The sequence below is a fragment of the Helianthus annuus genome, chromosome 12 (genome assembly GCF_002127325.2).
Source record: "Helianthus annuus cultivar XRQ/B chromosome 12, HanXRQr2.0-SUNRISE, whole genome shotgun sequence".
Taxonomy (NCBI): domain Eukaryota; kingdom Viridiplantae; phylum Streptophyta; class Magnoliopsida; order Asterales; family Asteraceae; genus Helianthus; species Helianthus annuus.
Window position 1 is genome coordinate 106,863,303 of NC_035444.2, and position 72,089 is coordinate 106,935,391.

General features: G+C 38.8%; 3 protein-coding genes and 1 non-coding gene across 4 annotated transcripts; 1 reads left to right on the plus strand and 3 right to left on the minus strand.

Annotated features, from left to right (window-relative positions):
- Window positions 1-2,563: 2,563 nt before the first annotated feature.
- Window positions 2,564-5,223, minus strand: LOC110895835 (auxin-responsive protein IAA3). Its single transcript, XM_022143198.2, has 3 exons — window positions 4,921-5,223; window positions 3,016-3,306; window positions 2,564-2,879 (listed from the first exon to the last, which is right to left on the minus strand). The coding sequence occupies exons 1-3, from the start codon at window positions 5,085-5,087 to the stop codon at window positions 2,819-2,821; spliced, it is 519 nt and encodes a 172-aa protein (XP_021998890.1). The 5' UTR covers window positions 5,088-5,223; the 3' UTR covers window positions 2,564-2,818.
- Window positions 5,224-23,326: 18,103 nt separating this feature from the next.
- Window positions 23,327-23,433, minus strand: LOC118485281. Its single transcript, XR_004875586.1, has one exon. It is a non-coding gene; the product is annotated as a small nucleolar RNA R71 (small nucleolar RNA).
- Window positions 23,434-28,223: 4,790 nt separating this feature from the next.
- Window positions 28,224-28,814, plus strand: LOC110893482. The gene has a single exon (XM_022140589.1). The coding sequence runs from the start codon at window positions 28,224-28,226 to the stop codon at window positions 28,812-28,814; it is 591 nt and encodes a 196-aa protein (XP_021996281.1).
- Window positions 28,815-65,060: 36,246 nt separating this feature from the next.
- Window positions 65,061-65,660, minus strand: LOC118485104 (protein Ycf2-like). The gene has a single exon (XM_035981349.1). The coding sequence runs from the start codon at window positions 65,658-65,660 to the stop codon at window positions 65,061-65,063; it is 600 nt and encodes a 199-aa protein (XP_035837242.1).
- Between the last annotated feature and the right edge of the window lie 6,429 nt (window positions 65,661-72,089).

The window sequence follows — 72,089 nt, forward strand, 5'->3', positions numbered from 1 at the left end:
CAATATAACAACCTCGTTTGAAATCGTATTTCAGCACATGTTTTGCCCTGATACATTTACCAATCCTTTTGATCATCTCCTCAAACACATCTAAACTCAAATCTAGCACATTACTCTCTAATACCTTGATTATATCTTTCTTTTTCTTTCTAACTTCAAGTTCATGAGCTTTAAGTTTGCTGATGAATTGATTTAGAGGTAGTTTTGAAAAATTTGAGTTCTCCCTTAAATTCTTCAAACATTCACCCCATTCAATCGGTAATGCATCTGCAAATTTCTCTAATTTCTCAACATTTGACGGATATATCTCATGATCTTTCAGATAATTCAGTAAAACACTATATCGGTCTTTAAGATCATCCAACGTTTCGTCTTTCAGACACACGAAATATTTAAACCTTTTTGCCCATCCATCTTTGCTCACTTTTCTATAACCCTCATCTAGAAATCCGTGATGCCAATCATTAAATCTTTCGAAATAATAGTTCTCCTGTTCATCAAACACCATTGCCATTTTTCGCAAAAAAAAAAACCTAAATTGGGCAGTGAACAAGAACAACAGAGATTGGGCCTTTCTTTTAAAGCTTGTGATTGGGTCTTGAGTTATTAATGTGGGCGGCAATGAATAAAAAAAATTTGGATTGGGCCAAACCTTGTTCAATGGGCGGTTAACAAGAAAGCTGGGATTGGGCCAACAACAAATTTTCTAAGAAAGACTTTTAAAGTTTGAACGGTGAACAAGTGTGATGATTGGGTCTCAAGGCTTGACAAACACCGACAAATATGATTAGTGGAGTGGGCGGCTGAATTAAAAATAGAATGTGGGCAGTGGATTAATGGGTTGGGCGGTGCATACAACTTTCAGTTATCACATGGGCTGTTGGTTTGTTTTTAGCAAATGGGGCGGTACATCAAGATGGTTGATTGGCCGACATATGGTTGATTGGAAAGCTTATTGGGTTTTATGGACGGTGCACTTCAAACAAAAACAACTGACCACCACTTTAAGTGAGCTTCACATGGGACGGTGACTCAGACCTGCAACTTATCTTCTCCTACTGATAACGATGACACAAGCGCGAACCTCAATCAAACCTTAAAAGCGTACCACATGCTGACAAATAAGCGGACTCAGATGACACAATGAGCGGTCCAGCTAAACTGACTTAAAAGCGATCCACAGTTTGTAATTTTGGAGCGGTTCACACGTAATCACTATAAGCGGTTCATAAAAGTGTCTTACGAGCGGTTCATACACATTGATTACGAGCGATCCAACTACTTTCCAATAAGCGATCCACACTTCTTACAAAAAAACGAACCAGAGCTGAATTTTGACACGAATTTCGGACCGAAAAATCACGATTTCTCCAAAACGGCTTGGAGTTTCGAGCTGAAACTTGGTAGGGTTGTAGATCGAGTCTAAACGCACATCATATCCAAAAATCAGACGAAACGGACCGTATTTACCTGTTCAATTTGATGAAAACCGATGAAAAACGTAAGAAATGAGTAGAAGATGAAGAAATCGACGAAATCGGATCTGATTTGGCTCTGAAATCTGGTACGAATGATGTGTTTGATCAAGCAATCGAGCTCCTAGCTCTGATACCACTTGTAGGACCGGTTTTGCGACCGTTCGATTGCGTAACGAACGTTTCATGTGCGGAATCCGTGAACGAACGTGACCGAACACACGATAACGTACTACTAATGTGATTCAATTGCTAAACTTGACGTGTACGGTACAAGAATCACAAATACAATACTTTCTCTCTCTACTTTCTCTCTCTAGAAAGTCTTCTCTCCAAGTCTTCTCCTAAACTCTTTCAAGAACTCTAACTAAACTAGTGACATAAATCCCTATTTATATGGTCAAGGCTATTTAATGAAAGTTCACACTAATTACAAGTTTGCCACCTTGCCATTTCTAACTAAATATGACATTATGCACTTGATTCCTTCCGGCTTTTCACTACGACTCGGATTGACGAAGGCGATAGACAAAATATGCATCAACAATAAATACCAACCCCAAACCAGGTTTGAGGGATATCTCTTCACAACTTTCTCACTACTACTACTATCATACTTTGCTTCCCAAGCAGACTACTGATTCTCACGCCGGAGAGTGGTAACAAGGAGCACCCCCCACCCCATCCTCCTTGTTACGAGTCACGGTTTGTTTCCTTGTGCCGGAGATCAACCCACCGGTGACCAGCCAGCGATCCTCGAGAGGAAGGGATTAACCCTTCTTGACGAGACCAGTGAGTTAACCCTGCCCGGTTAACCATTGTTTCACCAGATATCTCATTCATCTTAGCTCCGTTTTGGACGTGGTTTAGTTCGTTGCGAAGCTCTTCCAACATAGAACGCAAACCCACAAATAAATATATAAAACCCGCTCACTTTATTATATTTATTTCTAGTCCAAAATAGGAAAAAATTATTTTCCTATATTTGTGAAAATACTATTTTCACAAAATTTCCAACATATAGTATGTACAACAAATGTATAAGTGGGACTTCAGGTCAGAAAAAAAAAATACTGTTACAAAAAACATAGAAAACATAAAAAATATCACTGATATTCCTGCCAAATATTTACAGATACAAAATTATATGATCATACTATGATCAACTGATTTATACATATCAGTAAATCATATGAATATTTTTTTTATTCTTTTCTGAACTTCTCCTATCAAAGTTTATTAATAGAAGGGACATCTTCAAAATACGAAAATAGTTCTTGGAGAACTCAAGCTGAAAGACCCATCTTGTCTTCCACTCCATGAGATATCATCTTTGGTCACCTTCATCCTTTTGCTTCTGATCCTTTCATAATTCTCATTCTCTTGCAAGATAACATAAACATCCTGCACATCATGCATCCCATAATATTTATGAGTACATATATTCTTATTTTCACATGTTTTTGTATGGAAATATTAAGAGTGTGTGTGTGTGTGTGTGTGAGAGAGAGAGAGAGAGCGAGAGAGAGAGGGTATTTACTCCCAGGGAACATCTCCAACAAGCATCCAATCACCATCTTTGTCTTCATAAGTAGGTGCATACTTACAGCCATCTCTCTCAGAATACAAACCAACTGTGAGTTTGAACATGTACTCCAAGGCTTTTAGGAGGTCTGAGTATCCTTTATAGACCTTTAAATCAATCTTCCTAAGATAGGGTGCACCATCCATGCTTACTTTCACATACATCCCACTTTCGGATTCGCTCTTTTTCTGTTGGAAGTTGTTTTTTCGGTAGTTCCTCACCGGCGGCCATCCCACCACTTGTGATCTTCCATTTCAAACACATCCATTAATCATTAGTTATTTTTAATGTTACATGTAATGTACCCACCCTTATATGCTGAACGCACCCCTTTGAACAAAAGTACACAATAGATGTGACTCGTTTAGTAGGGGGAGGGGTACAAACGGTAAAATAGGGAAGGGAAACGTTTAACACAACCAATTATAATCAGGTGACATTAGGGTGATGATGTAAGTAACATGTTATGTTTCTTTTTTTTGAACGGCAAATTTCTTTATTCCTGTCGTCTATTAGTATTTTGTATAAACATTTGGTGTGATATATAAAGGTATTGTTTGCCGTTCAAATATATATATATATATATATATATATATATATATATATATATATATATATATATATATATATATATATATATATATATATATATAGGGAGCCGCTAGAATGAGAACCACCTCGAGTTGTAAGAACCGCGAGAACTACACCCCACGGAGCGCCGTTCGCCGCGATTTTTTTTTACAAGTAGATGTGTGCATTATAAACACGGCCGTAAAAAATCACGGCGAACGGCGCTCCGTGGGGTGTGCTTTTTTACACCTCAAGTTTGGTGAAAAAAAAAGAAAAAAGAAAAAAAATTAGAAAACACCAAACTTGAGGTGTAAAAAAGTACACCCCACGGAGCGCCGTTCGCCGTGATTTTTTACGGCCGTGTTTATAATGCACACATCTACTTGTAAAAAAAAATCGCGGCGAACGGCGCTCCGTGGGGTGTAGTTCTCGCGGTTCTTACAACTCGGGGTGGTTCTCATTCTAGCAGCCCCCTATATATATATATATATAGGGGATGGTTCAAATGAAAACCACTTTTATTGTGAAAACTCGAAAACTAACTAAAAAAGACTAAAAAACATACAAATTTTTTTTTTTTTTTTACAATTTTTTTTTAGAAAAATCGCTACTTTTTATATATGGAAAAAAAATTTCAAAAAAAAAAAAAAAAAAAAAATTTGGTTGTACTGCACATGTGCACTAATACGGAAAGGCTAAACCACTTAACCCACCCCCCACCGACACCCCCTAAAAACCTAAACCCCCCTCCCCCCCACACCCAAAAACCTAATCCTAATCCTAAACCTCCAAAAAAACTAACCCTAAAAGCTAAACTAGAATCAAAAAACTAATTTTAAGCATGTAATGCACATTGTAGTACATGTTATATTGCACATGTGCACTACTATAATAATAGTATTGAAAAGAAGACGACACCATAAATCTTTTTTTATGTCATAAAAAATATGCTCGAATATACTTGAATGAAAGGTAAGAAAATTTGTGATCTTATGGTGCCATTTTTGTTTTAAAATGATAACGTATGGAGAAATGAGAAATGTTTGAAAAGTTATATATTTTTTATTCCAATTTTACCCCTCCTTCATTAAAAGTCTTTCCTCCCTCCTTTTTAGTGGGTTTTAGTTAGTTTTCTAGTTTTCACAATAGCTAGTGGTTTTCATTTGAACCTTCCCCTACATATATATATATATATATATATATATATATATATATATATATATATATATATATATATATATATATATATATATATATATATATATATATATATATAATCAGGTGACTTACTTGGTAGCAGGTGCTGTTTCCATGTCAGTCTCTTTGGCTTCAGAGTGGCTATCCTTGTTGGTTTCAGGCTGACATCGTTTGTTGTTGTTTTTGAAGCATGATTCTTTATTGGATTCGTCTCTTCCAGGCAATCCCAAAGTTAGATTCAAACCATCTTCCATGTTCATCTTGCTCTCCACTTAAATTAAATTATCTCAAAACTGAATGGTTGATATATATAATGTATATATGAATATGAATGTGTGAATGCAAGAAATAACAAGGGTGGCTTGGGTGGATGTTTTTTTATGTTTGTTGGTGGGGCAGGCTGGTTAGATATCTGTTATCCCATTTTAAGTTGCTATAATATACTAAAACAATAATATTAGTGTATATTTTTTTTAATAAAATACATGCAGAGTTTTTTAATAAGATATTATTTGAGTATAAGAGGTTAAGGAAAATTAGAATTTGGGAATTTAATAAAGGTGTCATTATCTCCTTCTGCTTTAGGAACATTTTTGAGTCGAAACGTTAATTACTGTTTCAAATGATAAACTAAACTAATCGGGTTGGAATGTTATAGTATGGATTGGAATGTTATAGTATGGTTTGGTCACGTCCCGTTTGCGATATGCGCATATAATGTGTATATGTGTGGATCCTTGGATAAAATAATTGTATAAAAATTTGTGAATTAAAATGAGTTGAGGAAAGAAAAAGGCGAAAAAGTGTATGAATTAAGGGCAAATGCAAGCTAAGGCTGTTGGTAGTATCGTCAGCAGCTTTCAGGCAAATGCTGCTACATTTAGGGGACAAGAGTTAGACAAGTTCAGCCGCCCATATGGAAGTCATACTTTGAAAGGGCCATTTCTCATCATCTGACGGCCAAGATTGAGTCTGGGAGGGATGTATGGGTGAGATCAGGATCGTTCATTCCTAGAGTGAGAGTGTCCCACGGCATGTGAATTTTTGTGGACACACATGGATGCTATATGTGGTAAGCTAGTGGGAGACGTTGCTTAGAGCATCTTCCTCCATCCTTCGTAGCGACTGTTTGTTTTAACGGCGAAGATTGTATAATTTCTAATAAGATGCTAGACAAACGTTACACCAATTTAACCAAAGAAAGGAGTTTGCTTTAGTACCGTCAATATTGTTTGTATGTGTGTTGCTTATCTGTTAAAAATGTTAGGTCCCTTTGACTTGACGTTATGCTCAGGTGATATCTATAACCTAGTCACAATGCGCGGAATTCATTACTATTAGGTGACAGGTACAAGATTAGTTAGTTTTCAATGATTTCATTCATATAACTTCAGTTTACATTCAAGAAATCCACTGGACAGGGCTTCGCCGTCAGTTCTGCAAAGTTACAAAACACTAAGTCCACAACACTATTTATAATACATGAAAACTCCTTAGTGCGGACCTATCTCCTCCATACGGATGAAACATCCGTACGGATGTGATACAATACTTACAAACTGAAAATATCTAACAGTTAGGGGCTGTTTGGTAGCCTCTTAATGATCATTCAGATGCTACTGTTAGATTATGAAAGACTTGATTGATTATTATTGAATGAATAGGTTACAATATATAGGGATTACGAGTAATCCTAGAAACCTAACTGAGCCCGTGGGCCCATATTCTAATACTCCCCTGCAGTCGTAGCGGATGGAACTAGAAGCTTAGACTGAAAAACAAAAACAATAATAAACCCAAAAAAACTGTCTTCGATTTCGGTCAAAATTCCATAATCTTGCAATCTTCAATGCATAATCTTCGATCCACAGTTTTGAATGATCTCGTAATCCTATAAAAGGCAACCAATGCGGCAGTGCAGCGGTGGCTGGTAGCGGCGTGGCGGCGGATCGTAATCCTGCAGGCGGCGCAGCGGAAGACCGTAGTCTAATGAGCGGCGGCGGCACGACGGCAAGGGGCGGCTTGACGGAGACACGAAATCAACAGGATGAGCCATAGCATCATCTGTGTGGTAAGAGGCCGTAAGAAGACCGGTGAATCTAGAACCGAAGACGAAGCTTTATTTGAACACAAAACTGAAAAAAAAATGGAAACGAAAAACGAACAAAGACCGGATAGGGCGGCAGTGGCGGCACGCCGCCCTGTCTAGGGTTTTTCTCAAATGGTGACGGCTAGGGTTTGTATATTTGTGTGTGGCGCGGCGGAAACGGTATAGAGCCTAGGCTGGCTCTGATACCATGTTAGATTATGAAAGACTTGATTGATTATTATTGAATGAATAGGTTACAATATATAGGGATTACGAGTAACCCTAGAAACCTAACTGAGCCCGTGGGCCCATATTCTAATAGCTACCTCTTAATGGTTTAAAACCTGTGAATGAATAAGAGGTAACCTCAAGTCTGAATGGTTAAGAGGTAACCTCTGAATGCTAAATCATCACATGTCACATTCTTCTGCCTTCTCATTAGTAAAATTCTTAATGGTTCCATTAAGAGGTAGCCTCTTAATGACCATTCAGAGGCTACCAAACAACCCCTTAATCCTATTACAAACTGACACGACTCGATGACGTACGCAACATGCATTCTGTATGAACAAACTCCCCCTTGGATGTTGCCGCAGTCTCGATCGGTCTTCAAAAACTTCAAATCTTCAATATTCTAACGCCCAAGGAAATACTTTCTGATGCGTTGACATTTCAACTCAAAGTACGTAATTGGTGTTTGATCAGTAGTAGGCACCTTTGTCATAAACGGATATCTTCTAATAGATGCCTTCTTCATTCTGGCTTCGATCCTTTCTTCGTTTCGAACCTCTTATTAATTTCTTTCAATTTCTCTCCACTTCGTGTTCCACATCTTCCCTGAGTTAACTTCATAAGCATAGCAGACCTTTGTAACATTTTGGTATTGCATAGCTTGTACAATATCCTGCACCTGCTAATGTATCTTGTTAAAGTACAACATCTCTACATCTCTCTCAGAAAGATGTACCAACTACATAGGATCCAAACTCCTAATTGCTCTCTAACAACCTTCAGTATTCAACACAATCACTGCCTCCTCGGTTAATCTATCATAATTCCACCATGTGAAATCAAAATCATGTTCAAGCTTCATCAATGGCATATGCTTCATTGCTTGAAGACGTTTGATATTCAATGTCACTTTAGGCTCCTTGGGTTCCGGATCAATTTCTGTCTTTGACAACTCTTTTCGGATAATGTGGCTTCCAAATTGGAAAGTCATGACGGGCTTCATACCTAATATACCTCCGCAATTTCTTATCTCCCGGTTTCATCTGAAAGTTAATCAACTTTGTCTTGCATAACTCTTCCACATCCCACCATGGCAAAGATTTAATGTCGTTCAAGTATCTGAAGTACTGAACACCGTATTCTCATTTAATAGCAAACACATTCAGTTTTGGTATCCAGCCCCAGCTAATAATATCACCCAACAACATGTCTTGATTTCTTGTGAAAAACGCCAGTGGTCTTCTAAATTTTCTTTCCCTCGGCATAAGCTTGAACCAAGTCTTTCAAGCTTCTCTTATCTAATCTTTACTTAATCTCGAAGATTCACCATCCTTGATTCTTTCCTTGATCTTTCTTTTCACTAGATCATTAGCTTCATGGGCAAACATCTCAATAAAAGTGGGAAAATCATAAGTATTTTCTCCTGAACACTTTGGAATTTCATTGTCAGGATCATCTTTGACGATAACTCCGTCATAATCAACAGCATCAGGAACATGATTGAACACATAATCATCTGTGTCACACCCTCAAATTCCACATGCGGGGTCTTACTGGAGGCGCGTGACATTCCAGGATCAAACCACTAATCATGTTGAACCATTTCAAGTTTAATTGTAAAACATTTAATTCCCACGTTCGATATGAATAGTGATAATAGTTTTAGAAGTTTGAAAACATAAGTTTAATTTATTAGCGGAAGCAAAGGTATACAACCCTGACTTAATTGAAAACAAAGTTACTTAGCAGAACAATTAAAATGGTTTAACCAAAAGCCATGACACTCTCCATGCAATAGTGTGTCAACATAAAGTTGGTGGGTTCACAGTTTTAGTTAAGCGTAGAGCGTAAGCGTAAGTTCACATGTAAAAGCGTTATAAATATGACTCGGGTAGCTAACCTCATCACATGACTAAACTGTGTAGATACCGAAAACTTAAATGTAGTAAGTTGTGCCCCGTATCAATGTCTGTCATCATTGATCAAAGTGTCAAGGTCAATAGTTCACGCCCGGCTCCCAGCACGTTGTGAGATTTGTCGAACCTAATAGAGTTATCAACTGTACCCGTTTGCCAAACCCGGCAACTAATTGGTATGATGTGTAGGGACTTTCAGAGAGATGTTCGTTTAGTCCAAGTGTACTACTTCACCTCCATTGGATAGAATGTTTCTGTGGTTCCAATCCAGGAATGCGCGTGTAGCCCCAAACCAGGGGTACCGTATGTATTTCCCAAACCAGAGAAATAAGTGTGATGTCCCAAACCAGGGACACATGCTTTTAGTAAAGAGTTGTGAACTCACCTTAGTTTTGCTCGGTAAGATTAAAATTACGTGTATGCAAGCTAGGACTATCAACCAACCCTATTATAGTGACCATGGGTTATTAGTGATTGTTTATGCAAATCATGTAAGTCCTACACATATCTAGCAATTAGCATGCGTACAAGTTATCACAAATATTTCATCGTGTGGTTTTCATGCACATTATAATACAACCTATGACATGAGATACACTAATTACACCATCAATAAGCAAGTACGGACAACAAAATAGCCAGTTCGACTCTTATACACTTTGTAAGCCATTCATAGCAAAATCACCGAAATTTGGCTGTTTTAGGAAGCTCGTTTACCATACTTGTGATGCTGTAAAATTATAATCTTTTTATGGGACGTACCCATCAGTGGGATTGCCCTTGTGTAAAATTTTTACGGTCTAACTCTTTATCTAAAAATTCAGAAAAATCTTTTACTATACAGTGTCCAAATTTGTCACTTTCTGACTGCAGTTTACGGAAAAATTTATTTAAAAATCCTCAATTAACTGTTTGACCCAATTCCACTTGGAGATTTGTACCAACACCTAAGACTCTACTGTACAAATTTCATGTTCAATCTCCAAATATTCACCGAGATATGATGTAAAACACAACACACCAAATCTGCAGAAAAAAGCATCTTTGATTGCTGAAACAAAATAATTTAAATATCAAACGACGTCCGAAAATTTTGATTTCAGTGCCATTAGAAGCGTTTTTCGAAAAAACTATGTTATAGACTCAAGAAATCCAGTTTTCGTTAAATTATGACCTGGTTACAGCCGATTAAAGTCGGCTGTAATCTGTTAGAGAGCTTCCAGTTTACACACCCGAACCCCAACAACCATTTCCCAACAATCCAAACGACTCGTAAACATAAACTACAGAAAAATATCATCCCAAATCAGATTATCCACCAATTAACCATCAAGAACCATCAAGTTTTATACCACCATCATGCAAGAAACAAAACCCTAGTTACTAAACAAGCACATATGCGACCATACCACCAATAAATTGTGAATTCTAGCAAACCTAGACTACAAGTAGCATTAAGAACATCAAGAACTAGAAAATACAGCCATGATTTATAAAATTAACAAGGCTATAATATCAACTAAATATGTTACCAATTTAAAGAGATGGTATGGATCGATCTAATGCTTGAAACCAAACGACTTTAAGAGACTTGATCATGTCGACTAGAGAGGAGCAGAGGGGGAGCTTGAAAAACGAATTAGGGTTATGAGTTTATGGGATTGAATGTACGTAATAACATTGAGGGGTGTGGAGGTGGTTTAAGTTTTCCTTGCACCGCAATGGAGGGTTTAGGTTAAGGTGGTTTGGGTTGGGCTGCTACTAGAGGGAATGTGGGGTGGGCGGTTTGGGTTAGTTTGGGCCATAATCGACTTGTGCCGCGTGGAAGGATGTGGGGTTTGGGTTTCGTATTACAGGTTTAGTTCTGAATCATTTACATATACATATATATATACACACACATTTAAGTAAGTCGGTTAAAATCGTACGACGTGAAGAGGATAGAACATAAACAAACAAAAAAAAAGAATTGCGAAAGTGAATAGTGTTAACCTCGGAAAATACGGGTTGTCACATTATCTCCATGTTACAGAAATTTCGTCCTCGAAATTTAGGCTAAGGTATACTCTATATACCAATTATGGGTTATTCAGTAATAGGTTGTTACACGTAATTCTACACGGTTTCACGTAAGTTAACAAAATTCACATATAAGTCACATAACATATAACGTCACATAGCATATAAATTTACCCAATTTTTATTTGTTTGTTTGTTCTGGAATACTGTTCCGATTGTTTATCAACGTTCAGGAACAAACCCATGTGTGATGTGTGATTCCGTAATTCCCCGAATTACCGTTACGTGTTGTGAAATGACCTATGATGTACTTAAAATACAACACATAAATTATATCAAATGTGGCGTAAAATCAATCCTTTTTCAGTACTAATATTGGAAAAAAACTTGTTTCTTTGTTTCTTTTTAATTTATAGGGTCAAAAGAGCTTAAACACACAAAAGGAGCAAAATAATAGCAAAAACCAATATAAATATAAAGAAGGAGGATTGACGCAACTCGCCAAGCCCCTATCCACATCCAAACTAACAAACTAGCAAGATAAGAAGATCTGGCAGGGGGTCGTGCCCACCAGACATGGGTCGTGCCCAAGGAAAGATTCTCTACACAAAAAGAGACAACAGTAAAGGACAACCCAGACAACCAACACGGGGTCGTGCTGAGGCAACACGGGACGTGGTCAACTCTAAGATTCGCAGAATCTGAGATAGTACAGCAAGTACAATGGTCAGGGGCCGTGCCGTTAACACACGGGGTCGTGTCAGTACAAGATCTGACACTGCAGTTAATGAGGAAGAGAGAGAAAGATGGCCACGGGGCTGTGCCAGGCGGGCACGGTCCGTGTTGATCGTCTGACTTCAGCTATAAATAGCAGTGCTTGGTTCCATTCCAGTCCATCCCTTGGCAAACCACTTCTCTCACACTTGCCACCACTCCACCACCACTACAACACCATCATCCACCACCATCATCCATCTTCCATCATTTAGAGTGTGTAGTAGTCTCGGGATCGAAGATCGATCGCAAGCGTTCTTGTCAAACAAAGGCCATGCTTGGCTAAACTCTTACATCACTTGGTGAAGACAAATCTTTTATGTATTACTTTTTGATTTCCAATATTTGGCTCTTTTTATTTGGGTATGTATTAATGACTTTAATAACTAGTTTCTTATATTGAAGGCGAATTTATCTAACCATTCTTCACATACTGTTGATTCACATATTTGTGTCTTTACGGTCTATATAAAGCGCGTTAACTACTTGGAAGGGGGTTAGAAGGGTGGTTGGGTAATTCTATCTCTCGTTCAGTTTATAGATCATGCGAGAACCTGGTTCAAGCTTAGTATTACTTTATGGTTTGGGCGGTACTGTCCGCTCCAGAAGAAAGTAAGAAACCGCTTGAATCCTTATCTATAAACTACTATTAAAACTTTAAACCAACCCTGCGAGGACTGTATCCCTGCTGACTCAGACCAAAGGGTTGAAGGTAACGCTACCTAGAAGGGGGCTTACCACTTTCCGCATTAATAACTTACTTAATTATCTTTCAATAATCCTACCTTGCGGGACTGTATCCCTGCTGAGTCAAACCAATAGGTTGAGAGTAACGCTGCCTGGATGGGGGCCTACTACTATAACTTAAAGATAATCTCTATAAAATGCCCAAAGTACGGAAATCATTAAAGGATACATAAAAGAGGAGTTGTGTAACGCCCATATTTCTTAATCCGAAAAGTAATATTACCATACTATTATTTAAGAAAAATTCGGGCATGACCCGTTCGTAATAAGAACGATTCCCTGTAAGATCATCGTGTAAGAACTTAAAGATAACGCAGCGGAAAAATAGCTTTAAAAATTTCTTTACGATCTTAAAACAATACACACATTCAATAAGAAGCTTACAAAATTCACTTCCCTTTTTACAAATTAATGCGTTACAAAATTAAGACTACGTAACCGTTCTTTCCGTACAATCCTTGTTAATTCGACTCGATCTATGCCCGCTTATCTTCGATAGTGGTAGAAGAAATCCGTGTAGTACCTGTGGACATCACATACAACTTAACCATTAGTCATTGACAACATCATACAACAATAATCTGGTACAATTAAAAATCATATAACATTCAACAACATAAACTTTGATTCATTCGACTATCCTCTCGGATTCCTTTGTTTCGAGTTCGGCTTCCAGGTTCGGCTTCAATTCTACAAGAGTCTGACATTCTCATTCCTGCATTACATTCCAATCTCAAGCACATCATTAGTAACGTCCATACTCAAACGTATTGAAACCATGTATACATGCATACCTGTCCCACTCTTTTCATAGGCAACAAATCCTACTAGGTGCATTCGTATATTCATACGTCTAATCATACGCACCTACATATCTACACATCTACTTACCTATATACATAACTACATGCTTACATAATCATATCTACACATACTTACTTACATTCAATTCTTGATTAACTTATTCGCATTCACTTATCATACTCGTACATTAATTATGGAGTGCTTAGACTTGGATTTATGATCCAGAAACATCAAGGAAACATTCAAAATTATGTTTGGGAGGCCCGTCGTAGACCACGGTTAATATACCGAAGCTTACGGTACACAATAACTTAATTAACAAATTTCAGCATTTTAAACATGTGGAGGCCGTTGGCGACGGCCCTATAGGGCGTCGGCGACGGCTATTAGTTTTTCGCGTAGCCAGAAACCTCCGTAGACAGGAAAATTAGGCGTCGGAGAAAACTGAAAATGCACAAGGCGTCGGCGACGGCCTCTAGTTTTGCCATTTTTCTGCTGTGTTGTTTTCGTCGTTCGCACGCACAAAAACTTGCATAGCTTTTAAACGGTTTACCCGATTAACCTCCCGTTTCTTCCTACATGTTTGTAAACTAACATTCTATTATGTGAACTTAAAATCCAACATCCGGGTTAAGGAAATTCTTAACTTATACATTTTCGGCTTATTATTCATTACGAATTATTCGACCCGTCATGCATTTATCAACAACTCATATGTTTACACTTAAGGCTCGCATAATGTTAATGTTATAACACCTTACACTAACCGGGCACATGAAATACTATCAACATTGCTTGTACAAACGTTCCATGCTAAAGTATACCTTCACTTTGACCCACTAACCTAAGTCCCCATTCTCGGTTGGTGCACTTATGTGCAATTTTACCCATTACCCGATTACATACCGTAGCCATTACTTAGACATTATTCGTCATATCATTACAACTTTATATTGTCCCATTCGGTCTACTAAGCTAAAATTACCAATTTCATACGACCAAAACCATATGAAACTTTAAACATCATCATGCTTAATCAACTAACGCTACTTTACTTAAATAAAATAAGAAGTGATTACAGAAATCACTTACCTCGTGCGTCCGAGTTCATGCATAGCTTCCGTATTTAGCTTTACCCCATTGCCCTTCCATGCTCGTGTCCATGTTGACATGGCTCCTACGCTTTCAGGTTATCATCAACATATTCTTGTTAGCATACATCATTGTACTTGATAAGGAGCATACATTTGCATAATTTTCATATTCAACTTGCATTGATCATTCATTAACATGTATAGCTTATTTCACTGAAAATATGCTGTTTGGGGACGTCCGTTTACTATACTTACGAGCTTGCAAAAATTAAACTATTTTTGTGAGACGTGCCCCTCGGAGGGGTTATCCTTGTGTTAAATTTTTAGAGTCCAACTCTCTACCAAAAATTTATAAAAATTCATTTACTATGCTGCAATCAGATTCGTCACTTCTGACTGCAGCTTACGGAAAAATTCATTAAAAATTCCTCGTTTATCCGATTGACGAAATTCCAATTGATGATTCTTCTAATCGCTTAAAACTATCTACGGTAACAATTTGAGACCATAACTAAATTACTAAATTGAGTTATGACATTCGTAATGGGCTGCAAATTCTGCCAGAAAACACAGCTTGAACCTTTGATACAGAAAAATTCATAAAACGCTCAATTTTTGTCGAAAAAATGCGATTCCAGTGGGGTTTTAAAGATATTTCCTGGAATTACCTTTTAGACTCAAGAAACACACGTTTATATAATGTTTTGTTCAGGTTACAGCCAATACAAGTCGGCTGTAAATTCTGATCAGGAGCTGTTTGAATTCAGCTTTCAATTTAAGCATGTTCTTGACATCATAACACTAATTTTTAGCAATCAAAACCCTAAAAAACATCTCATACATGAATTTAATATCAACAAAAATCTGAATCTACTTGAGCTAAGCATGATTTTAACATATACTTGTCTAGGGTTTACTCCTAGACACTACTATGTTCCTATTTCATCCATATAACAATCATGCATCAAAAATTTCTAAATTCTCTAAGTTCATCAGAATTTCAAGTAGAGATTTTCTATCAAATTTCACATACCTTATGACCCCCTTGCAATGGAGATCACCAATCTAGGCTCGGATTTCGTTTTGGAATTGATCTTGACCTTCAATTTGTGAATTTTTGGGTGAGTTAGGGTTTTGGAGAAACCTGATCGCCCCCCTCTACGTTCTGGTCGATCCACACACCAGTGTGTGTGTTGGATTTTATTTTATTTGTGTTTAATAAAACTTGTTTCATACTTGGCACTTTTAACCCTCCTACTTTCATGAGGTTTTTATTTTGGGTGTTTCTAACACTCTAATTTATTATCACTAAACTCTTATCTAACTAGGTTAGTTTTATCACTAGTTAGTTTATCTCGTTAATATCAACGTCGGATTTATAATAAAAGGATTTATGTTTTAGGGTGTTACATACACCCCGTTACCTCTGGTCTTTTATAAGCTTTATTTCCTCCAAAGCTTTGATTCACTTTTTAGTTAATATTAGGCTTACTTATTTAGATCCTAATATTTACTGGGTTTATTTTTATCACTACCGTATTTTACCCGTTTATTTTCGGTTACTTTATTATAATTAATAAACCCGTTTTTGGGGTGTTACAAGTCTACCCCCCTTAAAGAAGGTTTCGTCCCCGAAACCTCTTTCATTCCTTCTATAACCCGTCTAGTCTTACTCTTCGTTCGTTTATTCATTCAGGTTACATTGGACGACTTACATAAGTATGTTGTGAGGAATTGATGTTTGTGACACATCCCATATTCCATAATTTGAAACTAACATCCTTTCTAGGTTCCTTCATGTCCCTATGTGAAGTGAGCGTATGATAGTACGCATTACCGTAAACATCCAAGCATCAACATTCTTACATAACTATCATTTTTAAATCTCATTATCCGTACTTGTTATGAGGATCAATCGTTAATCTACTTTTCTACCGCCACTTGAACTACTTTCAACCTTATGTCTAACCTTTTATTTAATCTTCCACATTACTTCCTTATACTAAACCGGCATGTCGTGCAAAGAGCAACATATGAGCATTAATCAACTAGTTCCAAGTTTTCATTCAGGGTCCTTAAATCTTTCTCTTATTGACATAGATACTTTCTAAAGATGACCATTGCTAGTCGGTTATTTCATACTATACTATATTTGTCCTACCATTCATTTCATTCATATGTACAAATAATTCACAGATTCTTACCTTTCAATCTAGAATTAAACATTTTACTAACCTCACCTTCATTGTATAACTTAACGATCTGCAAACCGGATTGGCCCGCTTCTGAATGAGTCCGTGTCAAGGCCGGTTCGATTCCCTCCCTTTCATGAATGGCTTCCGCTCATTGGCTTCCTTCTAACAATATCTTGTTTAAATGAACATAGCCTACAAACCTAGCATCAAGGTTAGCATTTTCCGTTGGTACTTATCATTATTACATTCTTTCCAATTTATTCTGTTTAGTTTTATAAACACCCACAATTCCTTCGTTTTGTTAATTATTTCACCGACCCATTACAGTTGGCTTTCCAAGGTCTAACTAACGTTTCTTAATTATCATGGATGTAATGAAATACACGATTGTATTTCTTTCCATTCATGCTTACATACAAGTACTTTAATACATCCTTTCCGTTCTTCTTACAAAACTTACCCTTCCCGTCCATACTTAAGTTATTGTTCAGGTCGTAGCCCGTCATTCATTTTGACCCACAAGAGTCATTTAGTAATATACCTTTCATGTAACTTGCTCACAGCTTATTTCTTTCAGCTAAGGTTTCTTGCTACTACAATAGCTTACTTGGCTTTACCTACATAGTAAATCAAATACTTCATGCTAACTTTACTAATACATGCTTAGCAACTATCACTTACTTTGTTTAACTTGTTCGGAAATCCAATTGTAATCTACATTCTGACCATATGTCTACCAACTACCCATTTCTGGCACATCCCTCTTTAGTCGAGCTATAAGCCCCTACTCAAAAGAAAGCATAAATTTGTACATACCTTGCGCGAATCGAAACCTTTGACTCGTTATCCATAACTTACGATGGTTATTTCTTTCCAATCTGTGGCATTGGATGATCATGCATTATGTTCGCCTACAATTATAAGACTTGACAATTTAAAACATTAAATATCGGGTTCAATGGCAATCCCCATTTGACCCGTATGACTCATTTATACATCTCAACCATCTTGCATACAACGTATTCACGTAAATATTTATATAGATAGAAGTTCAAAACATAACTTAAGTAATATCCACTTTCTAAAGAATATTTACTTGTTTGGTACGTAATTACTTACGAATTTAAACCTTTCATTCTTATAATTCATTCCCTTCTATGCTTTGAATCCGTCTCGCGGTTTCTAACATATCATTCATGCTTTCATTCCTTTCATGCTTCGAATCCGTCTCGCGGATTCTAGCACATCATTCATGCTTTCATTCCTTTCATGCTTCGAATCCGTCTCGCGGATTCTAGCACATCATTCATGCTTTCATTCCTTTCATGCTTCGAATCCGTCTCGCGGATTCTAGCACATCATTCATGCTTTCATTCCTTTCATGCTTCGAATCCGTCTCGCGGATTCTAGCACATCATTCATGCTTTCATTCCTTTCATGCTTCGAATCCGTCTCGCGGATTCTAACATATCATTCATACTTTCATTCCGTCTTACACTCCTCTTCACCCCCACGTCCACCTACTACCTAGTTCTAGCGGACATACCTGTAACAATTAGCACGGTCTCACGAACGTCATATGTTTCTTGTGTACTGGCCAGGTACACGATCCACATACTAGTTTCGTGTCTTCGTGTAATCGCCACCTTATGTCCGAAGGATTAAGTTTCGGCACGTGTAGCATTTTCAAAACTTCATTACTATCCCATTATTATCTTTCATTTAAAATTCTTCTTCTGTTGATAGGTTTTAACATTACATGTACTTACATATATTGAATCTACGTACCTGGAACCAATTTATCTTACTGCGTGCCTTGGTGTCGGTCGGAGACCGCAGTCGTGAATCATCCTCATCCAAACAACTATGCTTATCTTACACACAACATAATGTTAGTATCTTCATAAACATACTTAAATTCATACTTACATTTGCTTCTACCTTTAGATCTTGATCGAGTCTTGGATTGTACGGGTTCCTTGTCACAAGAGCACACAGGTTTGAGTTCAAGTATTTGCCTCCTCATACTTGATTTCCCTCAAACCAGGGCTCTGATACCAACTTGTAACGCCCATATTTCTTAATCCGAAAAGTAATATTACCATACTATTATTTAAGAAAAATTCGGGCATGACCCGTTCGTAATAAGAACGATTCCCTGTAAGATCATCGTGTAAGAACTTAAAGATAACGCAGCGGAAAAATAGCTTTAAAAATTTCTTTACGATCTTAAAACAATACACACATTCAATAAGAAGCTTACAAAATTCACTTCCCTTTTTACAAATTAATGCGTTACAAAATTAAGACTACGTAACCGTTCTTTCCGTACAATCCTTGTTAATTCGACTCGATCTATGCCCGCTTATCTTCGATAGTGGTAGAAGAAATCCGTGTAGTACCTGTGGACATCACATACAACTTAACCATTAGTCATTGACAACATCATACAACAATAATCTGGTACAATTAAAAATCATATAACATTCAACAACATAAACTTTGATTCATTCGACTATCCTCTCGGATTCCTTTGTTTCGAGTTCGGCTTCCAGGTTCGGCTTCAATTCTACAAGAGTCTGACATTCTCATTCCTGCATTACATTCCAATCTCAAGCACATCATTAGTAACGTCCATACTCAAACGTATTGAAACCATGTATACATGCATACCTGTCCCACTCTTTTCATAGGCAACAAATCCTACTTCGTGCATTCGTATATTCATACGTCTAATCATACGCACCTACATATCTACACATCTACTTACCTATATACATAACTACATGCTTACATAATCATGTCTACACATACTTACTTACATTCAATTCTTGATTAACTTATTCGCATTCACTTATCATACTCGTACATTAATTATGGAGTGCTTAGACTTGGATTTATGATCCAGAAACATCAAGGAAACATTCAAAATTATGTTTGGGAGGCCCGTCGTAGACCACGGTTAATATACCGAAGCTTACGGTACACAATAACTTAATTAACAAATTTCAGCATTTTAAACATGTGGAGGCCGTTGGCGACGGCCCTATAGGGCGTCGGCGACGGCTATTAGTTTTTCGCGTAGCCAGAAACCTCCGTAGACAGGAAAATTAGGCGTCGGAGAAAACTGAAAATGCACAAGGCGTCGGCGACGGCCCATAGGGGCGTCGGCGACGACCTCTAGTTTTGCCATTTTTCTGCTGTGTTGTTTTCGTCGTTCGCACGCACAAAAACTTGCATAGCTTTTAAACGGTTTACCCGATTAACCTCCCGTTTCTTCCTACATGATTGTAAACTAACATTCTATTATGTGAACTTAAAATCCAACATCCGGGTTAAGGAAATTCTTAACTTATACATTTTCGGCTTATTATTCATTACGAATTATTCGACCCGTCATGCATTTATCAACATCTCATATGTTTACACTTAAGGCTCACATAATGTTAATGTTATAACACCTTACACTAACCGGGCACATGAAATACTATCAACATTGCTTGTACAAACGTTCCATGCTAAAGTATACCTTCACTTTGACCCATTAACCTAAGTCCCCATTCTCGGTTGGTGCACTTATGTGCAATTTTACCCATTACCCGATTACATACCGTAGCCATTACTTAGACATTATTCGTCATATCATTACAACTTTATATTGTCCCATTCGGTCTACTAAGCTAAAATTACCAATTTCATACGACCAAAACCATATGAAACTTTAAACATCATCATGCTTAATCAACTAACGCTACTTTACTTAAATAAAATAAGAAGTGATTACAGAAATCACTTACCTCGTGCGTCCGAGTTCATGCATAGCTTCCGTATTTAGCTTTACCCCATTGCCCTTCCATGCTCGTGTCCATGTTGACATGGCTCCTACGCTTTCAGGTTATCATCAACATATTCTTGTTAGCATACATCATTGTACTTGATAAGGAGCATACATTTGCATAATTTTCATATTCAACTTGCATTGATCATTCATTAACATGTATAGCTTATTTCACTGAAAATATGCTGTTTGGGGACGTCCGTTTACTATACTTACGGGCTTACAAAAATTAAAATATTTTTATGAGACGTGCCCCTCGGAGGGTTTATCCTTGTGTTAAATTTTTAGAGTCCAACTCTCTACCAAAAATTTATAAAAATTCATTTACTATGCTGCAATCAGATTCGTCACTTCTGACTGCAGCTTACGGAAAAATTCATTAAAAATTCCTCGTTTATCCGATTGACGAAATTCCAATTGATGATTCTTCTAATCGCTTAAAACTATCTACCGTAACAATTTGAGACCATAACTAAATTACTAAATTGAGTTATGACATTCGTAATGGGCTGCAAATTCTGCCAGAAAACACAGCTTGAACCTTTGATACAGAAAAAATCATAAAACGCTCAATTTTTGTCGAAAAAATGCGATTCCAGTGGGGTTTTAAAGATATTTCCTGGAATTACCTTTTAGACTCAAGAAACACACGTTTATATAATGTTTTGTTCAGGTTACAGCCAATACAAGTCGGCTGTAAATTCTGATCAGGAGCTGTTTGAATTCAGCTTTCAATTTAAGCATGTTCTTGACATCATAACACTAATTTTTAGCAATCAAAACCCTAAAAAACATCTCATACATGAATTTAATATCAACAAAAATCTGAATCTACTTGAGCTAAGCATGATTTTAACATATACTTGTCTAGGGTTTACTCCTAGACACTACTATGTTCCTATTTCATCCATATAACAATCATGCATCAAAAATTTCTAAATTCTCTAAGTTCATCAGAATTTCAAGTAGAGATTTTCTATCAAATTTCACATACCTTATGACCCCCTTGCAATGGAGATCACCAATCTAGGCTCGGATTTCTTTTTGGAATTGATCTTGACCTTCAATTTGTGAATTTTTGGGTGAGTTAGGGTTTTGGAGAAACCTGATCGCCCCCCTCTACGTTCTGGTCGATCCACACACCAGTGTGTGTGTTGGATTTTATTTTATTTGTGTTTAATAAAACTTGTTTCATACTTGGCACTTTTAACCCTCCTACTTTCATGAGGTTTTTATTTTGGGTGTTTCTAACACTCTAATTTATTATCACTAAACTCTTATCTAACTAGGTTAGTTTTATCACTAGTTAGTTTATCTCGTTAATATCAACGTCGGATTTATAATAAAAGGATTTATGTTTTAGGGTGTTACATACACCCCGTTACCTCGGGTCTTTTATAAGCTTTATTTCCTCCAAAGCTTTGATTCACTTTTTAGTTAATATTAGGCTTACTTATTTAGATCCTAATATTTACTGGGTTTATTTTTATCACTACCGTATTTTACCCGTTTATTTTCGGTTACTTTATTATAATTAATAAACCCGTTTTTGGGGTGTTACAAGTTGGAACCAAGTGATTCCTTCTTTTCTATTATTTTTTCCTTACATTTTATTTTTGCTTTTTAGTTTATCTTTTTTATAACTTAAAAACCTTTTTTTATCAAAATTTGGTTAGATTTGATGTTAACGATAAGCCGGTATTAAAAGCTCTTGTGTCCTTGGACGACCTCGGTATCTTACCATCACTATACTACGTCCGTGATGGGTGCACTTGCCCTAACGTGTGTGTAGAGTGATAGTATTATATCGTGTTTTATAAATTTAAAACTTGAATTTGTGAGTAAAAAGAGCTAAAATATATCTAAAAAAATATATACACACCGCACCACGTCAAGTTTTTGGCGCCATTGCTGGGGACACAAGGATTTTGATACAGCTTAAAATTAACGGCTTAGTCATTTTTATCTTTTGTTTTTAAGTTTTTCTTCTTTTTCTTTCAATTTTCTACTTTCTGCAGGAATAACACGGGGCCGTGTTTGATTAACATGGGTCGTGTTAAACCTACTGTATCTAGGAAGAGCTATTTTCTTGTTACTAGAACAGAGACACGGGGTTGTGTTATAGGAGTCGAGCCGTGTTAAATTTCCAATATCTGGGAACTCGAAAACAAAAACTTTTTTTGGACAGCATGGGCCGTGCTAACACCAGCACAGGGCCGTGCTATTCTGCTGACCAGATATTTTTTTTGTTCGTAGAAAATCACAAATTCTATATAATTCACAGGAGATACAGTTTGGTGCATGACCTCCATCTCCGACAAAGACATAAAAGTATCGCTTGACGAACCTGAGCACTTTTTGAGAAAAAGACTTCAAGCCAAAAACCGACAAAAAGCCTCGACCCAAAACCCCCTATGGCGGATCAACGCACTCTCAGGGATTAGCTACGGCCTACGGTCGGTAATCTTGGAGCCGCTATTAACCCTCCTAATGTCGATGCTAACAACTTTGAGCTTCAACCACACCTAATCCAAATGCTCCAAAATTCCGCCACTTTACATGGCCTATCCGATGAAGATCCTCATTTACATATTACCAACTTTATGGAAATATGTGACGCCTTTCGGATCAACGGAGCCTCCAATGATGCTATTCGGCTCCGTATGTTCCCTTTTTCCCTCAAAGACCGAGTGAAAGCTTGGCTAAACACCCTCCCAAGTGGGTTCATACACACTTGGGATGAACTTGCCTAAAAATTTCTCTACAAAAATTTCCCTCCCGCTAGAACCGCCACACTCATGACCGAGATTAACACCTACTCTCAAGAACACGGGGAATCATTGTACGAGACATGGGAAAGATTCTAGTAGCTATTAAGGAAGTGCCCACATCATGGTCTTTAACGTTGGCAACAAGTGTCCACCTTCTACAATGGACTCTTGCCACACACAAGGCAAATCCTTGATTCCGGCTCCGGGGGACTCCTTGGGAATCAGCGTCCCGAGAAAATCTATAATCAAATTGAAGAACTTGCTCAAAATAGTTTTCAATGGCTCACTCCTAGGGGCTCAAATTCCAAAGCCTCGGGTGTCACACCCCTTTCAAAGGCGGAAGCACGAGGTGTGATCTGAAGGGTTCTTATTGCATACGACAAGTAAACATTCTGCATGAATATAAAATAACTCCAAATTGCCATTCAAATTTTAACATTCAAAAAAAAGTTAAGTTTAAAGTTTACATCATAACAAAAGATAATTGTTTGAAAAGTTTACAACTTCAATCCAAATCAAAGATCAAGGTTTTGCTCGCTATATCTCCGCAAGAAGGAGGGATATAACAAACAAATCCATCAAAAGTAGCAACGGAGCATAGACACATGATAATTTGAAAGATAAACAACATTCTTGAGCAAAGAGACCGTGCGCACATCCACTTAGTTCCCTGAAATATATGTAAGTTTTAAAAATCGTCAACAAAAGTTGGTGTGAATTCATGTAGTTTGTGTAAAACATATGAGTAATAGTTGTAAGAATCATGGTATGTAATTGTAAAATGTACTTGAAAAGTGTATTCCATGAATGTAAGGAAATCGAGATCGCTAATGGTTTGCAAGGCCATTAACATATGTCATGACATAGGAAGCATCCAAACCATAGGCATTTTTTGTCGATTTATGACTCGAGACACAAAAGCACTCTAGGTAAAACGTGGCCAAGAGTGTGGCTTCCTGAAACCCATTAGATCTAACCTTTTGTTCTGCGGTCTAGGTATATAGTTGATTTATGGTGCTTAAGTCTCACCCTATTCGTCACATGATCTATACGTCATTCCTTAGTTTTGTTTTTACATACCATTGTACATGTATTTTCCCCAAGTTTAGAAAACACGAAAATGTTTAAAAGTGGGGAAATGAACTCACAGATTTGTGTATCCTGCGTTGAAACTTCACCGGCTTGTCTTGTAGGCGTCGTAACCTATAAACGTTTCTATGTACGTTAATCACTAGACTCGTAACTCACTAAGCACAAGTCACCATCTTAAGTTAGGTTTTTGTTTTGTATAAGTTCATCATTTGTGAGGGTCGTGCCCTTGTTTGTCGGGTCTCGCCTGTTCGTCGTGTTATTGTAATTTGAATTTGTATTGTTCACTTGTAAATATATATTTTATTTCCCAAAAATATATATTTGTATATGTAGTATTTGAAAAAAATGGTATGTGTTAAAAATAATCTATATTCACAACTTATCCAAAATATGATACTTATATTATTTTCCAAAAATAAATATTAGTAATTTGTTATATAATATTTTCAATATTATATTTGTGTAAGTATACTTGTATTTTTATGTAAATACTTGTGTATTTTGCATTATTTGTCAAAAATCAATTATTTCATTTTTAATACTTTCCGGATTTATATTTCTTAAAAACAATATATTTTTAAGGTTTGTTTGAAATATATATATATATATATATTGTTATGCTTGTTAAATATATATATATATATATATATATATATAATTATTTTTGTCATTTACCCGATTTTTGTATAATTTTCATTACTTGGTAGAAATTATATATATATATATATATGTATATATATATATATCTCCAAATATATATTTATGTCAAAAATGTCCAATATTTATCCAAGTCCATATGTTTTGAGGAATATATGTTTATGTTAATATTTATTCTTGTATTTGTCCATATACTCTTTTATGAGGAATTTTGTATACTTGTATACTTAAGTATCCTTATGTATTTATATGTGTATTTTGGTGGTGATACTCCTTTGGAGTATTTAGTGTATTTTTCAAGTTCCTAATACACTAATACATATAATACACATAATATACACATAGCACATAATTTCGTGACCAAAAAAATATATATTTTCCCTAAAAATATACATACTTAATATTAATTTTAACCGTGAAGAAAACCTTATTTCTTGACTTGTAATTTTGTATAAAAATTAGGAAACTTAGTAAATATTTTTAAGTAAATTTTTGGGGAATAAGTTTCACCAAAACTTATACTTTTCTAAGTGTCAAAATTTTATAAAAATTTTGACATAGTTTCCCCTAAATATGGAGGTTCCCATGTTTTCAAAACATATGTTTATTTTCTTTTCATCATCAAAAATCAATTTCCAACAATCTCACAAGTTACATACACTAAAATCATCATGTTAAACTCTAGGATGAACTTGATTATTTTATAAAAACATGTAGTCTTTTAAATCTACACTTAACATACTTGATTCTTCCAAAAACAAGCTTCTTGATGAATTTTTCATGAACTTTTTACGAGGCTTAGTTTCATAAGTTAATCATCCATAAACTTAGTTACTTCAAGATCATAAGAACATACTTTAAAAACCATTTTTCATGTTCACATAAAGACTTTTCAAGTTCATCTTCAAGTTTCACCATGGATCTTTCAAGATCCATGCTTAAACTTGTTAGATCTAAGCTTCTAACAATCTTTCACATGATGGATCTAACTAAAAACAATAGATTGAACATTCACAACTTCATAAAATACATCAAACAACTTCAAAACAACTTATTTTCACTTAGATTATGTTAGATCTTCATGTTACCATCTTTTAAAGTTTAGGTTCTTTGATGGTGTAACTTGTGCATAAGCTTAACGTGAAGCAAATGATGGTTTATGGACCATACCACTAGCTCTTGTGGCTAGGGATGTGGCAAGAACAAGAAGATGATGAAGAATGAAGAAGATGAGTGGATAAAAGCTCCTTGAGAAGGTCCTTCCACTTCCTTTGCTCCAAACCTTCTAGAACCTTGATATAACCTTAGATTGCTTGATTGATGAATGAAAATGGTGGATGTATATGTGTGTATGTTTGGCTAAGAGTTAGAAGAGGGAAAAGGAAAGATGAAGATGAAGTTTGAATGAGAAATGATCATGTTTATTCACTAAGGGTCCTTTATAATAACTTTCCAACAATTGTTTATCCAAGAGTTTTAATATCCCATATCTTGCACACAATGATAATATTTTAATGGAAAGGGAGTGGGGCCACCCTTGGGGCCGGTTGGAAGAAGGGGGGGGGGGTAAATGTAAAACTTGGAAGTCTAGGGTAGAAGATGTAAAGTAGAAGGTTAAATGTAAGTTTTAGTATGTTTAAGTGTTTTGATGATTTTAAGGTGTTCTATTACCATAACTAGCTTTAAAACATTAAAACTATGTTTCTAGTCTATTTTTGATGTTTCGGGTAGTGTCCGGTTAATCGTTCGGTTGTCGGTTCGTTAAAGTGCTAACAAGTGAATTTTGCAAGGTAGGAAGTACCTTTTGTGACAGTTTTCATTCCTGACACTTTACAAGTTACTCTGGACACTTAACCCTTAATTCTGCATATTATTTTGGTGTTAAAATGCTGTTTTTGCTGGATTTCTGCAGAATTCTGCATTTTAGGTGCGTTTCGGGCATTTTTTAGTGCTTGTTTTAGCTTCCGGAATGTGTTTATGTTAACCCTTGTTCCTACACTTGGGTTTTAATGTATTTTTGATGTTGGACCTACATCTAGGCCCTAAATCTATCGTTTAACTGCATGCTGAAACTATCCTGCCACAGCTTGTCTTACCGGTGAGTTTACTAGTCGTTTCGACGCAACGCTTAATGTATTGCACAATGCGATAAATGAAGTGTGAAACATGCATGAATTCATTTGTAAAGCAAGCAAGCGTATAATGTTGACGTTTAAACACATAATTGCAGGAAATAAAGTATTATTAAAATAGTACGGAAATCATCGGTTTTATGCTAGTTATCACATCGGGCGCCCACAAGGTGGATGAAACCATTTCTTTGCAAGCTCAAATCGAAGCCTTAACTACTAAAATAAAGAAGCCGGAAGGTAGGACCCGAGATTGAATCAACACCACAACAACCATCCAATAACCGGCCACGACCACCGGGAGCTCCAAGTAACTCTTTCACTCCCATGAAAACTGGAGTTGTATGAAAGATTTAGAAAATCAAACAGAAGTGGTAAATTACCTAAATAACCAGCCACGACCACCGGGAGCTCCAAGTAACTCTTTCACTCCCGAGTGGCGTAATCATCCTAACTTTATTGGAGGGAATCGGGGGTTAATAACCAACAAAATCAAAATCAACGATCTAACTTTTAACAACAACCACGAAATGAGCGACAAAGTTTCCAACCACAACAACAAGGAGGAAGAGAAAGGCTTGAGGATATTACCACTCGCCTCTTCTCCGAATTCGATAAAAGATACTCGGAAAGGTTACTACAAACTGAGGCTGAAATTAGAAACCAACGGGCTAGTGTTCGAAATATAGGAAAACAAATAAGCCAACTTGCCCAAAATTTAGTCGAGAGATCGTAGGGAGCCTTACCTAGTAACACTGAAACAAACCCAAAAGCCCAAGTAAACGTAATCAACCTAAGAAGCCGGAAGGTAGGACCCGAGATTGAATCAACACCACAACAACCATCCAATCCCCACTAAAACACCTATTACCAATATCCAAGAAAATACTCAACCCCAAAATACCGACACAACCAAACCACCACCGGTCCCTTACCCCGGTCGTTTACATCGGCAAAAGACCGACGAGCAATTTACTAAGTTCGTGAGCTTTCTTAAACAACTTCACATCAATCTTCCTTTTGTGGAACTCCTCACTCAAATGCTAAAATACTCCAAGTTCAGGAGAGACTTCCTCACTCACAAAACAAAGATTGAATCCATTCAACAAGTCACCCTAAGTGAAGAATGCTCGGTGACACTCCTCAACAAGCTCCCCCAGAAGAAGATTGATCCCGGAAGCTTCACCATTCCTTGTTCCATTGGTGGATCACTAATAAGCAATGCAATAGCCGACTTGGGGGCTAGCATTAATCTAATGTCGGCCTCTATGTTCAACCGACTGTTGTTAGGTAATCCGCATCCTACAAGGATGAGCGTACAACTTGCGGATAGATCGGTAAAGTACACTCAAGGTGTCATAGAGAATCTATTGGTAAAGGTTGGAGAATTAGTTTTTTCGGCCGACTTTGTTATCTTAGACATTGAAGAAGACACCGAAATCCCACTCATATTAGGAAGACCCTTCCTTGCCACCGCACGGGCTATGGTGGATATGAGAAACGAGAAATTAACATTGAGGGTTGGTGAAAAGGAGATCAAGTTCGAAGTGGGACAACGAGCGGAGGATGATCCAGTCAAATACCTCAAAGCGATTGACTCAAGCACTCGGATAACATTTGACCGACTTTGAGTCTAGCCAAGGACCCTTATAAACATGGCGCACCATGGAGGCATTCCGTGGACTATCCATTAGTTAAGTAGTTTAAATCTTAGTTTAATAATTAGTTTAATGTTTTCTTTTGGGTTTTATCTTTATAGGAATAAAGCACGCTCAAATGAGGATGATGGACGATGAAAAATGGAAACCATGCATGTAAACCAGAGCCTCCCGACTTAAGAACCGCAAAACAGTGTCTGCAGCATGGGGTCGTGCCCACCAGGCACGCCCCCATGCTCAACTGTCTGATGTCCAAAATTTTCTACCGAGAAGGTGGCACGGGCCGTGCTTACCCAGCACGCCCCCATGGCCACCATAGTGTAAGTCTTCTGTTCAAAATTGTTACTGGCACTTTGGACACGGGGCCGTGTCCCCATAGCACGCCCTCGTGCTACAAGTGCCAGTAACCATAAAAATTGCTATTTTCACACACTTTTAACACATCTAACCAAAATAAATCCTATTTGGGACAAATTGAGGGCAATGTGTAATTTAAGTGTGGGGGGATGATAAAACCTTGAATCATTTGTCCTAAAAACAAGCCTAACACAAAACTCGCCTTGGAAAACCGCTAATCACCCCAAACTTTGTCAAATTTTTTTTATTTTCTTTTACTTATCTTGGTTTAGTTGGGTAAAATAAGTTCTAAAAATTATGTTTTTACTAATTTACACTTGATAGCGTCGTGATAAAAAGAACCAATCAAGAAAATTATAAAAACAGGCATAACAAATCTTTGTAAAATTTGATTATATATACATTTTTACACTTTAACCCCTTTTCCCATAAAAGTGAGTTTTGAGCCTTTACCGAGCATATAAATACACATCTATACTAATTGCTCAATTTTAATTTCTTGTGTGAATAGCCCGTTTAGTTCTTGCAAATCTGGAACTTGCCAATGCAATACGTCCCAAGTCCTTAAGAAATAAATCAAAGTAAGTAAATGATGGAGGCATTAGGATCAACCCATTTTTCATTTCAAAACCTTTATTTTTCTTTTCTTTACCAAAAACATCCCCTAGATAAACCCTTTGAGTCTTAAACCTTTCATTTCTAAACCCACAAAAACACCCTCATCCGCAAACCTTTTATTTTCATCTTTTAGTTTTGTAAAAATATCGGTTGTAAAAAAAACAATTATGGCTCATTTTCAACTTTGGCAAAAAAAAAGAACCAAAGTATTTTTTGCTAAGCCGCAAAAGCAATGAAAAACCCGATACTTTTTACGCCTTTCGCTAACTTTACCGAACAAACCAAACCCAAACCACAACCTACCCTTTAAAGTCCTCTTGATATTTACAAGGATTAAACGTCACAAAGGAGGAGGTTTGGTTGTTTGCCTAGCCTATGGTAGGAGTAACTTCCAAACCGGGCACGAGTGTTCTCACTTACACAACTTTGGCCGAGTGTTGAGTGACCACTTGTGAGGTGTGTAAATTTATATATAACTAATGGAATTTTATAAAGGCATGTTATGCCTAAAAAAATTAATTTTCTTAATTTGTGTTTTAAATAAATCATGACGAATAAGATTGTAAATAAAATAAAAACAAAATAAAATTAGAACTTGGATTCTCGACACTCTAAATATAAGTCCAAAACCCTTCTCTTCTACCTATTATGTTTGGGTGTGTAAGCCACATTATAGAGTTTTGCTTAAGGAGAAGCAAAGATTCAAGTGTGGGGGTATTTGATGTACTTAAAACACAACACATAAATTATATCAAATGCGGCGTAAAATCAACCCGTTTTCAGTAGTAATGTTGGAAAAAGCTTGTTTCTTTATTCCTTTTTAATTTACAGGGTCAAAAGAGCTTCAAAGCACAAAAGGAGCAAAATAACTGCAAAAACCAACAAAAATACAAAGAAGGAGGATTGACGCAACTCGCCAAGCCCCCATCCACATCCAAACCAACATGGGTCGTGCGTAAGGCAAGATTCTCTACAGAAGAAAAGAAAACAGCAAAGGATAAACCAAACAACCAACACGCGGCCGTGCTGAGGCAACACGGGGCTTGGTCAACTCTAAGATTCGCAGAATCTGAGATAGTACAGCAAGTAGAATGGCCACGGGTCGTGTCGCTGACACATGGGGCCGTGTTACTACAAGACCTGACGCTGCAGTTAATGAGGAAGAGAGAGAAAGACGGCCATGGGGCCATGCCAGGTGGGAACGGGCCATGTTGATCGTCTGACTTCAGCTATAAATAGTAGCTATAAATAGGGGTGCTTGGTTCCATTCCAATCCATCCCTTGGCAAACCACTTCTTTCACACTTGCCACCACTCCACCACCACTACAACACCATCATCCACCACCATCATCCATCTTCTATCATTTAGAGTGTGTAGTAGTCTCGGGATCCAAGATCGATCGTAAGAGTTCTTGTCAAACAAAGTCCATGCTTGGCTAAACTCTTACATCACTTGGTGAAGACAAATCTTTTATGTACTACTTTTTGATTTCCAATCTTTGGCTCCTTTTTTATTTGGATATGTATTAATGACTTTAATAACTAGTTTTTTATATTGAAGGCAAATTTATCTAACCATTCTTCACATGTTGTTGATTCACATATTCGTGTCTTTACGATCTATATAAAACGCGTTAACTACTTGGAAGGGGGTTAGAAGGGTGATTGGTTAATTCTATGTCTTGTTTAGTGTATAGATACTGCGACAACCAGGTTCAAGCTTAGTAATACTTCACGGTTTGGGCGGTACTGTCTGCCCTAGAAGAAAGTAAGAAACCGCTTGAATTGTCACACCCCAATCGATGGTGGAAACATCGGGGTGAGGCACTGAGCGAAACAGATTGTCCAAGAGATTCAATAACAACTATAAATTACCAAATATTTAAGCATTACGTCCCATACCATTACATATCAAGCAACACAATCATTACAGATGAATTGTTCTCAAAGACAAATAAAACTGTTCCGATAACTCATAAATAAATTGTTTTATTTCTAGACTCTCCTAGCTTGATTCCATAAAAGCTAGCATAGCACAACATCCTAAACACCTGTCACATACGTTAAAATAGAGGTCAATACACATAGTGTAAAGGTGAGCATACAAGTTTAATAGTATATTAGATAGCGAAAGCGGTTTACACATAACCAGCATGTAACATGTAGCAAAGTGAAGCTAGTAGGTTATCGACAATGAAATATGCACAGACATGACTGCGAGTTGTAGAATGCGTAAAACATATCACCACTGTGACACGTGAAGTAAAACCCTTAACAACCCCTGTCCACGATAGGTGCTGAGTCCAAACTATAGTACAATCGTTGCTAAGGTGTCAGGCAACAGTCACTATGTAAACATAACATACAAGCATTCATCGAGTAACACGTATAACATGTAATAACGGTTAGCGTATAAAAGTGTTTGCGTTGTGTGTGTCGATTGTGATTTGAAATAGGTAACGTGTGTAACACCCAAAAGTGCGTAAAGCAAAAAGGGTTCAAGTATACTCACAGATTGTGTTAAATGAATAACACAGTCTTGGATTGGATTGAAGGGGGCACTAGAAGGTTAGCCTGATTACAGAACAATAGCGTAAGCGATGAACAGTGCGTTAAACAGCGTGTCGGTGAAAGGTGGGACGGATAGAGATCCGGTCGGATGACAATCCAGACGGATGGTCACCATTCGGTCGGATGGTCATTCGTTTGAGATAAATGTGTTTGTGTATGATGTGACTTTGAAGTTTTCGTTGTAGCATTTTAAAATGAGAGAAGTATCTCTACCTTTCAGGTCGTCCGGTCGAACGGTCATCCGGTCGGATGGTCGTTCGATCGGAGGGTGATCCGTTCAAGTAAGACATTTCAAAGTTTCAAGTCTCCTGATAGAATAGTCATTCGATCGGATGGTTGTCCAATCGGATGACTATTCGTTGGAAACTGATGTTTTTTGAAGTTTGCAAGATTTGATTAAGTGTTTAACATCATAAGTCATTCGGTCAGATTTTCGTTCGATCGGATGGCAATCCGATCGGACGACAATCTGTTCAGCGATTGTTCGTTTGTAAAATTTGTAAAATTTTCTAAGTTAAAAGTTTTTGCGTTTAAACCGAGATGGTATGACAACGTTTCAAACAACGGGAACTCCACCAAGTCCAAGTCATTCGGTCGAATGGGAATCACCCCGTCCGATCAGTTAACTGTTCTTGACAGTTGTTCATGTTCAACCCGTTGAGTCAGTCATCTCTTTGATAGAAATCGGTTCCCGAACCGGCACTTCACTAGAGAATGAGTAGAAGGCCTGAACGAGGTCAGATTCTATCGGTTTTTGAGTGAAAAGTTAAGAACATTAAAGAAAAGTGGAAATCAGATGGAAAATGTTTAGATTATGACGAGTCAGCGTTTAAACATGTTGAAATCTCTTAGATCTAAGTTATTCTTGGTGGAATGAGGTCACACTTTGAAGTTCATGAGAACCCATGATGACATCATCCTAAAACAGCTCAAATCAGCCGATTTCTTGGTGAAAAGTTAAGATTTGATGGTGAAATTGGTGGGAAAATGTGTGTAAATGATAGAAGTACAAGATTTGAGTTGAAAACTTACAAGAATCGCGAGGGATCAAGAGAAAATAGGTTAAGAGCGTGTTGGTCGAACGAGAGAGCTGTCACATCATGAATAGTGATGTGACAGGTGGTATTTATAGGTGAGAGGCGGTGTGAGTGGTTCGATCAGATGGCCGTCCAATCGGAGGGTCATCTGGACGGATGACCATCCGATCGAAGAATGGTCCTTCGATCGGATGGTTCGAGTGAGTTAGTTTCCGTCTTTTCGTTTCGTGCATTGAGCGTTGCGATGCGTTTAAGTGAGTGTCGATTAAGCGATGCGATAGGTTTAAATAATAGTTACACAATAACATAACTAACATACAACAACATAAATAAACTTGCATTTCCAGTTCATGATGAGATTGCGTTGTGATAGAGTTGTGATTGCGTTTTCGAATAATCACCTCAAACATATAATAAACATGCACAAGTAACACATAATTGTCTACACACGTAAAGCAATATCCAGAACATGTGATTCAAGTTGCGATACGATTGCGATGAAATTAGCATTAAATAGATTAGCGATAAATTAGCGATTAAACTACGATTATTGCATTTACTCTACATAATACAACTAAAGTAACGTAAATTAGAGTATCGATTAACAAGTCAAAGAGTACAATCAATAATTAAGCAAGGAACGACATATCGAATTAGCAATCTTTTCTTCCTTTGACTTTGACTTTGACTTCAAAGAGGCGTGTTATTACAGCCTCCCCTACTTTAGGGAATTTCGTCCAGAAATTACGATGTCGGCGTAACAAATAGCTGTGGATACTTAGCCTTCATGTCACTTTCGAGTTCCCAGGTGAACTCTGCGCTGCGTTTGCCTTCACAGCGAACCTTCACTATGGGAATGTGCATTGCTTCTGAGCTTCTTGGTTTCTCTATCCATGATCTCGACAGGCTTTTCCACGAAGTGTAATGTTTCGTCCACTTGTAGATCCTCAAGCGATACATGTAAATTCTGCTCGGCTAGACACTTTTTTAGGTTCGAAACATGGAAAGTCGGGTGGACGTTGCTAAGTTCCTTGGTAGTTCGAGTCTATAGGCCACCTTGCCAATCCTTTCCAGAATTTTGAAGGGTCCAACATATCGAGGCGCGAGTTTCCCTTTCTTGCCGAATCTGATCACCCCCTTCCAAGGTGAAACCTTTAGGAGTACGTGATCGCCAACGTCAAATTCAAGGGGCTTGCGGCGTCTATCGGTGTAACTTTTCTGATAACTCCGAGCTTTCAGCAGATTGTCCCGAATTTGGAGGATTTTGTCAGTCGTTTCTTGCAGCAGCTCAGGACCGGTAATTTGTGCGTCTCCGATCTTGCACCATACAATCGGCGATCGACATTTTCTTTCGTATAGTTCCTCAAATGGTGCCATTAGAATGCTAGAATGATAACTGTTATTGTACGAGAGCAAAGCATGTCTTCAACGATCGGGGGGTGATCCGTTCAAGTAAGACATTTCAAAGTTTCAAGTCTCCTGATAGAATAGTCATTCGATCGGATGGTCATCCAATCGGATGACTATACGTTGGAAACTGATGTTTTTTGAAGTTTGCAAGATTTGATTAAGTGTTGAACATCATAAGTCATCCGGTCAGATTTTCGTTTGATCGGATGGCAATCCGATCGGACGACAATCTGTTCAGCGACTGTTCGTTTGTAAAATTTTCAAAGTTAAAAGTTTTTGCGTTTAAACCGAGATGGTATGACAACGTTTCAAACAACGGGAACTCCACCAAGTCCAAGTCATTCGGTCGAATGGGAATCACCCCGTCCGATCAGTTAACTGTTCTTGACAGTTGTTCATGTTCAACCCGTTGAGTCAGTTATCTCTTTGATAGAAATCGGTTCCCGAACCGAGTAGAAGGCCTGAACGAGGTCAGATTCTATCGGTTTTTGAGTGAAAAGTTAAGAACATTAAAGAAAAGTGGAAATCAGATGGAAAATGTTTAGATTATGACGAATCAGCGTTTAAACATGTTGAAATCTCTTTGATCTGAGTTATTCTTGGTGGAATGAGGTCACACTTTGAAGTTCATGAGAACCCATGATGACATCATCCTAAAACAGCTCAAATCAGCCGATTTCTTGGTGAAAAGTTAAGATTTGATGGTGAAATTGGTGGGAAAATGTGTGTAAATGATAGAAGTACAAGATTTGAGTTGAAAACTTACAAGAATCGTGAGGGATCAAGAGAAAATAGGTCAAGAGCGTGTTGGTCGAACGAGAGAGTTGTCACATCATGAATAGTGATGTGACAAGTGGTATTTATAGGTGAGAGGAGGAGAGGCGGTGTGAGTGGTTCGATCAGATGGCCATCCAATCGGATGGTCATCTGGACGGATGACCATCCAATCAAAGAATGGTCCTTCGATCGGATGGTTCGAGTGAGTTAGTTTCCGTCTTTTCATTTCGTGCATTGAGCGTTGCGATGCGTTTAAGTGAGTGTCGATTAAGCGATGCGATAGGTTTAAATAATAGTTACACGATAACATAACTAACATACAACAACATAAATAAACTTGCATTTCCAGTTCACGATGAGATTGCGTTGTGATAGAGTTGCCATTGCGTTTTCGAATAATCACCTCAAACATATAATAAACATGCACAAGTAACACATAATTGCCTACACACGTAAAGCAATATCCAGAACATGTGATTCAAGTTGCGATACGATTGCGATGACATTAGCGTTAAATAGATTAGCGATAAATTAGCGATTAAACTACGATTATTGCATTTACTCTACATAATACAACTAAAGTAACGTAAATTAGAGTATCGATTAACAAGTCAAAGAGTACAATCAATAATTAAGCAAGGAACGACATATCGAATTAGCAATCTTTTCTTCCTTTGACTTTGACTTTGACTTCAAAGAGGCGTGTTATTACAGCCTCCCCTACTTTAGGGAATTTCGTCCAGAAATTACGATCTCGGCGTAACAAATAGCTGTGGATACTTAGCCTTCATGTCACTTTCGAGTTCCCAGGTGAACTCTGCGCTGCGTTTGCCTTCACAGCGAACCTTCACTTTGGGAATGCGCATTGCTTCTGAGCTTCTTGGTTTCTCTATCCATGATCTCGACAGGCTTTTCCACGAAGTGTAATGTTTCGTCCACTTGTAGATCCTCAAGCGATACATGTAAATTCTGCTCGGCTAGACACTTTTTTAGGTTCGAAACATGGAAAGTCGGGTGGACGTTGCTAAGTTCCTTGGTAGTTCGAGTCTGTAGGCCACCTTGCCAATCCCTTCCAGAATTTTGAAGGGTCCAACATATCAAGGCGCGAGTTTCCCTTTCTTGCCGAATCTGATCACCCCTTCCAAGGTGAAACCTTTAGGAGTACGTGATCGCCAACGTTAAATTCAAGGGGCTTGCGGCGTCTATCGGTGTAACTTTTCTTATAATTCCGAGCTTTCAGCAGATTGTCCCGAATTTGGAGGATTTTGTCAGTCGTTTCTTGCAGCAGCTCAGGACCGGTAATTTGCGCGTCTCCGATCTCGCGCCATACAATCGGCGATCGACATTTTCTTTCGTACAGTGCCTCAAATGGTGCCATTTGAATGCTAGAATGATAACTGTTATTGTATGAGAGCAAAGCATGAGCAAAGCATGTCTTCAAGGGTATGAGCATGTCTTCAAGGGTATGAGCATGAGCGAAGCATGTCTTCAAAGCATGAGCTAAGCATGAGCAAAGCATGTCTTCAAGTGCGCGTTCCAATTACCACCGAAATCTATGACACATGAGCAAAGCATGTCTTCAAGGGTATGGATCGTTCTTTCAGTCTAACCGTCGGTTTAGGGATGGAAAGCGGTACTTAGATTGAGAATAGTACCAATTGCAGATTGAAACGTTTCCCAAAGACGCGAGGTAAACCGACCATCGCGGTCAGAGATGATATCATGAGGCGTCCTGTGTTGACAGATGATATCTTCGGTGTAGATCCGTGCTAATCGTGCTACCTTAAAGTCTTCTCGTATCGGCAGAAAATGAGCAGATTTCGTAAGATGGTCCACGATAACCCAGATCCTATCGTGACTTGACGGCGTGCGGGGAAGTTTCATTATAAAGTCCATGGCTATACTCTCCCATTTCCACATAGGGATCTCGGGTTGCACGAGTAAACCAGAGGATCTTTGCTGTTCGGCCTTGACTTTCGAACAAGTTAGGCACTTCGAAACATAGATAGCGATATCCTTCTTCATTCCAGGCCACCAATACCGTAGACGAAGGTCATTGTACATTTTGTCGGCACCAAGGTGAATGGAATACCGAGACTTGTGCGCTTCAGTCAACAATATATCTGGAATGTTATTGCGACTTGGAATCCAGATGCGATCTAGATAGTAATAGATACCGTTCGATTTGGTGACAAAGTGCGATTCAGCACCACACTTTTTCATTTCCTCTCGCAAGGTATTATCAATGAAGCAGGCGTGTTGAGCGTCACGAATCAAGGCTTCGAGGTCGTGCTGGGCGCGAGTATTACGAACGCTATGCAAATAGCTTCATCGACTTAGAGAATCGGCCACGACATTTTCTTTGCCAAGGTGGTAACGAATCTCACAGTCGTAATCGTTGAGAAGTTCAACCCATCGGCGTTGGCGCATATTCAGTTCCTTTTGGTTCAAGATATGTTGTATGCTCTTATGGTCGGTGAAGACCGTACACTTGGTACCATAAAGGTAGTGTCGCCAAATCTTCAACAAAAACAACGGCCCCAAGTTTGAGATCATGGGTTGTATAGTTCTTCTCGTGGATCTTGAGTTGACGAGAGGCATACCCGATAACCTTGTCCCGTTGCATGAGAACACAACCGAGACCAAGGTTCGAGGCATCACAGTAGACAACGAAGTTATCGTTTCCGTCGGGTAAGGCGAGGATAGGAGCATTGCAGAGCATATGCTTGAGAGTTTGAAAGGCTTACTCTTGTTCGGTTCCCCAAACAAAAGACTTGTCTTTATGCGTCAAAGAAGTAAGCGGAATGACAATTTTAGAAATGTCAGCGATGAATCGAAGGTAATAGCCCGCCAATACGAGGAACAACGAACATCGGATGGTGATTTTGGTGTAACCCAACTCTTAACAGCTTCGATTTTCGTGGGGTCGACGTGTATACCTTGAGTATTGATGATGTGACCGAGGAATTGAACCTTCTCAAGCCAAAATTCACACTTGGAGAACTTGGCATAGAGTCGATTCCCTTGGAGTAACTCGAGAACTGAAGGATCGTGTCTCGACCCGAATGAGTCGTTCAGAGAATATTCTATCAAATACAGATGCGGAAAATAAGTATTTGACTTAGAAACAACTAGCAAATCACTTTAAACTTCTACTTGTATTGATTTCTGACAGTGTACATTCAAATCTCGATCCGGCAGCACTTCGGTACGAGTTCCAAGACTGTTACAAATGTTTCTCTTGAGAGACTATTTATATGTGTTGAGGTTTCGCTTGAGCATACATGTCGTTCAAGCGGAACCTCTAACTGACATTCAAGCGGAACCATCAATGTCACTACAAGCGAAACCTATTATCTAAGACCATACAAGCGAAACCTATTACAAACACCTATACAATCTCCTGTTTTCTCGTAAAACGTGCCCTGATCTAACACTCTAAGACAAAGACTCGATCCAAGACGAAGTCAACACATGTAGTGCACCAACAAGAACCAAATGTAGATGTTGCGCGTGTTCGGTTTTCGATTTCGAATAGATAAGGATCGATGAACACAATGACGAAACGGTCAAGAAATGGTTTACACACGCGGCTCATCAAATCCATGAAAACCGTGGGTGCGTTGGTTAAACCAAAGGGCATTACGACGAATTCATAATGGCCATATCGAGTTCCGAAAGCAGTTTTGGGTATATCTTCCTCCTGGATTCGTAACTGGTGATAGCCTTAGCGTAAATCGATCTTTGTGAAACACATAGTACCTTGCAATTGGTCAAACAAATCATCGATTCGGGGCAGGGGATAGCGATTCTTGATTGTCAGCTTATTCGACTCCCTATAATCGATGCACATTCGGAACGATCCTTCCTTCTTTTTGACGAATAGGACAGGTGCGCCCCAAGGAGAGGTGCTAGGGCGAATGAAGCCTTTGTCAAGCAATTCCTGGAGTTGACTCGAGAGTTCGCGCATTTCAGACGGAGCGAGGCGATAAGGAGCTTTAGCAACAGGATTGGCTCCAGAGTTGAGGTCGATACGGAAATCAATATCATGACTCAGGGGTAAACCAGGTAAATCATCAGGTTAGACGTTAGGAAAATCACGAACCACAGGCACCTTATCCATTGCCTTCTTTTCCTTTTCCTCCGCTACTACGATGTGTGCCAAGAAAACTTTATATTCCTTGCGGAGGTACTTGCTCGCTTGGATACACGACATGAGTTTGAGATTCTTCGATGCGACTTCACCATAGACACAGAGTTGATCACCGTTAGCGAGCGAGAAACGAATCATTTTGTTTAAACAAACGACTTCAGCACGATTTTCGCGAAGAAATTGCATGCCTACTATGATATCAAAACTACCAACCTGTATCGGAATAAGATCGATAGGAAAGACGAGATTGTTGAGTTCAAGCGTACAATCACGGAGAACAGAACGAACAGTAACAGTTCTTCCAGTGGCAACTTCAACGTCGAACGTCGTAGGGAGATGGGCGCGCTTACGATTTAGGAGCTTTTCGAATTCTAACGACACAAAGCAGTTATCGGCTCCAGTATCAAATAAACACGAAGCATATATAAAGTCCACAAGAAACGTACCATTAACCACATTGTTATCTGCTTGAGCCTGGCGGGCGTTGATGTTGAAGGCACGTCCGCGGGCTGCTGGCTGTTGCTGCTGCTGTTGAGGCTGCTGCTGTTGATGTTGTTGCAGCTGTTGCTGTGGCTCTTGCTTCACCACACTGTTTGGGCAAACATTTGCATAGTGGTTGGGATCACCACATGCAAAGCAGGCTCTTACGTGAGCAGCGGGTGCAGGAGCTGCTTGTTGGCCCTGGGTAGCAGGAAAGAGAGCTGGTGGTGCAGGAACTTGAACTTGAGCTTGAGCTTGGCGGGGACCAGTCCGGCAGTTAGCAGTAAAATGGCCGTACAGGTTGCAGTGAACACGAAATCTGCATGCAATCCCAATAGGATGATGATAAGTACAGGTAGGGCACATCGGGTGTGGACCAGTATAAGCACGCTTGGCCGGCGGTGCATTGGTCACCGGTGCCGCTACTTGGCGATTCTGAGGTTGCGGTTGAGCAGGGACAGCTTGGAGTGGAGCGGCAGTTACTACACAATTCTTGTTGTTTTTGTTGTTGTTGTTCTTGCGTTTACGGCGAGAAGACTTGGAAGCTTCCGGAGCGGCGGGCTCAGCGGTGGGAGCGGCGGTAACTTGGTGGAGACTCTTGGTGGTATTCTTGAAATAACCAGCCAACACTCACTTGTCATTAATCTCAGCAGCGAGTAGGTATGTCTCTTCAATGGTTGTCGTCTTCGCGGCTTGCACGAAGTCAGCAACACAGTCCGGTAAAGCACGGATATACTTCTTGATCGTCATATCAGGTGTTGCCACCTGGCTTGGACAAATGATACTCAACTGTTTGAAGCGAGCAGTTAGACCGACGTTATCGCCACCATCCTGCTTGACGTTCTCCAGCTTCTGGAGCTCGTGGGGTGGGTAGAATTCCTTCATCATGAGTTCCTTCAGTTCATCCCAAGTAAGCCCATAGGCTGCATCGTTCCCACGTCCGTTCCTTTCGGCGGTCCACCAATCCAGAGCTCTGGACTGGAAAACGCCAGTTGCGTTGACAGTACGTAGGTGATCGGGACATCCGCTTTGGCGTAGCGTGATTTCAATTGAGTCGAACCACTGAAACATAGCGCTTGGTCCGTCTTCGCCTGTGAAGTCTTTTGGGCAACATGCCTTAAAGTGCTTGAAGTTGAAAGTACCCTTTGGAGAGTCGGTCTTTGATTCCTCAGAGGACTTGCTAGTATTCTCATTATGCCCACTGACAATTTACGGAATAACCTTAGCCATCTGCTTTGCGACTAGATAAGTGATTCGCTTGTCAGCATGATTTCGGCGTGCATCGCGGGAAGTGTGTGATGCGAATGACAACATTGTCTGCAACTGACATCGCCATAGGACTGAACAACTATATAATCGAATCTCACCTCACAACACACTACTACTAAATAAAGCTTAGGAACACATTGGCATCTAAACATAGTCACATAATCACGTAGGCACATAATCACGTAGGCACATAATCCACATAAGCATGTAATCACATAAGCACGTAAACACATAAGCACATAGCTCGCAGAAATCAGGCTTCACACTATATTTTGCACGTATTCTCCTACGTATATTGAACGTATGTAACAACCCGCGTTTTGAAGTTAAAGTACAAGTCAAATTCAAAGTCAAAGGAAGAAAAGATTGCTAATTCGATCTGTCATTCCTTGATTAATTATTGATAGTACTCTTTGACTTGTTAATCGATTTCTTTAATTTATGTTACTTTAGTTGTATCATGTGGAGTAAATGAAATAATCGCAGTTTAATCGCTAATCCATTTATCGCTAATCTCATCGCAATCGCATCGCAACTTGAATCTCATGTTCTTGATATTGTTTTACGTGTGTGTGCTATTATGTGTTACTTGTGCATGTTTATTATATGTTGGAGGTGTTAATCGCAAATGCAATCGCAACTCTATCGCAACGCAATCTCACCATGAACTAGAAACGCAAGTTTATTTATGTTGTTGTAAGTGTAACTATTATTTAAACCTATCGCATCGCTTAATCGACACTCTCTTAAACTCATCCTAACGCTCAACGCACGAAACGAAAAGTCGGAAACTAACCCACTCGAACCATCCGATCGAAGGACCATTTGATCAAATGGTCATCTGTCCGGATGACCATCCGATCGGAAGGCCCTCCGATCGCACCATTACACCGCCTCTTCTCCCCATCTCACCTATAAATAGGACCTGTCACATCACTATTCATGTGATGTGACAGCTCTCCTCTGACCCTTCACCTTCTCAGCCTATTTTCTCTCGATTCCTCGCGATTCTTGTAAGTTTCCAACTCAAATCTTGTACTTCTATCATCTACACACACTTTCCCATCAATTTCACTATCAAATCTTAATTTTTCACCAAGAAATCGGCTGATTTGGGCAGTTCTAGGATGATGTCATCATGGGTTCTCATGAACTTCAAAATATGACCTCATTCCACCAAGAACAACTCAGATCTAAGATATTTCAACATGTTTAACCACTGATTTCGTCATAACTAAACATTTTCCAACTGACTTCCACTTTTCTTCAATATTCTTAACTTTTCATTCAAAAACCGATAGAATCCGACCTCGTTCAGGCCTTCTACTCATTCCCTAGTGAAGTGCAAGTTTAGGAACTGATTCCTATCAACGAGATGACCGACTTAACGGGTTGAACATGAACAACCGTCAAGAACAGTTAATTGATCGGACGGGGTGATTCCCATCCGATCGGATGACTTGGACTTGGTGGAATTTCCGTTGTTTGACACGTTGTCATACCGTCTCGGTCAACCCGCAAACTTTCTAAACTTAGCAAATTTTACAAGTTGCGAAATGAACATGTTACCAAACAGATTGCAGTCCGATCGGATAGCGATCCGATCGAACGACAATCCGATCGGATGACTTGTGGTGTTTTCAACACTTAAACAAAATTTCAAAACTTCAAAAGATAACAGTTTCCAACGAATAGTCATCCGACCGGATGACCATTCGATCGAATGACAATCCTATCAGGAGACTTAGACTTTGGAAATATCTCCCTTGGAACGGATTGCCATCCGATCGAACGACCATCCGTCCGGATGACCGTTCGACCGGACGACCTGAAGGGTAGAGACACTTCTCTCATTTTAAAATGCTACAACGAAAAATTCAAAGTCACATCATACACAAACACATCCATCCCAGACGGATCACCCTCCGGCCGAATGGCCATCCATCCGGATGACCATCCGTCCGGAAGGTCATCCGATCAAATCACTACCTGTCACTTGTCTCGCTCGCACCGTTTAACGCACTGTTCAATGCTTATGCTAACATTTTATTATCAGGCTAACTTTCCAGCACTCCCTTCAATCCAATCCAAGACTGTGTTTATTCATTAAACACGATCTGTGAGTATACTCAAATCCTTTTTACATTACACACTTTTGGGTGTTACATACGTTACCTATTTCAAATCACAATCGACACACAACGCAAACACTTTTATACGATGACCATTACTGCATGTTATACGTGTTACTCGATGAATGCTTGTATGTTATGTTTACACAGTGATTGTTTCCAGACACCTTAGCAACGATAGTACTATAGTTTGGACTCAGCACCTGTCGTGGACAGGGGTTGTTAAGGGCTTTACTTTACGTGTCACAGTGGTGATATGTGTTGCGCATTCTACAACTCGTAGTCACGCCTGTGCATATTTCATTATCGATAACTTGCTAGCTTCACTTTTCAACATGTTACATGCTGGTTATGCGTAAACCAATTTCGCTATCTATTATACTATTAAACTTGTATGCTCACCTTTACACTATGTGTATTGTCCTCTATTTTAACATATGTGGCAGGTGTTTAAGATGCTAGGATTGCTTGCTGTCATGGAATCAAGTTTAGGTGGTCTAGAAACAAACAATTAATATTTTGAGTTGTCAAAACTATGATTTGTCTTTCAGAAAACAATATCTGTAATAACTGCTTTTATTTTGATACGTTACGGTATGGGACGTAATGCTAAATATCTGGTAATTTTAGTTGTTATGGATTCTCTTGGACAATCTGTTTCGCTCAGTGCCTCACCCCGATGTTTCCGCCATCGGTTGGGGTGTGACAGATTGGTATCGGAGCCATAACTATAGGGAATTAGGCAAGACTCGACCTAGTCCGGGTCGATGTCTTAGAAACGACCTAGTCTATAGTCTAAGTACCAATAGACCGCCTTGTGCGAACTCGGTAGGGGTTCTGCGCGAGCCTATTTCTGTTATTCGATCGACTCGCAAACATACTACACTCTATCGACCTTTCCTAAGGTCGAGCACTATCACTTAGCATTTCCTAAGGCTAGCACCGCACACTATTTTTCAAAAATGAACAAGTGATTAGATCGAGACTAGGTATGAAAGCCGCAAACTCTCGATTGGATCGGTTGTTCGACGCGTAATTTTTACTATAAACACCAGAATTTGCGTTGAATCAGGAGTGAAATCCATACTTTGACGCAGATCTCCCTCTCTATCTCGTGATTCTATCACACAAACAGGAATGCAGTCGTTAAGTTAGGGGTGAAACCCGAACCTTGATGACACGTTCTGTTCTTTATTCTAGTATTTACAAAACTCTCACCAAAGTCTCGATGGATTCCAATGACCCGAGTTGTGCGAATAACCGAAAGGATGAGTGCCATTCACCGTATGTCGGTGATAGAGCACAGTCTATTAGGCCAAAGCGTGTACCCAAAGTCCTTGAGAATAGTTAGATCACTTTCGGTAGTCAACGTCTATCAGCCAAGACAATCTATTTCTTGATTTCAAGCCCGCAATCGCTAATTTTATGTGGTTATGTGTTTCAAATCTGAGCCCGCAACCGCTGACTCTGTGATTTATCGATTTTATGAGGAAATTTAATGTGTTTTATGTGGTTTTACATGCTTATGTGTTTCGATTTTGGTGATTTATACGCTTTTCACTTTTCGCTTTGATCAATATGCACAACTCGCACTACACATATATCTCAAAACGTTAACAAATCGCATGCTACGCTACTCGCTAATCCTATACTACTCGCTATGCTACTCGCTGTGTACTCGATACTCGCAATGGTTACTCTCGAACGTGCCTCGCGAACTTGAATGATAGGTGAATACGTGCAATATATGTAGGTGAATATGTGCAAAATATAGTGTAATGCGTGGTTTCGGTGAGCTATGTGTTTACGTGCTTATATGCTTAAGTGCCTATGTGGATTATGTGCCTACGTGATTGTGTGACTATGTGTTATATGTTGATGTGTTCCTGAGCTTTATTTAGTAGTAGTGCGTGTGAGGTGACACTCGAGTTATATAGTGTTTGAGTCCTATGGCGATGTCTGTTGCAGACAATGTCGTCATTTGGATCGCATACTTCTCGTGCCGCACGCCGTAATCATGCTGACAAGCGAATCGCTTCTCTAGTCGCCAAGCAGATGGCTAAGGTCATCCCGCAAATTGTTAGTGAGCTTAATGAGAACACCAGCAAGTCCTCTGAGGAGTTAAGGACTGACTCTCCAATGGGTACTTTCAGCTTCAAGCAGTTTAAGGCCTGTGGCACAAAAGGCTTCACAGGTGAAGACGGACCAAGCGCCATGTTTCAATGGTTCGACTCAATCGAAGTCACGCTACGCCAGAGCGGATGTCCCAACCACCTAGGAACTGTCAACGCAACTGGCGTTTTCCAATCCAGGGCCCTGGATTGGTGGACTGCCGAAAGGAACAGACGTGGGAACGATGCAGCCTATGGGCTTACTTGGGATGAGTTGAAAGAACTCATGATGAAGGAATTCTACCCACCCCATGTGCTCAAGAAGCGGGAGAACGAGTTCTGGAACATCAAGCAGGATGGTGGCGATAACGCCGGTCTAACTGCCCCCTTCAAGCAGCTGAGTATCATTTGTCCAAGCCAGATGGAAACACATGACATGACGATCAAGAAGTATATCTGCGCTTTACCGGATTGTGTTGCTGACTTCGTGTAAGCCGCGAAGACACCAACAATCGAAGAGACATACCTACTCGCTGCTGAGATTAATGACAAGCGAGTGTTGGCTGGTTATTTCAAGAATACCACCAAGAGTCTCTACCAAGCTACCGCTTCTCCCACTACTGAAACCGCCGCACCGCAAGCTTCCAAGTCCTCCCGCCGCAAGCGTAAGAACAACAACAGCAAGAATTGTGTTGTCATAGCCGCCGCAAGACTTCAAGCTATCCCTACTCAACTGCAACCTCAGAACCGCCAAGTAGCAGCATTGGTAACCAATCCACCGCTGGCCAAGCGTGCATATACTGGTCCACACCCGCTCTGCCCTACTTGTACCTATCATCATCCTATTGGGATCACATGCCGGTTTTGTGTTCACTGCAACCTTTACGGCCACTTTACTGCCAACTGCCGTACTGGTCCCCGCCAAACTCAAGCTCAAGGTCAAGCTCCAGCACTGCCAGCTCCTCTTCATTCTCCCTAGGGCCAACAAGCAGCTCCTGCTCCCGCTGCCCACGCACGAGCCTGCTTTGCATGTGGTAATCCCAACCACTTTGCAAATGTCTGCCCCAACAAAGTTGTAAGTCCCGTTTAACCAGATCTTTCAATGATATCAAACAATCACCAAGTTTGTGCGGAATCCAAACTTGGTGAGATTCAAGAATAACGGAAAATATGAATAACAAAGAACAATACCGAATCACCTTTAAACACTTGCACACGATTCTATTACTTGAACAAGCAAAACCGTCTAGTACAAGTGTTCTTCACCAATCGATCGCCTCCCTCTCTAACTCTCTAGAATATTGTAACAATGAGGTTCAAGAGGTTCCACCCTAAAAACAAGTTAGAAACTTGTTTTTATACTAACTCAAGCCCACTTCCCTTCATGGGCTCCCCATGGGCCTACTTGGCCCACATGGCCCACATGGCCTAAAGCTTGGCCCAAGTGACCTATAAAGGTCCACAACCTAATAATATAAACTAACCCGGTAAGGCCCAGTTCGTAACCATAGCCTGTTGTGTTAATTTGATGCGTCAGTCTCACACTTTAGGGCCTAACAATCTCCCCATAGACTGATGCCATCAAATTGTCTTCATAACATGAGTTCAGCAACGTCTTCAACGAAATCTATGGTTGTTGCAATGCTGCAGATGTTGTGGAAGTTCTTGACTTCACTGGGTCTCTTTCTTCAGCTCTTGTGGTTAGCTTCATATCAGGATCATGATTAGATTTGCTCGAAAATCTTGTCAAAAAGAATGTGAGAGGAGGATTCTCAGCAGCTCTTTTCTTCATCAATATTTCTCTTTCAAGCAGGTTCACGGTACTTCTTCAAATGCACTTTCATTGTCTGACGACGTTTCGTATCCGGTTCTTCTGACTCAGGTACATTTTGTTGTTGTGCTGCTTCAGGCTTCTTCAGCAACTAACAGCATCTCAGTCTTCATCAACCCCTGTTCTTGATTGAAATCAAGTTCTGCACATGCTCACAAACTCATAAGCAAACATTTCTTATGCAACAGGGAAAGTACCATATGAACACTAGGTACATTAAATTTCACAATTTAAATTCTTTTAACTTTTGATGATCAGTCAAAACTTCAAGAACGGTTAGATTTTTTAACTTTAAGAAAAACAAATAAGCACTCTATTTTTGGATTTTTGGTTTTATAGAAAAACAAGACACTATTTTTGTATTTTTGAATTTTTCTTTTTAAGAACTAGAAACAAATAAAAACTCAAAATATAAACAACTACCATAATATACAATTACAATTGCAATGGGATCAAAATTCGTTCTCAGGCAGACTAAGGAACACTTTTCAGTACGAGCTTAATTAAACTGGTCTATGTGATTGCCAATATGTTTGTGCACTTAAACTTTAACGCCCAACTTTCAATTTTTCAACTTCGTGATATGCTTAAGGTAATATTATACTATTATACCTGTGTGTCCCATTCCAAGGCATACCCCCGCGATCAAGGTAAGCACAACAATTCATCGTAGCAGTGAGTATACTGATGTCATCCTTTTTTATTTACAACGTTAGACCACTGGTGATAGGTCAGTACTTTCGTACTGCAAAGCGACCAATGATTTTGTCCAACGAGGGCAAGGCGAATACCTTTTTGGTACGAATTTGGCTCTTTGAGCATTGGGAATTTTCTCATTTTGAGATTTTATTCTTCAGGGTTTTTGTCCTCTTTGGGATCTTTTAAGATATCTTGACTATGTCTAGGTCTGCATATGTCACACCCCGACCACGTAGAACATACAAAACGTGGCGGAAACGTCGGGGAGTGTTGTAACAGAATCAATTGTTTCAAATCCATGGCAAATGAAGTTTCGTTTTATAAATCAAACATGAAAGTTTACATTGTCTAAACAAGAATCAAAGTGTACATAACATAAATTAACTAGTTCTTGTCTCGTTTTAAGTTACTAAGGCACAGGTCCGCCTAAGTATGTCTTGATAAGTCCTATGCATCATCTCCTGAAAACACATGTGAAAATAGGTACGTCAGCATAAAAATGCCTGTGAGATACATTGGTTTTGTGAAAACGGAATTCATGACTTGAGTTTGAGAAAATGTTTAGTCATGAACCTCGTATTTTGCTTTGTCTTGTAAATCATTTGAAAAACGGTAAGATCAAATGATATGTATAAATATGAGAACACTGTATGGTTAAACGGATAACCATGTAAAAATGAGTTTGTATAAGATAAGTCGTTTGTAAAACAATGTCTCGTGAAAAGTGTGTTGTTTGTATAAAATGTCATATGTCTTGAATTGAAATGATTCAAATAACGCTACGATATGTAATACCATACAAACACTTATATATAGGAAGTACCAGCGGCGTATCCACCATGCTTGTATCATATTACACACGCCTCGTTACTTAATCATTTACTCAAACCAAACCATCAAGATGAAATGTTTAACAACGGAAGAAATGTTTATGTATAGTCAAATGTCTATTGTCAACTGTAAATCATGTCAACGGATACAACTGGTTTACACGGTTCAATGGTTACAGACGGTTCATGAAATCAAAGGGGTAAGACGGTTCACATAGTCAAATGGTTACAATGGTTCAAAATGTAGTGTAATGTGTTCATATGCTGGATGAGCATATGCAACAGAAATGCAATGTGAAACAATGTACTACGTATGCACACAATGGGCGTACGTAGCATGAAATGTATTGTAGAGTACAACGGTTCAAAATGTAGTGTAATGTGTTCATATGCTGGATGAGCATATGCAACAGTAATGCAATGTGAAACAATGTACTACGTATGCGCACAATGGGCGTACGTAGCATGAAATGTATTGTAGAGTACAACGGTTCAAAATGTAGTGTAATGTGTTCATATGCTGGATGAGCATATGCAACAGTAATGCAATGTGAAACAATGTACTACGTATGCACACAATGGGCGTACGTAGCATGAAATGTATAGCAATGTACTAAGTACGCACACAATGGGCATACATAGCATAAACACAATGAAATCATGTACTATATATGTACTATCGAACATAGTAGTATATGATGTGAAAACCGGAAAGCATAAAAGTAGCAAGTAGGCACATGTGTTTCACCCCAAAACAGTTTGGAAAACAGTAAAAGAGGGGTTCAATGTACTCACCTGAGATTGCTTTGAATTCCTTGTATAATAACCAGATAATGCTAGAGGTCACGGGATATCAAACGGCACCTAATAGGTAGCTATATTAATATACCGGACCAAAATCGGAGGGTCGGATAGTATGCGGGTTCGTAAACCAAACGAGTATGGAGACTCGTGTAATATGGTTTAACAAAGCCTACATACTAAAATGAAACCTAACCTAAGTGCTTACGCCCCATCATGACCCGTTTAGGTAGCTTAGGCTACCCTAACGCGTCGTTCGCGTAGAACGCGTCTGGAACGCCTAACATCGTGACCACAAGGTATAACCTCGGAAGGTTATAGCTATGGTCACCTAATGTGTTTGGTCGGATCCTAAAGATCGACCAAATGGGTCGGGTTCGAAAGTATAAGCGATGGTTTAGATCGCTTACCTTACGACCCTGTATAAGCACTAAACTAAAAGTGACGAGCTAAGCATGTTAGAACATGCTTAACTAAGTTTAGAAAACAGGTTTGACATCAAAACAAACGGCTTTGATGCTCACGAGTAGTTTGGTTACAAATTATGCAAGAATGCACATTTTGGACGAAACTACGACCCGTCACTGAGCCTAGTTAACGTGGTGATCAGTAGGTATAGTCACTACGGACTATAACCATCGTGATCACGCTCACGTTATGAAGTTCCATGAACTTCGCATCGACCATAAGCTGGTCAATGCAGAAAGTCAACAAAATGTTGACTTTCGGACTCGAAAAGCGATAAAAGAGCGAAAGAAGACTTACGGAAGGTCCCCGAGTGCTAATCTAGATCAAATAGCTCAGGTATGGAACAATGGTTCCAACTTAGAGCCTTAAGATCAGATTTTGTGGGTTTTTGGAACAAAGGGGGGGGTATTTATAGGAAAAGTGGAACCGTTAGGATCGTTTATCGAATATCGTGCCGCGATCTCGAGCGTACACTTGTCAAATTCTTGTGGTAAGTCAGAACTTGGCCCTTGGCTCCTGATTGGGTGAAAGGGCATTGCCCCTTGATCGAACGAAAGGCCAAACTGCATTAAATGCAAAGATTTTTCTGTCTGACAGTCTCACGCGCCCCGCGTAAGGATTTGGTAAATCCTTACGCGCCCCGCCTAAGGTTCCCAGATCAGATTTTACAATTTTGGTCCTTGCACTTCAGAAACACGTATTTTGGCCCATTTTTGGCACGTTTAAGCCCCGTTAACCTCATTTCAAGGCTCTAAGATGAAGTTAAAGTGTAGGGGACATGAAATATGCTCAAAAATATTCCGGATGTCGGTTCGTTTGGCCGTACGATTGCGATGTTCGCTTAATTACGACGGAATGCGCATAAGCGCGAAAGACGATCCAAATGACGCGACGAATGGATTTTTCTCATGCCCAACACTAAGGCATAATATAAGGATGCTTACATAAATTTTTAGATGTCCGGATGTATTCAGAACGTAAGTTATGCGCGAAAGTGCAAACTTGTGCACTTTTTGACACTTTTAGTCCCTGAATGATCCAAAAGTTTGTTTTAGCATACCAAACACCTCAAAGCCTATTTCTAAGCTATGTAAAGGATATTTAGGGTATGTTTAACTTATGGACATGTTCCGGAATGTTCGTTACAGTTCAAATTGGCATACTTTCGCAGTTTGTCAAGTTTAGTCCCTGTAAGCGAATTAACTTGTTTTTGCTATACCAAAGCCTTCAAAACTTATTTCTAAGTTATGTAAAGGCTATTTAAGGTATGCTGAGTATATTTTGATGTTCCGGAGTATTTGTCGCATTAAACTGTGTACGTTTACGCACCAGTTTGCGTATAATGCTCTAGAAAGCAATGTAGAGTTTGAAATTGAACAATAATTGATATGTGCAAAACATACACATATTTATACAAGATCCCAAGTACGAAATACAATATTTCATCGTCTTGGTATTTGTTTGATGGTCGCGGTGACACAGGTGTCACAGTCTCCCCTACTTTAGGAAATTTCGTCCCGAAATTTATTCGTAGGAGTCTATTTGTGACTTCGCCAAATACCCACCAGCGATATGCAAGGCAATATCCCGTCATTTCCTTAACGGTCATTCTTCAGAAACGAAAATGAACAGACGGAGTCATTTTCCTCAACGAGTATTCTTCAGAAATGGAAATGAAGGATTACACAATAGATATTCATTTCCCCAACGGATAAATCATCAGAAACGAAAATGAACTAACAGAGTCATTTTCAACGGTTGCTTCATCAGAGTTGGAAATGAAGGATTACACAACGGATATTCATTTCCTCAACGGATAATCTTCAGAAACGAAAATGAACAAACGGGGTCATCTTCAACGGTTGCTTCCTCAGAGTTGGAGATGAAGTATTACACAACGGATATTCATTTCCTCAACGGCTAATCTTCAGAAACGAAAATGAACTAACGGAGTCATCTTCAACGGTTGCTTCCTCAGAGTTGGAAATGAAGGATTACACAACGGATATTCATTTCCTCAACGGATAATCTTCAGAAACGAAAATGAACAAACGGGGTCATCTTCAACGGTTGCTTCCTCAGAGTTGGAAATGAAGTATTACACAACGGATATTCATTTCCTCAACGGATAATCTTCAGAAACGAAAATGAACTAACGGAGTCATCTTCAACGGTTGCTTCCTCAGAGTTGGAAATGAAGGATTACACAACGGATATTCATTTCCTCAACGGATAAATCTTCAGAAACGAAAATGAGCAAACGGGGTCATCTTCAACGGGTATTCTTCAGATTTGGAAATGAAGGATAAACGGATATTCATTTCCTCAACGGATAAATCTTCAGAACGAAAATGAACAAACGGAGTCATTTTCCTCGACGGGTATTCTTCAGATTTGGAAATGAAGGATAAATGGATATTCATTTCCTCAACGGATATTCTTCAGAAGTGAAAAATGAATAGCTAGTTCATTTTTCCTCAACGGATGCTTCATCAGAATTGGAAATGAATAGGGTTAACTCTAGACACATGACAGAACTTGCTGTGATTTCTGTGCACTAAATTCCATAATTATGTATGCATCCATAATTACGTAAATCCCTTGCACAGTCCGCACAGTTTGCTTTGTAATGTTTTGGGGAAGGATATCAAACTTGTGACGAGGGTGACTAGACTTCCATCGGTTCCTTTTAATTAGATCGACAGGGGATCCTCTTGGTTAGGCCACCAAGGAGTCCTTTCAGCTATATCATCACATGATATCCCTAACCAGATTTTTGGATGAATCTGTTTAGCTAGACCACTCAAGGGGTCTAATTATGAAGTAGTACTTTATAATCCGAGGGACTTAACTATAACATAGAAGTCCATTAAGGATTTTAAGTAATACCTTTGGGCATCCTACTATGAATCTCTTGTACACGGATATGTAAGATTCTACGAAGATTTGGATAACATAATTTGGATCACACAACAATACATAAGGAAACACATAAGCACATAGTCACATAATTGTTTAATTTGATCATAATTTGTTATTAACTTGTTATCGATTGAATACGGATATGGAAACCTGTCAACGGATCTCAATGTTCACTGGAATCTATCTGAGAAGATAGAAAGATCTCCCAAAATTCGATTTTTGATTACAAGGAATCACCACATTCGAATGAAGGTATACAACAATTAAAGACTTACGGGAAATTCCTAGGTACCCTATTAAGGATTTATAGTGGTACCTTGGGTATTCGTCTTGTGTTGTAACCTGCGCCTTGTACTTCGTTTCCTTAGAATAAACGGGTACTTAGGAATTCCGTGGAAGACGCAAGCGATTATAGAATGGGAGAATTTTGGGGGTAGTTTGTTCTTCAAGGAATACGGTTCCTTGATTGTCGGTATTGCAAGGGATATGTTGTTTATACATGCAACCATCGAAATACATTGCAATGTAAATGAAAGATTTATTTATAAACAACGATATCAACTGTTCCTTGGATCTTGACAACAAAAGGAACTTAATACATAAGACATGATTATTTCTAAACGATGTTGTCTTCTAGTCAGTCGGGTGATCATCTTTGTGCTGGATTTGCATTAGCAAGCTTTGGGCAATTTCTTCGGAAATGACCCATCTCGCCACAGTTGAAACAAGAACCTGGTAGGAAACGACCTTGAGCGGGATTGTTGCCAGCTTGGTTTGGTGCAGCTGCAGCTGGGCAGATTCTTGTTGTATGGCCTATGAGTCCACAAGTTTGGCATTTGCGGCACTGTACATTGGCGTGATGATGGAGGCTACATTGGTTGCACAAGGGTGCAGTTCCATTGTATGGTTTTCTAGCAGGGGGTTGAGCTGGTTGGTTGGGGACGGATTGACCATTGTGAGCGACCACGGCGAAGTTCTGAGAAGCCTTTCGCTTCCTTGACTTCTTAGGAGATTCAGTCTGTTCATCCATGGTCTTTGATTCCTCGATTGGGTTCGATTCCCCGGCTGATTTCTTGTCACCTTTTCGAAAAAGTTTATGCTTTCTGATCTGCGATTCAGTCAAGGTTGCAGATAGCTCAATGGCCTGACGGAGTGTGGTAGGGTTGCTACCAGTGACAATGTCTTGTACCGAGTCAGGCAGGCCGTCGATGTACCTTTCGATAGCCTTGTCGAGTGGGGCGACCATAGTCGGGCAAAGTAGACTCAACTCCTCAAACCTATCAGTATATGCCCTGTGTTCGCCACTATCTTGTTTCAAATCATCAAACTCCTTCTCCAACGCTCGTTGTTCATGACGAGGACAAAACTCTCTCATCATAAGTGCTCTCAGTTCAGCCCATGTTTGTGCTAGAGCAACATCTGCACCACGGTCTCTCATTACCCCATTCCACCATGTAAGAGCCCTCTTCTGAAACACACTCGAAGAAAACTCGACCTTGCGATTTTCCGGACACTGCACGTGGCGAAAGGTATTCTCGATGCTCTCGAACCATTGGAGAAGCCCAGTTGCTCCCTCAGAACCACTAAACTTGAGTGGTTTAGCCGAGTTAAAGTTCTTGAAATTGCATGTACCATTGTTGTTGTTGTTGGCTTGGTTCCATTGAGCAAAGAGATTTGGGAATTGAGCAGCCATCTGCTGCGCAATAATTTCTGCCAGCTCGGCAGTTGCTATCTGGTGTTCGCGTCGAGGAGGCATTCTAAAAGAGGAAAACATGAAAGGAAACAAATAAAATGGTATTGGGTAAGAATAGGATGTTATAATCACTGACCATAATCACGGTTGATGGTCACTTGTTTGAATCATGAAGCAAACAAACAACACCAGGGCTGAATCAAAGCAAATAGATCCTCATAGTGTATCGCGAAGACATGCTCGCCTATAAGTGGACACTCACCCCAAGAGTTCCCAGGTAAGAGTGACTGGTCCGATTATGCGGATTTGTACGAACACTCTAACCTTAGACAGAAAACCCAGGGTACAGGCATTCACCCTTCCAGTTCGCACGTGTTCACACTATTTAGGACCCAAAACTTTGACGGGAGTTTTGAAAATTCAAAGGGGTTCAAAACCTTATAATAGAGGGTTCAAAACCTAGTAATCAATCATCCTAGAATAGATGATTAGCTTTCAAGGCGGTTTTGAAATTTATGTTCTTGTTGTGGTCGTCGCCTAAGGGTAGGTGACGGTATTGTTTTGTGACTAAACGCAAGTAAACTCGTGTTAGGTTCCTAGGAAGGTTATAGACTAGGTCAAAGCATTACTAATAACCTAATTCCCTATAACCATTGGCTCTGATACCATCTTTTCTGTCACACCCCGACCACGTAGAACATACAAAACGTGGCGGAAACGTCGGGGAGTGTTGTAACAGAATCAATTGTTTCAAATCCATGGCAAATGAAGTTTCGTTTTATAAATCAAACATGAAAGTTTACATTGTCTAAACAAGAATCAAAGTGTACATAACATAAATTAACTAGTTCTTGTCTCGTTTTAAGTTACTAAGGCACAGGTCCGCCTAAGTATGTCTTGATAAGTCCTATGCATCATCTCCTGAAAACACATGTGAAAATAGGTACGTCAGCATAAAAATGCCTGTGAGATACATTGGTTTTGTGAAAACGGAATTCATGACTTGAGTTTGAGAAAATGTTTAGTCATGAACCTCGTATTTTGCTTTGTCTTGTAAATCATTTGAAAAACGGTAAGATCAAATGATATGTATAAATATGAGAACACTGTATGGTTAAACGGATAACCATGTAAAAATGAGTTTGTATAAGATAAGTCGTTTGTAAAACAATGTCTCGTGAAAAGTGTGTTGTTTGTATAAAATGTCATATGTCTTGAATTGAAATGATTCAAATAACGCTACGATATGTAATACCATACGAACACTTATATATAGGAAGTACCAGCGGCGTATCCACCATGCTTGTATCATATTACACACGCCTCGTTACTTAATCATTTACTCAAACCAAACCATCAAGATGAAATGTTTAACAACGGAAGAAATGTTTATGTATAGTCAAATGTCTATTGTCAACTGTAAATCATGTCAACGGATACAACTGGTTTACACGGTTCAATGGTTACAGACGGTTCATGAAATCAAAGGGGTAAGACGGTTCACATAGTCAAATGGTTACAATGGTTCAAAATGTAGTGTAATGTGTTCATATGCTGGATGAGCATATGCAACAGAAATGCAATGTGAAACAATGTACTACGTATGCACACAATGGGCGTACGTAGCATGAAATGTATTGTAGAGTACAACGGTTCAAAATGTAGTGTAATGTGTTCATATGCTGGATGAGCATATGCAACAGTAATGCAATGTGAAACAATGTACTACGTATGCGCACAATGGGCGTACGTAGCATGAAATGTATTGTAGAGTACAACGGTTCAAAATGTAGTGTAATGTGTTCATATGCTGGATGAGCATATGCAACAGTAATGCAATGTGAAACAATGTACTACGTATGCACACAATGGGCGTACGTAGCATGAAATGTATAGCAATGTACTAAGTACGCACACAATGGGCATACATAGCATAAACACAATGAAATCATGTACTATATATGTACTATCGAACATAGTAGTATATGATGTGAAAACTGGAAAGCATAAAAGTAGCAAGTAGGCACATGTGTTTCACCCCAAAACAGTTTGGAAAACAGTAAAAGAGGGGTTCAATGTACTCACCTGAGATTGCTTTGAATTCCTTGTATAATAACCAGATAATGCTAGAGGTCACGGGATATCAAACGGCACCTAATAGGTAGCTATATTAATATACCGGACCAAAATCGGAGGGTCGGATAGTATGCGGGTTCGTAAACCAAACGAGTATGGAGACTCGTGTAATATGGTTTAACAAAGCCTACATACTAAAATGAAACCTAACCTAAGTGCTTACGCCCCATCATGACCCGTTTAGGTAGCTTAGGCTACCCTAACGCGTCGTTCGCGTAGAACGCGTCTGGAACGCCTAACATCGTGACCACAAGGTATAACCTCGGAAGGTTATAGCTATGGTCACCTAATGTGTTTGGTCGGATCCTAAAGATCGACCAAATGGGTCGGGTTCGAAAGTATAAGCGATGGTTTAGATCGCTTACCTTACGACCCTGTATAAGCACTAAACTAAAAGTGACGAGCTAAGCATGTTAGAACATGCTTAACTAAGTTTAGAAAACAGGTTTGACATCAAAACAAACGGCTTTGATGCTCACGAGTAGTTTGGTTACAAATTATGCAAGAATGCACATTTTGGACGAAACTACGACCCGTCACTGAGCCTAGTTAACGTGGTGATCAGTAGGTATAGTCACTACGGACTATAACCATCGTGATCACGCTCACGTTATGAAGTTCCATGAACTTCGCATCGACCATAAGCTGGTCAATGCAGAAAGTCAACAAAATGTTGACTTTCGGACTCGAAAAGCGATAAAAGAGCGAAAGAAGACTTACGGAAGGTCCCCGAGTGCTAATCTAGATCAAATAGCTCAGGTATGGAACAATGGTTCCAACTTAGAGCCTTAAGATCAGATTTTGTGGGTTTTTGGAACAAAGGGGGGGGGGGTATTTATAGGAAAAGTGGAACCGTTAGGATCGTTTATCGAATATCGTGCCGCGATCTAGAGCGTACACTTGTCAAATTCTTGTGGTAAGTCAGAACTTGGCCCTTGGCTCCTGATTGGGTGAAAGGGCATTGCCCCTTGATCGAACGAAAGGCCAAACTGCATTAAATGCAAAGATTTTTCTGTCTGACAGTCTCACGCGCCCCGCGTAAGGATTTGGTAAATCCTTACGCGCCCCGCCTAAGGTTCCCAGATCAGATTTTACAATTTTGGTCCCTGCACTTCAGAAACACGTATTTTGGCCCATTTTTGCACGTTTAAGCCCCGTTAACCTCATTTCAAGGCTCTAAGATGAAGTTAAAGTGTAGGGGACATGAAATATGCTCAAAAATATTCCGGATGTCGGTTCGTTTGGCCGTACGATTGCGATGTTCGCTTAATTACGACGGAATGCGCATAAGCGCGAAAGACGATCCAAATGACGCGACGAATGGATTTTTCTCATGCCCAACACTAAGGCATAATATAAGGATGCTTACATAAATTTTTAGATGTCCGGATGTATTCAGAACGTAAGTTATGCGCGAAAGTGCAAACTTGTGCACTTTTTGACACTTTTAGTCCCTGAATGATCCAAAAGTTTGTTTTAGCATACCAAACACCTCAAAGCCTATTTCTAAGCTATGTAAAGGATATTTAGGGTATGTTTAACTTATGGACATGTTCCGGAATGTTCGTTACAGTTCAAATTGGCATACTTTCGCAGTTTGTCAAGTTTAGTCCCTGTAAGCGAATTAACTTGTTTTTGCTATACCAAAGCCTTCAAAACTTATTTCTAAGTTATGTAAAGGTTATTTAAGGTATGCTGAGTATATTTTGATGTTCCGGAGTATTTGTCGCATTAAACTGTGTACGTTTACGCACCAGTTTGCGTATAATGCTCTAGAAAGCAATGTAGAGTTTGAAATTGAACAATAATTGATATGTGCAAAACATACACATATTTATACAAGATCCCAAGTACGAAATACAATATTTCATCGTCTTGGTATTTGTTTGATGGTCGCGGTGACACAGGTGTCACAGCATATAATCTGTTTTATCATGTTTTGATTTCTTAACAATAAACACCCAAATAAATACTAATCAAATCCCAGAAATATAAACAACACACTCTATCATGCAAGTATCTTCCCTACCACATATTTCACAAGTCCAATCCAGATTTCTGAAATCTTAACTGGGAATAGGTTGAGAAGAGAATAGAATAGATCTTTTGCAGAGATGGTATAATATACAGATCAAATGAGTTTTTCTCAGTTTGATATAGGTTTCTTGGGTTTCTTTTGGGCACTTGAGGGCCTCTTTCGGGTGTATTAGATCTATAGCGTGACAACGTACAGCTAGGTCAGCATGTATCTGGATGCAACAGAAGCTGTCGTTTCCTAGCACCTCCAGGTCAGCATATATCTGGATGCAGCAGAGGAGGTACACGACTTTTTTTAGAGAAGATTTCAAAATCAGATCAAAATTGTGTGTATCGGGACAACATACAGACATTCAAATAGAAATGAGCTAATTCCAAGTGACTTTCTTTCCTGGGGTCATGTACAATTTTAGTTCTGAACAGAAGGACAGCCAAGATATCCCCGGATGATTCAACAATATAAAGACCCGAAACCTCAGATGTTGGCTATCTATCAACGCAAGATTTAAGACCATAAAATCATACGCCATTGGTATGTTACCCACATGGTACATAGTTCGTTATGTTTATATCACTTGGTATCTTTTATCAGTTTGAGCGTCAAGCCTATTGACATATCGCAGTAGATCCTAGTCTTTTCAGCTATGGCACCTTACATGTGTTAGTCAAACCTTTTAACACGAGCATTTATTTCACTTCCCATATAATGCAATTTATCTTTTTGGCTTTTTCATTTTTCTAATGTTTTTGTATTTTTCTCATTTTCTCCTATTTGCAGCAAACTCTTTTTGGTTTTTCTCGGTTTTCTCCCCCCTAAAATATATATATCTATCTATATGTCCCTCTCCCCCCTAAATTTGTGAATAAATATTGTATTTTTGTGCAAATTTACCATTTACTAGAGAAAGGACACTTTATATACAAAATAATGAACTAAGAAAGAAAAAAATATTTTTGTTTAACCGTTCTATCATCAAATTGAAGACTAATCAAAATCAAATCAAAGTACTGAATTTAAACGGCACCTTTTGCTGATCATTTCTTACTTCTCTAATCTCCTCCAAAGGAAACATATCATCTGTAAAAAATTGAACTTTTTGCAACAGTGAGATGTTACCCGTTTTTATCTCTGGAACAACCGCTATCAACATTCCAGAGATTGTCAACAACTCCTCCTTAGTTGTTCCTGAAAGGTAAGGAGATAGTAAGACATTGGTACCCAGGCCATCGTGGTCCTGGGTTTTCCTGAAGCATCAAAATAAGACACTTCTTTTAAACATAGGTCCCCTTTAGTCTCAAGGATTGGAGACGTTGCTGCTTTGGATTTGGGTTTCCAAATCTATTTCGGTCTAGCAAACGCGTTTGTTTCCTTCGGTTGAGCAACTTTAGCTGTTTCAGGTTTGTTAGTTTTAGAAACACGTTTTTATTCCTGAACAGCCTTGCGTTTCGTTTTAGCAGCATTCCGATCCCCGTCAGAAGGTTTAACCTTGGGATTCACATTTTTCATTGCCTTAGGTGATGATACCTTCATTGGCTGAGAATGGTAGTTATCCTTTGGTGTAACCCTCCGATTTTGCATATAATATGGTACGTAGGGACGATGTGTGCAGTTCCGAGCAATGTGACCAGCAATGCCGCAATTGAAGCATGTTTGTCTCTTCACGTAGAAAGCATTCTGATCAGCTGGATTTGATCTTGTAGGCCCTGAAGGATGAACCAGTCCTTTCTATGCTTGTTTTTGTTGCACATTTCTTGCAAACGATGATGAATTCGGATGTCTATACTTGTCGTTTGCAGGGGCCTTGTGTGGTGGAGATTTCCTCTGAGTTTTCTTATTTTGTGTAGACTGCACGTCTTGTTCAGAAATCTCACCAGTCTTTCCGAAAGCTTTGTTAGCACAGTCAAATGCATATTTTTCACATTTGCCATTACTGACTGGCTTAACAAAGGCATTTTTCACAACACGGGCCTTTTGAGGACTATTGCTGCCCGTTGAGGACCGTGGAGAGCCTGCTTGTCTTTGATGTTTAGGCTTCTTCTTTCCGCGTCCTTTACCTGCTCGCTTCGGATCTTGTTGCTTGATCTGAACCTTTTCATCACTAACAGAAGGTTCAGATTGTTCAGCTTGCGCACTTGGAGCCTTGTTCACGCCAGTCTTCTCTTCATCCTTCATGTCATCAGCTTTGACAGAGTTGGAGAGTTCAGGTTTATCGGCTGAAATATTTGACGAATTTTCAGCACAAGACGGTTCTGCACATGACGCCTTTGGGCTGAATCCACTAGAATCAACTGATTCCAATTTCTCAGAATCAGCTGCTTCAGATGATTCACATTTAGAATTAGATGGTTCAGCTGGCTCATTCGTTTCGTTTGCCATTTCAGTCTCTGTTATACAAGCATCAACGTTTTCGCCCAAACCATCCGGCCTGAAATTAATCACAGAGTGAAAAAATGAGCCAAAAATGTCACACACATGAGAATTTGATGCTTGTTCATCTCCAACGACACCTTCAACTTTAACTTCATCTGCAGGGGAAGACGAAGCATTAGGATCAAAAGTACCCTTTGAAACAAAATGTACTGAAGGAGTTGTTCGTTTATCAACAAGTCTGCTGTTGATTGATGACTTATCAGTTTTAGGACCGTAAGCCATCTTGTCCTCATTCATCAATTCCTCCTCAGTCATGGGTAAATATGTGTAGTTGTCATTATAAGGAGGAGGAACTTGATTGAATCCCAACCCACACCCCTTCTTTTTCTTGTATGCAAGTTGCTGATCACACAGATTTTTGACCAGTTTACTGGAAGACTCATATTTTTTAATGTTAAGTTCGTTAACTTGATATCTTTCTCTAATATCTTCCAATTCTTTGATCAAAATGCATACCTTCTCCTGTGCTTCTAAAAAATGGGTTGTTTTTACACTTACATCATCCTTAAGTTTGATAATGTCTTTTTGTTGAGCTTCAATTTTTTCTTTAAAAAGTTTTTCATTTTTAGCCAAAGTGAAATTTTTTCTTTTAATGTCATTATAATCTTCGATTAGCTCAGTGTTGTGTAACCGATATGCCTCATTTCTTTCTCTACACTCAGGAGTGCAAAATACAGAAAGTATCCCTTCACGTTCTTTAGTAATTTCTCGAGCCAGGGGTTTGTTAAACATATATGCTGAATTTTGTGATGAATCAGCAGAAGTGGATTAGCACACTGCAGCAGATATGTTGCCTTGAGTAGATTGCTTGTCAGCATTGCCATATGATTTGATGAGTGATATCAGCTCATCTGACTTCATTTTGTAACAGTTGCAGTCGGTTGTCAATATTATCTGATTAACATTTCTAAACCAACTACAGTTCGCCTGATCTGGAAGCATCCAGAAGCTTTCTGTTGCTCATGTGAGTAGACACCACTATCTCTGCCTTCTCCATTTTAGAGAGCCGTTCGGCAAACCTGCCTGTAAGTGCTTCTATAGATTCACCATATGAGTATCTGAATCCTTGGAGTTCCTGCTCAAGCACCTCTCTATTAGAAGACATTTTTAAGATGTGATCCCCCAAAAATGTGCGCTTTTAACTATTTTCTCAACACAATCCCAAAGCAAGAACCTGTTTACTCGCTAACTCAAACCCTTTGCACGCGAATGATCCCTCTTTTTGAACCGCACTTCAAAAATCTGTCAAAACCGTTATCACGAACAAACAAACCCTTTTTTATTATTATTTTTTTAATTAATATATAAGAAAACTAATTATTATTATTATTATTAATGATTAAGTAATGATGATCTAATGATTAAAATAATTATTATTATTTTTTATTAACAAAATAATACCTGTATGTCTGTCTTCTTCGTTCAAAAATAAACCGCAACCCTAATTTCAAACTTAAGCCGCCACTATTATTTTCAAAACAAGTTCACCGTTGCAGGTGGTGACTACCAGAGAAGGATGATGATGGTGATGAGTGGATTAGTGACGACGACGAAGAAGATGCAGGTGGTGGTCGTCGGAAGCCGGAGAAGATGACCGGAGATCAGTGGACTCGAGAACTCACCACTCGAAACCTTGGTTACGACTTGTGATGAAATGGCACTGTACTCGAAACCTGGTGACAGACTCGAGACCTCTTAAAACTCGATGTGGCTGATTGCGACTCGAGAATGAGGTTGCGACTCGGAGATGAACAACTCGAGACCTTGAAAGATGAAAGGAGCTCTGGTTGCGACTCGAAAGGTTGCGACTCGAAAGTTGCAGGAGCTCTGGTTGCGACTTGAGAACAGTGTGGAATAGATATTTTGGGAGTCGAAACCATTGAGATGATAACTCAAGACCAGTGAAGATATGTGAGTCGAGACTGTGACTCGGAACAGCGGTTGCGACTCGAGATGAAGATCAAATGTTGATAACTCAAGACCTCCTGAAGAAAGATGATGACTCGACACCGGTTAAAGCAATGATATCAAAATGATGACCAGTTAAAGTGAGTCGAGACGGTGGAGATGGAGTCAAAAAGTTGTTTCCTTAAAGATTGGAGTCGAGACCAATTAGAAATTCTTTGCACGTGATTTGAAACCTGTGGAGATTGACTCGAGACCACAAAATAGAAAGTTGAAATTTGAAAAGGATTTTGAGATTATTATTATTATTATATTTTAAGGAAACAAATAATTCTCAAAACAAATAATCAACCGGATTGTCCGAAATTTTTGGGATTTTTTTTTTAAATCTTTTCAAACTTATCAACAATTTTGGAAATTTCAAATCTTAACAACTTTCAAAAATCAAGCACCACCAAAATATACCAATTTTTCAAGAAAACCAGATGAATACGATGAAGAACGCGAAGAACACAATGAACAAAAGTTTCAAATCTTGAATATTTGATATCACACAGAGCATAGAAACAGGTTCTAATGGCTCTGATACCACTTGTAAGTCCTGTTTAACCAGATCTTTCAATGATATCAAACAATCACCAAGTTTGTGCGGAATCCAAACTTGGTGAGATTCAAGAATAACGGAAAATATGAATAACAAGGAACAATACCGAATCACCTTTAAACACTTGCACACGATTCTATTACTTGAACAAGCAAAACCGTCTAGTACAAGTGTTCTTCACCAATTGATCGCCTCCCTCTCTAACTCTCTAGAATATTGTAACAATGAGGTTCAAGAGGTTCCACCCTAAAAACAAGTTAGAAACTTGTTTTTATACTAACTCAAGCCCACTTCCCTTCATGGGCTCCCCTTGGGCCTGCTTGGCCCACATGGCCCACATGGCCTAAAGCTTGGCCCAAGTGACCTATAAAGGTCCACAACCTAATATAAACTAACCCGGTAAGGCCCAGTTCGTAACCATAGCCCGTTGTGTTAATTTGATGCGTCAGTCTCACACTTTAGGGACTAACAAGAGTGGTGAAGCAAGAGCCACAGCAGCAGCCGCAACAACATCAACAGCAGCAGCCTCAGCAGCAGCAGCAGCCAGCAGCCCGCAGACGTGCCTTCAGTATCAACGCCCGCTAGGCTCAAGCAGATAACAACGTGGTTAATGGTACGTTTCTTTTGAGTGGTATATATGCTTCATGTTTGTTTGATACTGGAGCCGATAATTGTTTTGTGTCGTTAGAATTCGAAAAGCTCCTAAATCATAAGCACGCTAATCTCCCTACGACGTTCGACGTTGAAGTTGCCACTGGAAGAACCGTCACTGTTCGTTCTGTTCTACGTGATTGTACGCTTGAACTCAACAATCACGTCTTCCCAATCAATCTTATCCTAATACAGCTTGGTAGTTTTGATATCATAGTAGGCATGGATTTTCTTCGTGAAAATCATGCCGAAGTCGTCTGCTTTGATAAGATGATTCGTTTCCTTCCTTCTCCTTTCATGGACACATATCTTTCCGGCTAAGGAATGGGAAATCCTTCTCCTGTTCTATGAATCCAATTTGCATTTCATCTGGGAAAAGCCATCTTTTTCTCAACAATGCCTTTGTCATTTGATCCAATAGTGTTCCGTTAGATAGGAACAAATTTGATAAATATTGATAACTCTCGGATAGAGTATTAGAACGAAAAGATCCATTAGATAATGAACGATTGGTTCTAAGCCATCTCTGGCGATTAATCAACAATTCGAAGTGTTTTTCTTGCCTCTTCTTGATAAACCAGCATTTATATAGAGACGTAGGAGGATTTGTTTGGGGAGTAAGAAGCCCCTTTGACATCTCTTCATCTGCAAATAATTCTTGATGTGAAAACACAGAGACAAAGGGCTGAGCTTTGAATAGGAAAAAGAGTGGATCCGCAGGGTCCCAAATGAATTGGTTTATTCGAAAAAGGCCTTGTTCTTTGGAAGATCTATCTCGTGTCTGGTACTGCCCGGTTCCTCTCTGCAAAGAACTCCGAATCATTCTCTTGAAGCACATCCTCTTTATCCTGCTTGCCCCGAAATGACCTGGACCAATAGGGAAATCCCAATTCATTGGGCCTTTCGATACAATCAAATAGAAAGCCCCAAGGGCGCCGTATTCTAGCTTGCTAATGGTGATCAACTCTGTGTTTATGGCGAAGTCACATCGAAGATTCTCAAACTCTTGTCGTGTATCCAAGCGAGCAAGTATCTCTACAAGGAATACAAAGCTTTCTTGGCACACATCATAGTAGCGGAGGAAAAGGAAAAGAAGGCAATGGATAAGGTGCCTGTGGTTCATGATTTTCCTAAAGTCTTTCCTTATGATTTACCTGGTTTACCCCCGAGTCGTGATATTGATTTCTGAATCGACCTCATTCCTGGAGCTAATCCTATTGCTAAAGCACCCTATCGCCTCGCTCCGTCCAAAATGCGCGAACTCTCGAGTCAACTCCAGTAATTTCTTGACAAAGGCTTTATTCACCCTAGCACCTCTCCTTGGGGCGCACCAGTTCTTTTTGTCAAAAAGAAGGACGGATCATTCCAGATGTGCATCGATTATAGGGAATTGAATAAGCTGACTATCAAGAATCGTTATCCCCTGCCTCGAATCGATGATTTGTTTGACCAATTGCAAGGTGCTACATGCTTCTCGAAGATCGATTTACGCTCAGGCTAACACCAGTTACGAATCCAGGAGGAAGATATACCTAAAACCGCTTTCCGAACCTGATACGGCCATTATGAATTCGTCGTAATGCCCTTTGGTTTAACCAATCACCCGCGATTTTCAAGGATTCGATGAATCGCGTGTGTAAACCGTTTCTCGACCGCTTCGTCATCGTGTTTATCGATGATATCCTTATCTATTCGAAGTCAAAAGCCGAACACGCGCAACATCTACGTTTGGTTCTCAAGTTACTCCAAGGGAATCGACTCTATGCTAAGTTCTCCAAGTGCGAATTTTGGCTAGAGGAGGTTCAATTCCTCGGTCACATCGTCAATAGTCAAGGTATACACATCGACCCCACGAAGATCGAAGCTGTTAAGAGTTGGGTTACACCAAAATCACCATCCGATGTTTGTTCGTTCCTCGGATTGGCGGGCTATTACCGTCGATTCATCGCTGACTTTTCAAAAATCGCTGTTCCGCTTACTTCGTTGACGCATAAAGACAAGCCTTTTGTATGGGGAACTGAACAAGAGACTGCCTTTCAAACTCTCAAGCATATGCTCTGCAATGATCCTATCCTCGCATTACCCGACGGAAACGGTGACTTCGCTGTTTATTGCGATGCCTCGAACCTTGGTCTCGGTTGTGTTCTCATGCAACGGGACAAGGTTCTCGCATACGCCTCTCATCAGCTCAAGATCCACGAGAAGAACTATATGACCCACGATCTCGAGCTTGGTGCAGTTGTTTTTGTGTTGAAGATTTGGCGACACTACCTTTACGGTACCAAGTGTACGGTCTTCACAGACCATAAGAGCCTACAACACATCCTCAACCGAAAAGAACTGAATATGCGCCAACGCCGATGGGTAGAACTTCTCAACGATTACGACTGTAAGATCCGTTACCACCATGGCATGGAAAATGTCTTGGCCGATGCTCTAAGTCGACGAAGCTATTTGCATAGCGTTCGTAATACTCGCGCCCAACACGACCTCGAAGCCCTGATTCGTGACGCTCAGCATGTGACACCCGGCTTTTCAGGCCGTACCGTACAATTGTAACATGTGCTGTGAATAGATAAAAGGTTGTATTTGACTGGTTATGATGTTTATATGTGGAATTTAATGAGTTGGTAAATTTAAACCTTGGTAAAAATTATGTTGGCAACGATAAGATAAACGCTTATCGCGTAACGGTTAAAATGCGAAACGAACACCGGTGACCACCCGATCAGTGTTAAAATCCTAAAAATAGTCTGTTATGATTAGAATAATAATTTTAATCAAATTCATGAGGAAAAATAAATTAAAACGCTAAGAAACTCTATTTTTCGAGTTTGAGCGCGTACCGCGCGATACTGCGCGCATTAGACAAAATACCGTCAACGCAGCCTGTCAAGGCAACTGGTAACGATTTCAGTAATAATTTAGTGAGATTATTTTTATAGAATGATAAAAATAATTTAAAATGCACTAAAACGGGATTAAAACGCTAGATAAAATACCCGGTATTCAGGAAAATACTTGTTTTTAACACCAATATTACATATGTATATGTATATATATATATATATAAATAAAATTTGTGTGTGTATTAGGAGAGAGAGAGGATAAGGTGGCGGCCTTGGAGGCCACCTTTCTCTTGGTCTTGCCACTTGTTGAACATTGAAACTAGTTGTGATGATTAAGCTTGAATTAACACTCAACATACATCCAATCCAAGACATAACTTTTCAAATTCATCTCTCTCTTCTCTCTCTTGTATATCTCGGCCGAACACCCCCTTATACATACATATTCAAAATTTTCAAACAATTCCATGAAGATTCAAGGGCATTTCAAGGTGATTTCAAGCTAATATGGATGTTTAGAAGTGATTTCAAGAAGATTCAAGCAATAACAAAGCCTCATATCGCCATCGTTTTCAAAAACCCAGTAAGAAATCTTGAAGGTATAAACTTATTTTCAAAACCACATTCTTGATTTCTAGTGATGATAGAGATGTTAGATGGTGTCTCTTGAAGTTGGAACAAATCACAAACTTGAAAATAATAATGAATGAGATTTCAAACAAAGTAAAAATGATTGTGTATATGTATGTGGGTATGGCCGAAAATTTGTATGAATATGTGTATTTAGTTGTGTTTTGATTTTGTTGAATGAATCTTGAATGATTTGATTCTTGAAAGATGGGTTACATGCATGGTTTAAAAAGATGTCATAAAAGAAGGTTCTAAAAGGGTCTTGTGATTTGAGATGAATGTGATGTAAAGTGAACCTTTGGAACTTCATATATGTGTGTATATGTGTCGTATATATGTATGTATATATGTATACGTGTATAAAAGTTTTGTCACATGTAAATAAATGAAAGAATGTTTCTATTTATGTGAATATGATTAGATGATGATGGAATATACATGTTTTGATTTACATGAACATGAAATAAATATATTCTTTGATGCATTTAAGATCATGTTGGATGATAGTTTTATGGTATGGGTGTACTAGATGCATATACTTAGACATGCATGATGATATGTGATCATAAAATAAGATGATTTGAGTATGATTTGATAAAAATCAGTTTTAATTAGATTATAAACACTAAAATAAAGTTATTTTAAAGTGTTTAGTGACATATAACTATGTCATAATGTTTACTAGCTTTGCATGTTGTACTTGGTGCATTAGAAGTTATAAAATATGTGAAATCGCATGATTTATGTGACGTACACAAAAACTGCACTAATCTGATTATAACCACTATTTTAATCAGTAAATAATACGTATTGTGTTAAAATATCAAGTCATTCCGAGTTGGGATGATTAGGGAAACGTTTAACGCAAAACTATGCGTTAAAGCAGTCAAAAATCGGCTTTTAATGTGATTTTTATAAAACTAATTTAGATCAGTAAGTAGACTGATTTTTTTAGTTTAAAAATAAGTATTTAACTAATTTTAAGTTTACTTCGTGTTTGGTTAGTCATACGTGACTTCCGACGCCCGAAAACGTTACCGAATCGTTAAAATACGCATTTTTCAATGAACACTAGTATGGGTAAATTTTGGGTGAACCTTATGTGTTAAGATGTGTTATGTGATTTAAACATGTGAATGTGAAAATATGTTAAGTTTTAACATGATATTGGAAATTTAGATTTTGCATGTATACTTGTGCGGTAGAAACGGTAAAAATCGCGTTAAATGTGTGACTTGTTTGTCGAGCATGAAATTTGATACATATGAGATATTTTATGTATATTTGCTATAAAATGACAAAATAGATAAGTTAAAAATATTTCGCGTGTTACGATAATAAAATATGTGAACGTTTATGTATATATATTACGACGCGCAAATCGTAGATATATTGCGTACAAACGGAAGTGTTAGCGGATTTACACGATAACGGTCACCAATAAAATCATTCAAATCACAAAATCTTAAATATATATATATATATATATATATATATATATATATATATATATATATATATATATATATACTACTTTATAAAGCATTTAGGAAGGACAGAATGGTCATTTGCCACTTTACAAGTCTTTAAAGCCCATTGTACAAACCTGTTAAGCACAAAGTGTTGAAAAATCCTTCAACACACGCGGAGCAGCTCATACAAACTAACCGGATCTCTTTGACCTGTTTTACCCAAATGGATCCAATATATACCTTCTTTCACTCACTCTAAACCCTAATATTCATTTCATTCACATCCGCCCCCATCCTTCTTCTTCTTCTCTCTCTTTCTCTCACCAGACGCGGTTCTAGGGTTTCAAAACCAGGCGCTCCAAGATCAAGATCTAGGGTTTCTCTATGATGGATCTCTTTACATCCGACACCAGATCGTCGTTGAGTTGTTCGTGTTAGGGTGATTTTTGTAGCTGATTTTGTTTGTAGCTGTTTATCTTGCAAGTATCATCTGGTATGTTTGTAGCTGCTTTTGTTTGTAGCTGATTTTGTTTGTAGCTGATTTTTTTCTAGCTGATTTTGAGTTTGTTTTGTTTCTTCTGTTATAGATGAAGATGGAGCGGTGGAGATACCATCGACTTAGATCTACCTTACCACCGTCGAGCAAGGTACTTTTTTCTGTTGAAATTTCTCAGATCTACCGTTTTTTGAGGATTTTTTATGAATATTGACAGATCTGAGGTTACACGACTTGCAGATCTGAGTTCTTAGGGGAATATTGACAGCCCGGATCTGGTATGTTTGTAGCTGATTTTGTTTGTTAAAGATCTGGTATGTTTGTAGCTTATTATGTTTGTTATAGATCTATGTTACTGATAAGATTCAGTTTTGCTTTTACAGTTGCCGGTGGGTTGTAAAGGAGTTGTGTACTCCGGATTTTGTGTTCTTAATCTGTTTGAACTGAAAGTGTTTGAGGCTGTGATGCAAAAGCTGAGCTTGTGTTCTTAATCTGTCTGAACTGAAAGTGTCGACTCTATGATGCATAAGCTGAGCTTGTGTTCTTAATATGTCTGAACTGAAACTGTTAAGGCTATGATGCATAAGCTGAGCCTGTGAGGTTACATATGTGTTTCTTGTGCTTAAAACACTTGTACATCATGCTTTAAAGGTTGTTTAAGTTTAGTGGCAAATTACTCTTGTACATCATGCTTTAAAGCGGGGTTACATAACACAATAGACTGTGATGATGATTGTATTTTGAGGGTACATAGAAGATCCGAGTAGCATCTTGGCGGGGCAATATCCAGGTTGCATAGTTCCCACTTTGCAACCGTGTGTTGCAGCCATGGCTTTACCCGTAGTTGTGTTCATCTCTCAATTACATGTCTGAGTCTTCCAGATGTTTTGAAAGAAAGTATATATTGGATCCATTTGATTAAAATGGGTCAAATGCATCCGGTTAGTTTATATGAGCTGGTCCGCGTGTTGAAGGATTTTTCAACACCTTTGTGCTTTAAAGGTTGTACAATGGGCTTCAAATGGTTGTAAATCGTTACATGTAATAATTCTATCTATCATAAATTTTTGGTACTGCAACACTTAAGTGTGTATAGTTTAAAAGTTTGGGAATGGAGATGAAAGTGATACCTGATGTTTGTTTTAAGGAGAATTTTCAGGTACCCTTTTTTTAATATTATTATTTTCTCTCTCACACATAAAGCACACGTTTTTGTGTGTGAAAATTGTAAACCCCATTATGGGTTTGGATCTTTTTGATCTAATTTCAAATGGGGTTTGTGATTCTTGGGTGAAAGATTACTAGATTAGGGTTTAGTTGGTGATTGGTGTGTAGATTGTTGATTATTTGTTGGGGGGTTTTGTGGATCATATAGTTAGTTATGATTTTGCTGTGAATTTGAGTAATTATTGCTTGTTATCTTAATGAGAATTTAAATTGAAAATCAGTTTTTTTTAATTTAAAAAAAAAAGAAAGGCTTAAAAGAAAGATCAGTTCCCTACTACTTTTCATTATCTTTTTAACTTTCCTCTTTTTCTTCATGTAAATTCAAATATTTTTGCGGATGATTGTGTCTGTAAGCATTCTATGCTTCATTATTGTCTGATTAATGATTATCATCATAAGTGTCGAGCAAGGTACTTTTTTCTATTGAAATTTCTCAGATCTACCGTTTTTTGAGGATTTTTATGAATATTGACAGATCTGAGGTTACACGACTTGCAGATCTGAGTTCTTAGAGGAATATTGACAGCCCGGATCTGGTATGTTTGTAGCTGATTTTGTTTGTTAAAGATCTGGTATGTTTGTAGCTTATTATGTTTGTTATAGATCTATGTTACTGATAAGATTCAGTTTTGCTTTTACAGTTGCCGGTG

What these genes read in the sequence shown, in the direction of transcription:
- LOC118485104 (XM_035981349.1), bottom strand. Translation starts at nt 65,660, where the DNA reads ATGAATTGGGATTTCCCTATTGGTCCAGGTCATTTCGGGGCAAGCAGG.
- LOC110893482 (XM_022140589.1), top strand. Translation starts at nt 28,224, where the DNA reads ATGCTAAAATACTCCAAGTTCAGGAGAGACTTCCTCACTCACAAAACA.
- LOC110895835 (XM_022143198.2), bottom strand. Translation starts at nt 5,087, where the DNA reads ATGAACATGGAAGATGGTTTGAATCTAACTTTGGGATTGCCTGGAAGA. An exon ending in GAAACAGCACCTGCTACCAA is followed by an intron (nt 3,307 to 4,920) that starts GTAAGTCACCTG and finishes TTGAAATGGAAG; the next exon opens with ATCACAAGTGGTGGGATGGC. An exon ending in GTTGGAGATGTTCCCTGGGA is followed by an intron (nt 2,880 to 3,015) that starts GTAAATACCCTC and finishes CATGATGTGCAG; the next exon opens with GATGTTTATGTTATCTTGCA.